Source organism: Schistocerca cancellata, chromosome 8 (assembly GCF_023864275.1).
Source record: "Schistocerca cancellata isolate TAMUIC-IGC-003103 chromosome 8, iqSchCanc2.1, whole genome shotgun sequence".
NCBI lineage: Eukaryota > Metazoa > Arthropoda > Insecta > Orthoptera > Acrididae > Schistocerca > Schistocerca cancellata.
Genome location: NC_064633.1, coordinates 259,839,646 through 259,911,734, shown reverse-complemented (window position 1 = coordinate 259,911,734; position 72,089 = coordinate 259,839,646).

Genomic DNA, 72,089 nt, shown 5'->3' with positions numbered 1-72,089 from the left:
TCAACAACTGACGCCATCGCAAGCGAGTAATGGCTCGCGCAAAAAGGTCCCCGGGTTTTGTGCGCGTATTCGCGCGTATAATAAGCCGCTTCTTCCTTATGTATGTGCCCGATTTAATGAAAGACCAGTTTGAGCTCTGAGTTATTCTGAATGCTTTGTTTCATTATTTGATTGTGGTTGATTCCTTGAGTTTCGACATTTGTGTAAGTTGGCCTCTCTTAGACGTTCCTCCCAGAGATGTCGTGTTGTCAATGGGCAGGAATTGTCTCTGGTAGGTAAGGTACAAGTGAGTCTCTTGATTCTTGATTTTTCTTGGCAAGTTAAATTGCTAGTTGCGAAGAAGTTATCTGTCACCTTATTGCTTGGATGTGATACTACCCGGGCTATTGGAATACCCCTTGATTTTTCCAGCAATGCCTTCTTCAGGTTTTGACCTTCGGAGAAAGTACCCTTCTGTTCCTGTTACGCTAGTACTGTTAATATTAATACCGTGCGGTCGGAGGTGGTGCTTCGTCACTTTAGTGAGCCAATTCATTTAAGTGATCTCTTGAGCGGGATTCCCAAGGTACTGACTGATAGGTTGCGGGTGACTGACTTCAGTACGAAATCAGTCCCCGTTTTCCAAGCACCGTATCGTCTGTCAACACCTAAAATGAAGATTTTAAGGCGAAAGTTTGAGATCAAGCTTCGTGACAGAGTAATTAGACCTTCAGCTTCTCCATATGCCTCACCTCTATTTTTGATGCTTAAGGGACAGAGCAAGGACTTTAGACCGGTTGTTGATTATAGGGTCCTCAATGAAAAGGTTATATAACAATCAATTCTCCTTCCAGATCTCAATTACTGGATAAGTTGGTTTGCTGATGCCTCCCATTTTTCTGTGCTTCATTTAAATCAGGCTTGTTATGAAATACCTTAGAGTGAGGAATCCAAGTATGTTATAGTGTTCTGTGTGGACTGGAATTAGTATGAATTCAGCCGCGTACGTTTTGCCTAGCCATTGAAGCTGCCGTACACTCACGACATTTAGATCATGTTTTAGGGGATTTAAAGTTCAACTTTTATGATCATCTTGATGTTATCGTGTATAGTAGATCTTTTGCTGAACACTTTTGTCATCTTCAACAGATCTTACTGAGGCTTCAGTCTGCTGGTTTGACGGTCAAACCACATAAGGTCACTCTCTCCAAGCAGAAAATTTCCTTTTCGGGAAATCTGCTTTCTAAAGATGGAATCAGAATCGATCAAGAACGTATCTCGGATCTCAGGAAGAAAATGTAAGAACAAAAGTGGAGTCTACCAATTTATCGAGACAGCAAACTACTTTCTGAAGTTTGTCATAATTTCACACCGTGAGCTACCCCTCGTACCGATCTTCGTAAGAAGGGTCGGAAATTTGTGGATTGAGCCAGCAGGCCGCATTTGAGGCTATCAAGACAGCTCTGAGTACCCCGACAGTATCAACGACTCCTGATTTCGAGAAGAGATTACTTCTCCAGACCGATGAGTCCAACGCCAGGGTGGCTGCTGTATTTTTACAAGAAGACGCCGGTCAACGACGACGTGTTGCCTTTGCCTGGGCTTAAGTATTTAGTGTACGAATGTGAGGCTTATCTGTTAGATCATTTACTTCGGCCCCACAGTTACAGGGCGCCAGTATTATGAAGTCTACAGAAATGTTATCGTCAGTCAGAAAAAGTTTTAATGATTACTACGTTGGTCTTTATTTACGTTTGATTATCATTTTGTCATAGTTAAAATTCAATACTAGAAATTGCGACTAATGTATTTCGTTGTGTTCAAGCGTATATATGTAATGTGCCGTTTGTTAACCTGTGACAGGATTATCCCACTGCGCCATGTAATGAATTATTGCAATTAATAATACTTTCTGCTTTATCTAGCATAAGAGCACAATTTTAAAGTAAGACATAATAACATCTGTGGATAGTCCTAACACACTACGCCGAAGACAGAAATTATTACACAAAATTCCACGTGAAATCTCTCATTGACATTAAACAGCAAAGAGTGGGGATTATCTTCATTTCTCATTCAGTTGCTCTCATAATATCTGACTGAGAAAGACAAAAAATTAATCAAAGTTCAAATGGCTCTGCGCACTATGGGACTCAACTGCTGTGGTCATAAGTCCCTTAGAACTAAGAACGACTTAAACCTAACTAACCTAAGGACATCACACACATCCATGCCCGAGGCAGGATTCGAACCTGCGAACGTAGCGGTCGTGCGGTTCCAGACTGTAGCGCCTTTAACCGCTCGGCCACTCCGGCCGGCAAATAAAAAATTAATCTCCATCTACTTGGAAAGAAACGTAAAATATTTGATGCGCCAAGTCCGCAAAGCGCTGTGAGTGAAAGTGTCAGTGTTTGTTGCACTCATACGAGCGCTACTAGAAAGAAAAAGGTCGATCAGGTGCTGTTACATTTTTTTGCCTTCGGCCTTCAATGAATGCTCAAATAATGGAGATATTTGACGCAGGGTATAGAAAACTACGGCATAAAGGTATGAAATAACCAGTTTTCAACCATTAACTGTTTTGACAGGAAATTCGCACATACACGGTTACAGACCTGATATGGTTACGTAAGCTGCTATCACATCTGCGAGAGCAAGAGAAATAGAAAACAGGAGAGACGACGAACAAGACAAGGGGAGCGCACATTGTCTCCTCTATACATAGTTAAATCGTAGATATAATTCTCATTAATACAATTACTATAATAAGTCTATACGACGCATGTCGTCTGTGGTTCAATGTATTAAAAAATTTTACACAAATAGTTATTTTTGATAACAGGTTTGTCCATATGTGCACAGAATGAGTTCTGCTAATTTCATACAGTCTCATACATATTTCATCGAAGTGCGTTTTATGACAACGTATAGGGACACCATAAGTAACAGTTTATGGCGATGTGTTTGATTAGAAATAGCCGAAACCAACAAATAGCCAAAAGCAATAACGAACCAACATTCACTGCCAATGACGCAGCTAATTCCTGAATTGCAGATAAATGAACTAAAGAGTATTAAAAAATATGTACTTTTAGGGAGAGTGAAATCCACAAAGTGGGGGTCAATGAATGTCTGCTTATTCATCACAAATAGAAAACTTTTACAGTGGAAGCAATTAATAAAAGGAAAGAAACCACCAGATACAAACGATATGTTTAGAATTCAGTCAGATATCGTGTAGTGACCTTGGTGCAGAAAAGATTTTGTTATGGGAAAATATGAAAAATTATCAAACATTTATCTGAACACAAACAGTTTACCTGTAAAAAGCGATGGAAGTAATTTGCATCTCCTTCTCGACACAGGAATGCAGATTAGTGCTGAGTCGAGTTTGTTATTTGACATAATAAAGAACTACTCTGGAATAGTGATATTACCAGCGACAGGCATTATGGCGATAGGGAATATTGTAAGATTGAGGAAAACATTCAACAAACTAATTTTGATAGATTCTGAAGTACAAGGGTAGTTCAATCATGAATTTTTAGAGGGACTGTAGTTAAATTCGGAAGTAACCTTAAGAATACACTAGTTGTGTAGCAACAACTTATAATTGGCCATAAAAAATATGATGTCAAGTGCAGTCAATGATCAGAACGGAATAGAAAAGAGTATGTATGTGAAAAGGAACTGAATCATAGTGATTCCTTAGATATTATTCAGATTTTGAAATGTGACAGTCTAGGTAATGGTTCTGAACAATACCAATTAAAGAGCCTGAATGTGAAGGGAACAATATCATTGAGATCATCAATGAAATTAATAAAATCCCTACAGCACTAAAGAAAGGATTGTAGAACACAATAAAGGATAGGGAGATTGTGTTCTCTGATAATGCAGGATAGGTAAACAGATTTGATCGCAGATTAAATGCACCTGAACACATTCCATTGTTCATGCCACCATATTCTATTTGAAATAAGGGTGAAGCACTAATAGAAATTCCCAAGATGGTCGAATGGGGTCCAACACAACGAAGAAATAGCTCATATGAGATAATTACTGTGATAACAGTAATTGAGGTAGAATTTCCGCTACAAAGAGAACTAACCTGGGATCGAAACAAAGAAATACTTGAAGATAGGATGAAAAACAAGCAGACTCTCATATTGGTAGGTGCTGAAAAATCTGAAGAGTACTAAATTTAAATTCAGCGACTTAGCGTTGGTAAAGTAAATTAATCATGAAATTAGTAAATTTAAATCTGTGTTTCAGGGACATCTAAGAACTGTATACAAGCACATATTAATTTTTCTTATTTAAAAGGTCCAAAGTCAGTTAAAAAACTGGGTGTCAAGCACATCCTATTAAAAAAAAACACCCAGCTGAGATTCACAATGATGATAACTAGTACTGTAGAAGACCAACAAACATCTTGAAGTTTATTACATCAGAGCTAATCACTATCAAAATTTAGCTTAATCGTTTTATTGTTAAAGGTGATTAAATATGCACGCAAATGAATATTGTGTCAAACTAATACTGTTTATGCAAATTTCAGAGAAAGTTTTCTTATTTTTAAAGAGAAAAAGAAAGAACAGGAGAGACATACAAGAGCCTAATGTTGATCCTAATGTTGATATTTTTTGCATCATAAAAAGATAATCCATTGAAACAGTCTTGTGTTAAGAGAGACATGGATTTAAAGTGATGGAGTATGAAAACTGGTATTATTGAGTGGAATATATTTTTATTACATTTTTGGCTGATTATGTACTTTTATTATGAATAATGTATAGGTAACGTTAGGTAAAGCTCCAAAGTTAATAGAAGTATTAATTTTTATGCAATACAGCACAGAAATCAGTGACACCAAGCAGCATGTTATCCTACCAAGAATCATGCCCTTTACAATGAAGTAAAATAAAATTCCTTTTTAATATACTTCCAAAGAAAACCATTTGCTTAAACAACAACAAGAAAAACAATTACCGTCCAAACGGGCTTCAAAGGACCAGTGGTACCAAGCCACTGTGTCACCCTCAGCCCATAGGTTCACTGGGTGCAGATACGGAGAGGCACATGGTCAGCACACCACTCTCCCAGCCGTCGTCAGTTTCCGTGAGCAGTGCCGCTATTTCTCAGCCAAGTAGGTCCTCAATTGACCTCAAAAGGGCTGACTGCACTCCTCAGTTCTCAGGAAAATCAGACGGTGACCCATCCAAGTGCTAGCCAAGCCAGACAGCGTTTAACTTTGGTCTATTTAGACGACGTTATTGTAGAATGACTCACAGAATATTCTGAGTTCTGCGACGCTACCAAGCTGAGTAGTTGCTCATCCAAAGTGAATCCGATATAAGCATACCAGTTACCTCTTAACCTATGCTTACTTGTACTTCAGGTACTTTGACTATGAACGACACTGCTTGAATAAAATAGCTCGATGTAGTCTAGGACAGAGCCAAACACCTCTGCTTTCATGCCCTGAACCTAACTCGCTGCAAATAATAACCTGTAGTTATGCTCCTGCAGTTAAATAGTCTACACATTGGCCAGAATTGACAGTTAGTAAAATACACAGAACTACAAAATGAAGCTGAATAATTTAGTTAAAAAGGTTCTATCATGACGTCTGTAACTGCAGTATACAATAGAAAATTATGTTGAGTACCGTCTATTCAAGAAAAAACATCTCAAACGGGAAGTGGTCGTCGATCTTCAGTTAAAATACTGACAGAATATACTCTTATCAGATGCAGTAAAGTTACCTTGAGAGCGTTACCAGAATGGCAGATAAATCGCCAAACTACGTAGTCATCAAAGATACACGAAAAATATGTCAATTTCGTGATCATAACACATTAAGTATTCATCAGCTCAAAACAATTCAGAGATCAACATGATGATTCATAACTTAATATACGCAATACAAAGAATAGTAACCTATGTTTCATTTTTTATTCTCAGTTACGTAATATAAACACAGTAAGTTAGAATCCTGTTCTGGAGCACATTCGGACCTCTAAAAATATTAAGTTCCTTGAAAAATTAAAGTACATTAGTAGTAATTCACCATCCATAATCTATCACCCACTCCCTCAAAAACCATACGAGACCCCAGGCAGATTTACCTTCCTCCAGAGAGGATATCCGAGTGTCCTCTTCAAGATCTAACCGAAAACGGTCCTCATGAGTTGAAGTCTCACTTTCCCCGCCCAGAATTTATCATTTATACATCCGAATCACCGATTTTACCACAGGCAGATCTGTCTTCCAGCAAAACGCAAAAGTGACAAGCACTGCTACCTTGAGCTCTTCATTCAAAAAGTCCCAGTCTCCTCTTGACTACTGTAGTGTTCCGCTATGTTTTCTTTTCGATTGACTGAAGACCGTACCGACATCGTTCTTAAGTTTTACAGGCATGGTCTGACGTATCTTGACCTGTTTCCCACACTAATCTAATACATTAGAACAATATATAAATAAAAGAAATGTTATAAGCATTCGTTCACAAATAAAGGCCTGTTCATTAATAAGGAAGCTCATATTGTTGTGCAAGTTTGCTCACATTAAATGAAACCGAACTGTAGTTATATTTTGTTTAAACTATTACTAACGCCTTCCTGATGAAAGCATCTTTTGGTTCTTGTGCAAATTGCGGTGTCCGCTAACATATGCGACTGACCACATTTAAATTATCACAGTTTTTTAATATTACTGGCAATGAACAGTTGAATAAAATTACTGGCAAAATAGTACACTGTTCATTAAGTAAATACACAAGTATGACAAAATACACTCCTGGAAATTGAAATAAGAACACCGTGAATTCATTGTCCCAGGAAGGGGAAACTTTATTGACACATTCCTGGGGTCAGATACATCACATGATCACACTGACAGAACCACAGGCACATGGACACAGGCAACAGAGCATGCACGACGTCGGCACTAGTACAGTGTATATCCACCTTTCACAGCAATGCAGGCTGCTGTTCTCCCATGGAGACGATCGTAGAGATGCTGGATGTAGTCCTGTGGAACGGCTTGCCATGCCATTTCCACCTGGCGCCTCAGTTGGACCAGCGTTCGTGCTGGACGTGCAGACCGCGTGAGACGACGCTTCATCCAGTCCCAAACATGCTCAATGGGGGACAGATCCGGAGATCTTGCTGGCCAGGGTAGTTGACTTACACCTTCTAGAGCACGTTGGGTGGCACGGGATACATGCGGACGTGCATTGTCCTGTTGGCACAGCAAGTTCCCTTGCCGGTCTAGGAATGGTAGAACGATGGGTTCTATGACGGTTTGGATGTACCGTACACTATTCAGTGTCCCCTCGACGATCACCAGTGGTGTACGGCCAGTGTAGGAGATCGCTCCCCACACCATGATGCTGGGTGTTGGCCCTGTGTGCCTCGGTCGTATGCAGTCCTGATTGTGGCGCTCACCTGCACGGCGCCAAACACGCATACGACCATCATTGGCACCAAGGCAGAAGCGACTCTCATCGCTGAAGACGACACGTCTCCATTCGTCCCTCCATTCACGCCTGTCGCGACACCACTGGAGGCGGGCTGCACGATGTTGGGGCGTGAGCGGAAGACGGCCTAACGGTGTGCGGGACCGTAGCCCAGCTTCATGGAGACGGTTGCGAATGGTCCTCGCCGATACCCCAGGAGCAACAGTGTCCCTAATTTGCTGGGAAGTGGCGGTGCGGTCCCCTACGGCACTGCGTAGGATCCTACGGTCTTGGCGTGCATCCGTGCGTCGCTGCGGTCCGGTCCCAGGTCGACGGGCACGTGCACCTTCCGCCGACCACTGGCGACAACATCGATGTACTGTGGAGACCTCACGCCCCACGTGTTGAGCAATTCGGCGGTACGTCCACCCGGCCTCCCGCATGCCCACTATACGCCCTCGCTCAAAGTCCGTCAACTGCACATACGGTTCACGTCCACGCTGTCGCGGCATGCTACCAGTGTTAAAGACTGCGATGGAGCTCCGTATGCCACGGCAAACTGGCTGACACTGACGGCGGCGGTGCACAAATGCTGCGCAGCTAGCGCCATTCGACGGTCAACACCGCGGTTCCTGGTGTGTCCGCTGTGCCGTGCATGTGATCATTGCTTGTACAGCCCTCTCGCAGTGTCCGGAGCAAGTATGGTGGGTCTGACACACCGGTGTCAATGTGTTCTTTTTTCCATTTCCAGGAGTGTATGATGTATTCAAGTAAGACATAATAATCAAGAAATAAAACAGATCCATAGCTTTCAGGGATGATAGCTGTAGTGCAATGCTAGCATATAAGATACCTTATGTTTAACTAGAAAGTAGCGTTTAAAGTTGTTAATTCAGAGGTTCATAGTAAAAATGTTTATGCACTGTGAAGTATTAACTGCTATAGTTTTAATGATACTGTAATTATTATGTCTGGGGATGCACCTCATTTTTCTAGAGCCAGTGATATACTCATAGAGCTGTGAAACACCATCTTTCAGCTTGTCTCAAAATGCGCTGTTGCTGGTCATTCCGCATTCTGCTACGCGAACGCCCGTTGTCCAGCTCCCCTCTATTGGGATTAACCCACATCCGCCTACACTGTCGCCTTCATCCCACGCTGGCCTGGGCTGGTCGCTGTGTCACATTCTGAGCTCCCAGCCTGGTAGCGTTCAGCCGTACATCAGATGCACCTTACCTCGCAGCAGTTCTGAATAGCTGGTTAGCTCGCCTGAATACGTTTAACATTACAATACACATCTCCGGTGTATCTGACACATTAGCTCGGTAAACTGGCACATTGTGACACAGAAAATTTGACGTACTTACATAACATAATTTCATAGATAAAATAGTAAATAGAATACCATAATTGCATGTCAGAACAGTAGTGCAATAATTTTTGTGTTGGTGTATAAACAACCTGTACTTCCTATGGTGTCACAACAGCTTACTGTATCAGTACACATGTACTAAACCTAACAAAATATGAAAATTACAGTGTATTAATGAATCAGTGGAAAAACTTAATTAGTGGAAAAACTAATTTAATATTTGTCACTTTGGCCATTTCCTTTCCCCTTCCTTTTTTTAAAAAGAAGGAAATGCCAGTGGCCTTGCCACAGTGGTAACAACGGTTCCCGTCAGATCACCGAAGTTAAGCGCGGTCGGGCTTGGCTATAACTGTGAGGAGTCACCGCCTGGCTGCTCTGCCGAGTGCTGTCGGCAAGAGCAGCGCACTCAGGCCCTGTGAGGCCAATTGAGGAGTTACTTGACTGAGAACTAGTGGCACACGTCACGAAAAATGACAGTGGGAAAGCGACGGTTGACCACATGCCCTCCCATACCCACATCCGATGGCGCCTAAGAGGTGAGGATGACACGGCGGCCGATCGGTACCTTTGCGCCGGAGTATGTTTTTTTTGTCCTACAGGGTTTGACTGGTAACACCAGACACAAAACACAAAACCCAAACCCAATAGCGAGATGGCGTGACAAAATAAAGAATGACTAAAAACAAAATTTTTACATCTAGGCATCGCGCCCTTCTAATACAGTCAACTGTGGCCAAACTAAGCGCGTGGTGCCCAAAGCCAGTGCCATTACAACCTCCGACATTAATAGAAAGGCGAGGGCAGGGAATAGGGGGAGAGTTGAAGCTACTGCGACATTCAATAAACTTCTAAACGAAAACAACGGGCAGTTTACAACACGAGTTGCTCCCCTAGTAAACAAAAAATTATTGGCCAAGTTCAAAAACATATTGCGCTGTTAAAACAAGGGGTACCAAACTGGCATAAAATAAGTGGACACTTAGGCCCTTACACTGAGAAAAAAGCAGTTACTTGAAGGAGATATTGGGTTCCAGTTACGTAAGTTGGCGAGCGATGACCTCCACTGACCCCTTACTACTTTAGAATGAGGAAAATAGTAGTTACATAAAACAGATAATACACACATAAAAGAAAGTTCTGCATCACCTCAGTTCCAAAAGTTTCGGACCCTGTACAGAAAATTAGAATAAAGATCAACATAAACATCATTTCCACCATTTTTATTCCTCATGAAAACCACACTTTGCCTGTTGTACCACCATACAGCGAGACCTTCAGAGGTGGGTGTCCAGATTTTTGTACACATCGGTACCTCTAACACCCAGTATCGCGTCCTCTTGCATGCCTGTATTCGTCGTGGCATACTATCTACAAGTTCATCAAGGCAATGTTGGTTCAGATTGTCCCACTCCTCAACGGCGATTCGGCGTAGATCCCTCAGAGTGATTGGTGGGTCACATCGTCCATAAACAGCCCCTTTCAATCCATCCCAGGCCTGTTCCATAGGGTTCTTGTCTCTAGAGCATGCTGGCCACTCTAGTAGAGCGATGTCGTTCTCCTGAAGAAAGTCATGCACAGGATGTGTATGCACGATGAGGGGTGGGGGGAGGGGAGGAGGGGAGGGTAGTTGTCTGTCTCGTCCATGAAGACGAATGTCTCACCAATATGGTGCCGATACGGTTGCACTATCGGGCGGAGGATTACATTCAATTATCGTACAGCCGTTACGGTGCCTTCCACGACCACCAGCGGCGTACGTTGGCGCCACATAATGCCACTCCAGAACAGCAGGGAACCTTCGTTTTGTTGCACTCGCTGGACAGTGTGTCCAAGGCGTTCAGCCTAACCGGGTTGCCTCCAAACACGTCACCGACCATTGTCTGGTTTAAGGCATAAGCGACATTGACCTTGAGTGGTCTATTCGGCATGTTGTTGGGCCCATCTGTACCGTGCTGCATTGTGTCGTGGTTGCAAAGACGAACCTCGCATTCGACGTCGGGAATGAAGTTGTGCATCATGCAGCCTATTGCGCACAGTTTAAATCGTAACTCTATGTCCTGTGGCTGCATGAAAAGCATTATTCAACATGGTGGCGTTACTGTCAGGGTTCCTCCGACCCATAATTCGTAGGAAGCGATCATCCACTGTAGCAGTAGCCCTTGGGTGGCCTGAGCGAGGCATGTCATCGACAGTTCCTGTCTCTCTGTATCTCCTCCATGTCCGAACAACATCGCTTTGGTTCACTCCGAGGAGCCTGGACACTTCCCTTGTTGAGAGCCCTTTCTGGCTCAAAGTAACAATGCGGACGCGACCCAACCGCGGTATTGACCGATTAGGCACGGTTGAACTACACCTCCTCCCTGCTGGAATGACTGGAGCTGATCGGCTGTCGGACTCCCACTGTCTAATAGTCACTGCTCATACTTTGTTGTTTACAGCTTTGGGCGGGTTTAGTGATATCTCTGAACAGTCAAGGGGACTGTGTCTGTGACACAGTATCTACAGTTAACGTCTATCTTCAGGAGTTCTGGGAACCGGGGTGGTGCAATTTTTTTTTTTATATGTGTACATGACAATTACCTAACTTAAAGAGCGGCGACTTCCTCGGCGAAGATGTCGCAGGCCAATGTGGCGTGTAGAAGTACAGTGGGAAAGACACTACATTCCAAGCGTCCCATAAGGCGCCATACGGCGAAGTCCTGACGCTGGAACATTTTAAATTCGCGTCTAAGTCCGGGACACAGCTACAAGCTCAACACTTCCGCAGTTACACCAGTCAGCGAGATGGCTAATGCTGAGAAAATTATGGCACATCCACACTGTGGGTGTCACAATACAAGAGGGTAGTATAGAAAAATAATTCCAAAAGTACTGTCGAGCACGGAACTAGAAACCTAAACTGCCACAAACTTGCAACTCAACCCGGCAGGTGGGGCAGTGAGAGTCTTATGCGGCCACACAACAGTCACGCTGACTTGCTAATGTTAGATCTAAGGTTTCACACAAGAGGTGGGTTTCTTGGAGCTAAAATTCACACTAGGCGAGCAGCAACACAGGGACTTAATTGAGCAGCCTTGATTCAGCTACCGCACGACAAATTAATCAATTCAGGAAGACTTGAGTGAGCTCTACATTAAGAAAGTTCATGACCCCAGAAAACCGTTGTACACACACACACACACACTGCCGTGCCAAACGTCAGTACGTCACGCCGCTAATTCGAGTCACGTGACCCTCTTAACATCGATAGAAGAGGACCTCACCACCCTAGCACCACAGGTCCCAGGCTCACTGCTCCAGATGACAACGCCCAGCTTCCCAGATCGCGACACCGCCACCACGCCTGTATGATCAAAGACCTCTGAGCGCGTCTGTGAACTCATGCGGACAAGGCCGGCAATTTGTAAAAGAAAAGGGGTCCAACATGGCTCAACCTCCCCCACCAAGTTCACGTGAGCCCACAACATTCTACCGGTGTTGAGATTCCGCAAAGGAAGATTAACAGAACTTAATTTCCGCATGATCTCATATCACATGGACCAAGGAACCGCAGAGCGAAATTACTTGCGTAATCCGCCTCCTTTTTAGGCGACGTTAGGGTTCTGTACAAAAGCTTGGTGCAGGGAGGGGGGACTGGACTGCCCCTAAAGGCAAAATAATCAGCAGAGATCATCATGACGATGCAGAATGCAATGGAAACCACTCCATTAAAAACATGTTACGTGTATCTTCAAGAGATGTGGCCTGCAACTGAAAAACTGTCATGAATCGTCCATTGGCCGAAGGTTTCGGAACAGCCCGCATTCGGTTCTCCAGGAGGGTGCTGCCAAGGGGAAGGTGATCATGAGAAAAAGATTGAATGACCGACGAAAGGATAACGTTCCACGAGACGGGGTGTGGAATGTCAGTAGCTTGAACGTGGTATGGAAGCTAGAAAATCTGAAAAGGGAAATGCAAAAGTAAACCTAAATATAGTAGGGATCAGTGAAGTGAAATGGAAAGAAGAAACAGCAGTCGATTTAGAAGAGACAGGGGATCCAGCATTAGAATCAGGTTTTAAGAAAGCTTTAAGAAAGCTTTCTGAAATCATTGGGAGAAGTGGCAATAAAATGACTATTAATGTTGGTTAGTAGGATGTATGAGTCTGGCGACATACCATCTGACCTACGGAAAAATGGCATCCACACCATACCAAAGACTGCAAGAACCGACAAACGTGAGAATTATCGCCCAATCACCTTAACAGTTCATGCATCAAAGGTATTGACAGAATAATACGTAGAAGACTGGAAAAGCAAATTGAGGATTTGTTAGATCATTTTGGCATTAGGAAAGGTAAAGACGACCGAGATGCAATACTACGTTGAGGTTGATAATAGAAGGAAGACTAAAGTAAAGACAAGTTCATAGGATTTGTCGACTTGAAAAAAGCGTCCAACAATGTAAAATGTGCAAGTCGTTCGATATTCTGAGAAAAATAGGGGTAAGCTGTGAGGAGAGACGCGTAATGTACAATACATACAAGAGCCAAGAGGCAATAATAAAAGTGGAAGACCAAGAACTTAGTGCTATGATTAAAAATGATGTAGGGCTGTAGTCTTTCGCCAAGATCGTTGAATCTATACATCGAAGAAGCTACGATGTAAATAAAACAAAAATTCACGAGTGGGAAACAGGACACTCACGTACCAAATGATGCACTTCAAGGCACCGAAAACATGCCCTAGGCCTCTCCATTTTTAAGGAATCACATTGGTATTCTTTAGACTCCACACTGAAATCCTGTCAAAGACGGTCTCTATCAGCACGCTGTTCTGAGAAACGTAACCCCTCAATCGCGTGATACCAAGGCATTTAATTCAAGGAAGGTGGTAGGTCTTTTAGTGACAGTAATATGGAGCGGTCGGCCGGCCTTATACCTCCAGTAACTTAACAGCTATATGGGTTTCCGTAACCTGCAGCTCCAAGGCGGAGACTGCGGTTCGAATATGCTCAGTATACCTAGCCCAAGTCTCAATGGTGCCTGAACCTGCCAAAAGAACTTGCGCTGATGTTCGTTTTTAATAGGGAGCAAAAGCGTAAACTCAATAATATGCTTTCGCAGATCCTTCAGCCGTCTTTCTCTTGCAAAATTTCGGTGTCAAACTACAGGCTGTCCCAATGTGTTCACAAATAAGACACTAACTCAGTGACACGTCCGTCAGAAGGGTGTTGTCGTATCCTGGCCTCATAGGCCGAATAATCTACCTTAAGAGGGGAAATGTCGGGACAACGGTGCAACGCCTAGCTTGACAATATTTCTGAAAAAAGGACATAATTAATTACAACATTGCAGTAATCAAATATAATAACCAGCTGCAATGACAAGAAATTACAATAAGTGGTGAATGATACAATAGAGAAAATTCTGTATAATAACCCAGGAATCCACCCTCTGAACGACCATTACAATCTCACCTATCAGAGTGCTGCTTAACCAGAGTCAAAAACGTGAAAGCACTTGGCCAGGTACGTCATTCATCATTTGACAAATTTTAGTACAATTCAAAAAACGCATTTTATACTAAGAAACTTTTCTAAGATCAGCAATAAAAATTAAATAGCACGTAAAAAACAAAAAACAAAATTTTATGACCAGTTTTAAATCACCCACAATTTAAAAAAAAAACATATCTTAACTAGCAGCGACTCCCTCGCACCGGCCAGCGTGGCGTGTTGTAGCACAGCTGCAAAGGCACTGCGGTCCCAGCGTCCTATAAGGCGCCATACCACAAATTCTGTGACGCTGGAACTGAAGGTGCGTCCAAGTCCGGAACACTATTCCACGCTCAACACTGCCGCAGTTACACAGCTCAGTGAGATGGATAAAGCTGAGTAAATGTATTATGGTTCACCCACACTGTGGATGTCACAAAACAAGACGGTAGAATAGTAAAATAATTCCAGAAGAAAAGCAGCGTCAAGCAGAGACTAAGAAACCTAAAAAGCGAGAAATTTGCAACTCAGCTCTGTTCCTCTCCGATTTACAAAGTTAACGAGAACGAGACAGGTGGGGCAGTGAGACTCTTATGCAACCGGAATAATAGCGCTCACATGCATAACCTACGCTTTCAGACAAGAAGTGGGTTCTCGGAGCTAAAATTTAACTAGGCAAGCAGAAACTAGGGGACTTAACTGGGCAGCCATGAATCAGCAACCACACGACAAAATAATCAATTCAGGGAGACGTGAGTGAACTGAACACAAAAGAAGTGCCTAACACCAGAAAGCCATTGTAAACACGCAAACTTCCCCACGCCCAAAGTTAGTATGCTTCGCCACTAATTCAAGCCACGTGAGCCTCCTGACATCGAGAGAGAAGGACTTCACCACCCTAGTGTCACAGGTCCCAGCTCACTGTTCCCGATGGCAATGACTCTCTTCCCTGATCGCGACACCATCACCACCACGTCCTCTACATGAACAACGCACTCTGTACGCGGCCGTGAACTCTCGCGGACGAAGCGGGCTATTTGTTAAAGGAAAGAAAATCGACACGGCTTTTATTCGAATCTTCCCCATTCATGTCGTGAAGCCACTTAGGAATGTAAGGTTGCTTGCTTTAAAATGCTGTGAACATTCGATTTGCTTACACCTCATACACGGTATGGACGTTTTTGTGGGTCTTGCGAAAGCTTGTGCGACTCCATCCACCCCTCTTTCGTCCGCTGTTGATTTCTTTCTGCCACAGCATTCGATCTTCACATAACTTAAACTTCCCTCCCTCTCTGATTAGGAGCCTAGTTTATTTTATTGTTACACGTGATGGTGGTGCAATATCAGAACTCTGCCTGCCATCATCTCTTCACTTCCTTCGTATTTTCGCACTTAAAAACCCATTTTCATTGCCTCGAGGACAAGTTTCCAGCCATCTTGTTACTTATGTCTTATTAGAGACAGCTGAAAAACAAAAGAAAATGGTTACACACGTTAGTTATGAGAGCACCAGGTAATTACACTTGGAGCAGGTTATCGTTAATATCTCCTGACTTATAAAACCGTGCAAATCTCTTTAGTCTTCAGATTTCTGACTGATAGGATGTTAGCCACCACGAATTGCTGTCTGGTGCCTACCATTTCATCTCAGAGTAGCACTTGCAACCTATGTCTTGAAGCACTCCAATCTCCTTCTTCCCCTACAGTTTCTACCTTCTACAGCTCCCTCTACCCTCTTGGAAGTTGTTCCCTGATTTCTTTGCGCGTGTCCTATCATGCTGCCCCTTCTTCTTCTCATTGTTTTCCACATATTCCTTTCCTACTCTGTGTAGAACCTCCTCATTCCTTACCTAGTCAGCCCACCTAATTTTCAACACTCATTAGTCTGTAGGATCACATCTCAAATGCTTCAGTTCTCTTCTTTTCCATTTTTCCCACACTCCATAATTCACTATCATAAAACGCTGTGTTTCAGATGTACACTCTGAGAAATTTCAAATTTCTTCTTCAGGTGGGGGCCGATGTTTGATACTAGCAGATTTCTCTTTCACAGGAATACCCGCTTCGCCTGTGTTGATATGCTTTTTTTTATTTCCTCCTTACTTCGTCCGTCATTTTTTCCATATACCCTAAAAATTAGATGAAAATTGTTAATGACAAATTACACTAGGACTGATGATAAAAACCAATTGTTATTGATAATCTGTAATTACTTTATACAAAGATGTACAGGAAAATCAAGATTTAATATCACTGAAGAGATCAAAAGGCTCTTAATTAAAATTGGACATTTTCGATTTGCGTTTTTCTTCTGCCATCTGTTTTGTGTTCTCGTTGAGATGCACGTAAAGTAGTGTTTGTCTGAATAATTCATCAAGCAATTTATACTTTTTATTGAAATGTACCTCAAAGATATTGAAACACAGTCTGACAGATTTTTGAAAGTAGTATGCAAATATTAAGAACCAAAAATCTGATACTTGTTTTGTAAATAAAACTGCCTTTTCCTGCTAGAAGCAAAACAAGCATTTATATGCTTGCTGCGGAGGATGGCCACACAAACAAACTTGTCAAAAATCCGATGCCTTCTATTAGGATTGCAGACAGTATAAAATCATTATTCGGAGAGTGCTAAAAACCATAACCTACAGGGAAAAGGAAAACTTAGAAAAGGTAGTCTTTGTTGGATGCTAGTTATAATACTGGCTAAACAACGTGTGAAAATACAGCAAGGAAAGTTAAATTCACTATAAAAGTACTTGTAAAATACACATATTTCATTTCCTTATAACATTAATTTTCCCTGTGAGGAAAGCCGTTTTGTTGTTTCTACACTTAATATAAAAAAATACTACACACTCCATCTTCCTAGATGCTTCCCAGTTTTGTGTACAGCTTACCAGGAACGTATCTATGTGTGTAGCCTCCAACAGAACGTCTGTTGCCAAACTGTATTAGTCATAGTAACACAGGCCGAACAACCCGTAACGCAACTGCATTACATTGTCTGATTACTTTGTATTGTGAATGACTGCTTTTATCGAGGGTCCTGTACTGCGACATCGGCGAAAATATCTGTGTACGCAGGGGGTCACAGCAGGAACGATAAATATACAGGGATATGACACAGGCGCAAATCTAAAGCGCAAAACTTCATTTGGGCATAATTATGCCCCATCCAGAACGGTTTCTAAGATAGAAAATGTTCACGCAGATTGTGACTGGACCAAAACTGAAGTCTGTGACACTTCCTTTGCTATTGATCTCCAGTAAAACTAACTCGTCACCAAAATCGACAGAACTTACACCATCAGATTTGTGTTTGTGCGGTCTTCCAAGAGCCCACGAATAAACTGTAGTTGACGGTGGAATGTTCGAATATTTATCGTGCTGTGTACAGCAGCTGTAATGTGACGTGTGCGTCAGTGCTTAGAAGTTAACGTGTTAAAATTATGTATTTTTTTAAGTTATACTTTGTAAAACGCCTGTTATAATATTTAAAAACTGTTTTACGTGTGTAAACCTCACAGTGCATTAAATAATACAGAAATAAATGACAGTGTATATTAAAGTCGTTCCGTCTCGCATGCCTCATGTCCATATCAAGTTTCCTGCTGCCGGTGATAGTTCCTGTCATGTCCCTAAATACTGCTACTCCTCCTGATACACTCTATGTATTATGTTATTAATAACTTAGTGTTGTATCATTTTGTTACGTGTGTAAGTACAATTTGCAAATGTCGTTGCACTTCCCAATGGAAGAATCTTATTGTAAAATTAGGAGTATGGTCGCCAACCGCCAAAATATGGGAAGCACATCGCCTTTTACCTTTTCGCCGTTTCTGTGGCCGTGGTGCGCAATGCGCAGGCAAGCATCAGTCCTGACTCTCTCAAACAGCGTTAGAGGGCAGCTGACTTATAGAACACTCAGGATAAACTTGATGTTTGTGCGGGAATACAGTGTAACATAACATCGAAGAAAGCAACGATTTACCACCTGTTAAAGTACTCGAAATAAGCCATCTCACTGAAATTGTTACCTTAGATGTAAAATAATTCCAGGAGATATCTGTGTTGCAATGGCTTGCGCCACATTTACAGTAAACGATATGGTTAACAGGAAAGAATATGATACGCTTTAGCTACAAACAGAAAACGAGTACCGAAGGTAAAGCCAAATCTTATCTGAACAACACACACATGATCGCACTGCATCTGAAAAGTAAGATCTTATAGAGCTCTTACGGGAGAGATGGGTTTCCAGAGTCAAAATGTTGCCGTCCTTTTCGAAATAAAATAGTGATTTTTTTATAGCAACATATGTTACCTTACTTTGAAATTATTTTATGCCCTTTATGCAATTCCATATGACAGCTTAGGAAACTAAAGCTATTTTTATTAGTTCATATCTTGTGTAGTAAATTAAAGAAGAAAGTAGTTATGCAATTTGTCAAACACGAAAGTTACGTTCCAATTTTGAAAGGCATTTAGAAATATTCATAGTTAGTTATCCGAATTTCAGATACTTTCAAGCATAGTGTAAATTATCTAGTTCTAGGCAGCCGCAAAAGGCACGGTAATTCTGCGCTGCCTCGCTGTTTCCACAGTCCTAACGAATGCATACACTCGTTGCAAAGGAAGGGCGGTTGAAAATGTAAGTACATCGTAAAAGTGGGCTGTATTTGGACACTACATTATGAGACACGGTTACAGATGCGTGCGCGCTGCTTGGTGGTCACGGCCCGTCTTTTTTGTGCCGGTCGGTTCTGGCGGTGCATAGTGTTGACGGCCGGGCCGAAGAAAATATTACCTGCAGCTAGTGTCCGGTGACTGCTGCGCCCATGTGGCACGTTGCATCAATACACAACGTTCCGCGCACCTAATTTATATAAATTACAGAAATACAAATAATCACATGCAGCACAAGTTACACCAAACGAACAAGGAAATAAATAGATGGAAGTAACCGTGTCCACTGTAAACAAAAGAAACACTTCAATTTGTAATTTAATAGTTATGTGCACTAGAGTCTATCATTCCTGTGGAACAACACAGATCTTCGACAGTGGTCGTTTTAAGTTCCCGTTGTTGCGTGCACTGAAACAATTCGTACCATACCATCAGGACTAGGGTGTGTACCAACAATGAGCCTAGACCACCATACGAGAGGTGGAAAATTGTATTCCTTTAGGAGAAACAATGTAACTGGCTGTAGATTGTCCTTTTTTGATGACAATTCAGTTCTCTGTTGTAGTTGTGGTAGGTAGTCATTTGACCACCATTTCCAGATGTGCTGCTTGCACTGCTGGATGGCCTGCTGAGCTGCTATCTTGACAACCTGGGTGATGGCTCTGAAAGCAAGCCTTGCTCTGGGATAGTTGCTAAGGGTTCACCAATAAGAAAATGGCCTGGAGTAAGGCATGAGAATTCATCTGGGTTGTCATGAACTTGTGTAATGGGTCGGGATTTCAATCATGCTTCAATCTGTGTGTAATGCATGTAATTGTAATGCTTTTAATTCATCAAGTGTCAGCATGTGGTTTTCCATGACTCCCTCCAAACGTGTCTTGATGGATTTTATTCCAGCTTCCCACAGACCACCAAAATGCGGGGCATGAGGCGTGATAAAATGCCATTCTCTGATGCATAGCTCTGGATTAGGATTGTGTGAAACTGGTAGCTGAACAGTTTATGCAGTTCACTCAGCTCATTCCTTGCACCCACAAACGTCTTCCCATTGTCATTGTACATGTTTGTGCAAACGTCTCGTCGTGAAATGAACCTTCGAAGAGCAGCAATTAAAGCTTGGGAGGACAAATCAGTGACAAGCTCCATGTGTTGCCATGCAAACAAACAATGCAGTGTAGACCTTTGCCCTAGTTTTGCTCCACTTTCATCCATTCCTTACGTGTAGTGACCCTCCATAGTCAACCCCACAACTAAGGAAGGGTGTCCTTTGCTATTCACACACTGAAGGAAGTTGTCCCATGAGTTGTGTTGCAGTGGTTGCCTTCGAGTGGTAGCAAGGAAGGCACTTGTGAATTATTTGTCTGATTACAGATTTTCCATTGGGTGTCCAATACCTTTGCCTGAGACTTGCCATTTTAACCAAGCCATACGAATGACTGCCTTCAATGCTTTGTGAAGTTCTCCTGATTTTAAGTTTCCACTATGCCTCTCAGTGGGTTGCCACCTAAGACTGTTTATATATCTCAGCACATATGCCATAACTTTTTGTAGGCTTTGCCATGAAAAATAATGTTGGGCTATCTAATCCACAATGCAAGTAGTTGTGAGTAAGCAAACATGCTGAATACGTTTCTCTGGTTCGTCAGCTGATGCGTCTGCACACTTCATAGTGTTAACAGGCCATGCTGGTAGTGGCTGATGGACAAAGCAATGACCTTTCCACCATAACTTCCTGCCACCTGCTGTTGTGGTGCAGTTCCTCGCGAAGTGATGTCAGCAGGATTATTATTAAAGGATACATGGTTTCAGTATTCTACTGAAGAGAGTTGCTGTATTTCAGAGACACGATTTCCAACAAACGTCTTCCTTGATGTTGGTTCTTTCGTAAACCAATCTGACAACAGTAGAATCTCTCCAAAAGCAAGTTTTGCCATTGAATAAGTGTAGCCCAGATTTGACCTTCGCCATTAATCTAGACAGTAGTAGGGCTGCACACAATTCAAGTCTAGGCTGTGATATTTGCTTGATCGGTGCTACTCTGGATTTCGAAGTTAAAAGCTTGATTGAAAAATTATTTTCTTCACAGGCACTTGTAAGATAAATACAGGCTTCATACGCTTGTTCGGAGACATCTGAGAACCCATATAGCTCCAGCCACTTTACTCCATTGCTGATCACTGTTCTATCGATATGAGTGCTATTCAGTGATGGTAGATGATTATTCACTCGTTCCCACTGTGTCTTCAGGTCATCTGGTAACGGCGTGTCCCATTCTATTTGCCTTTGCCAGGTGTAGCAGAAACATCTTGAAAGTCAATACCACTGGTCCCAAAAGTCCCAATGGCTCGAATATGGAGGCAACCCGAGAAAGTATACGTCGTTTAGTCCAGCTAATGTTACTACTTTCTGCATCAATGGAAGGTATTGCTATGAGTATGCCACAACAGACCCAAAATCTTCGCCGTTTCTTGCTGTTCGTTACCCAGTCTCCAAGGTACTTGCGTTTCACGATGTTCAGGTGGGAAGTTTTCCATCAATCTTGAATCGTTTGCACACGATTTACGAAGAGGAAATCCTCCACTGTGATGTAATCTACAAAAAAGTGGTTGAAATGGCTCTAAGGACTATGGGACTTAACATCTGAGGTCATCAGTCCCCTATACTTAGAACTACTTAAACCTAACTTACCTAAGGATATCACACACATCCATGCCAGAGGCAGGATTCGAGCCTGCGACCGTAGCAGCAGCGCAGTTCCAGACTGAAGCGCCTAGAATGGCTCGGCCACAATGGCCAGCAAGAATCTACACTCATGCTCATAAATTAAGGATAACTACAGAATGTGGTGCCTCACAACGTGGCAACACACAAAACTGGCACTAATAGCATAGGCACATAGGGAACACACACGACACAGACCTGTAAGTCTACGGTATTGGTGATAAGTTGAGTAAACCGTCCCGAAACTCATGTTCTACAAAACGCCATTGTTTCCTGCGCATGTACCCCAACATCAATGTGGGATATGATCACCATGCACTCGTACACAGGCAGCACAATGGGTTGGCATACTCTGGATCAGGTGGTCGAACAGCTGCTGGGGTACAGTCTCCCTTTACTGCACCAGTGCCTGTCAAAGCCCCTGAAGTGTCCTAGGGGTTTGAAGACGTGCAGTGATACGTCGACCGAAAGCATGCCAGACCTGCTCGATACGGTTTAGGTCTGGAGAACAGGCAGGCCACTCCATGGGTTGGCATACTCTGGATCAGGTGGTCGAACAGCTGCTGGGGTACAGTCTCCCATTACTGCACCAGTGCCTGTCGGAGCCCCTGAAGTGTCCTAGGGGTTTGAAGACGGGCAGCGATACGTCGACCGAGAGCATGTCAGACCTGCTCGATACGGTTTAGGTCTGGAGAAGAGGCACGCCACTCCATTTGCCTGATATCTTCTGTTTCAAGGAACTCCTCCGCGATGGCAGCTCGGTGGGGCCGTTCATTATCATCCGTCAGGAGGAAGGTGGGACCCACAGCACCACTGAAAAGGCGGACATACTGGTGCAAAATGACGTCCCGATATACCTGACATGTTACAGTTCCTTTGTCAAAGACATGCAGGTGTGTATGTGCACCAATCATAGTCCCACTCCACACCATCAAACCACGACCTCCATACAGGTCCCTTTCAAGGACATTTAGGGGTTGGTATCTGGTTCCTGGTTCACGCCAGATGAAACCTCTGCGAGAATCACTGTTCAGACTGTACCTGGACTCGTCCATGAACATAACCTGGGAGCACTGTTCCAATGACCATGTACTCTGTTCTTGACACCAGACTTTACGCGCTCTCCTGTGACCAGGAGTCAGTGGAATGCCCCTTGCAGGTCTCTGGGCGAATAAACCATGTCTGTTCAGTCGTCTGTAGACTGTGTGTCTGGAGACAACTGTTCCGGTGCCTGCAGTAAGGACCCGATCAGGGCTACCTGCAGTACTTCGTAGCCGTCTGCGAGCACTGATGGTGAATAACGGTCTTCTTGTGGTGTTGTATACTGTGGACGTCCCGTACTGTAGTGCCTGGACATGTTTCCTACCTGCTGGAATCGTTGCCATAATCTTGAGATCATACTTTGTGGCACGCGGACAGCCTGTGCTACGAGCTGCTGTGTTTGACCAGCCTCCAGCAGCCCTAGTATTCTACCAGTCATAACGTCATCAATATGTGTTCTCTGAGCAATTTTCAAGATACAGTCACCATTAGCACGTCTGAAAACGTCTGCACACTTACTCGCTGCACACTTACTCGCTCTGCATATGTGGACTGCTGCCAGCGCCACCGTGCGACGACCACAGGTCAAATGCACTTCATGGTCATATCCCGAGGTGATTTAAACCCGCAAACCACCCACCAGAGCATTGTTTCACCATGTATCTGTATTATCATTAATTTATGAGCATGAGCATAATAAGCTCTTCCTGCAGACTGAGTGCCTCCTCTACGGTCTCAGCTCCATTCAAAACATCGTCTACTTAAAAATTCCTTTTTACTCTGTTTTCAGCCCATGGATATGTTGTTCTCTCATCTTCTGCTAGTTGTAATAGACATATTGTTGCTAAAGAGGGCGCTGCTGCTGTACCATAAGTGACTGCTGTTAAACGATGAACCTTGATTGGTTCATTGGGAGACTCACGCCATAGAATTTTTTGTAGGTCTTGATCTACCTTTCTGACTTCAATCTGTCTATACATGTTTGTAATGTCAGCAGTGAAAGCATGTCTGTGTGTTCAGAACTGCAGGACAATTGAATATAAGTCATCTTGTACTATTGGTCCAATTGTCATGATGTCATTGAGGAAAGTGTTCGATGATGTCTTTGCCGAGGTATTAAACACTACTCAAAGTTTAGTAGTACTTCTTGGTTCTTGTACTGCGATCTTCTCTGTCAACATACTCCGACATTTTGCGAGCCGACCGTTGGACAGCTAGTTTCACCACGAATCTACCATTTGCATTGCTCTGAATGGTTTTCTCAAAATGCTCCTCACATAATCACGCTTCTTTTGCGTACACAGAAAAAAATATAATTTCTTCTTGCTGCCAGAACCTTTCGACCGGAATGTTAAGGTTGGTATTGCGTGCAAGGCATTACAGCACTCTTAGAATATTGGACTTAACTGAATGAGGAGGTATCTTTCCTGATACAATCCAACCAAATGATGTTTCCTGTAAGGTTGGGTGGTTATCTATTTTCAGCTGACCAAGATGCAATATATCAAACAAGATTGATGCTCCAAGCAGAAGATCAATCTCACCAGGTTTGTTAAATGATGTTTCCGCTAATCTTATATGCTTAGGATGCTGCCAGGTGGAGCTTTCAAGGGACGCTGTTGGGAGTGGCCCTGTTATACATGGTAGTAATGTGCAGACAGAATGTGTGCCGTAGTCACCATCTCTTGTGAAAATGTACACACTGCAAACGTGCGACGATTGTACCATTTGGACATCACAGATGCCACTTATTGGTATCGGATGATGACTGAGCTGTACTCCCAACCGATCTGCTAAGCTCCTAGACATAATGTTCATTTGTGAGGCACTGTCAGGAAGAGCCATGTAGTTGTACACCTTCCCATTTTTGTCGGCGATATTTACAAGTGTAGTAGATAACAATACTTCTGCACGTTTGTGGTCTCCTTTTTGTTCCTTGTGCAATAATGTGTTATGGCGCTTGTTACATATGCCGAGTTGCCAACACGGCATCCCTTTTGCCTGTGATTCGAGCCCATACAGCTGAAACAAAGTGTTTGTCCTTTCACGAAGTCTATTCTGCTAGCAGTGTAGCTCCCTTTGAACTTAGGACACCTGCTTAGCGTATGTGTTGAGTTGCAGAACGCACAGTCGGGAGCAGTCGCGAGAAATGTACGTCGAGAACTTTACCGTTCTGCCTTAGTACGCTTCGCGGCCGGCTGCTGGGACTTGGACAGTGTTTTGTGTGGATGAATGATCTCTAACGTCTGCCAGATGGTTTCTAGAAATGCCACCAGATCTTTCAGACGAGGAAATGTGGTGTCAGCTGTTTTACATTCCCACTGTTTCCTCAGAGTCAGACTAGTGTGATCTAACAAAATGTGCGAGAGCAATAGTTCATATAATGGAATGCCGACCTGCATTACCTCAATCTTTCAGGAGTTCTTTTACATGCAAATCAACAGTTAACTTGGGACTTCTATACCAGAGCACAATCAAATCCCATGCAATCTTAAAGTTACTTTCTGTAACCCGTAAGTTTTCAACCACCTTACGAGTTTCTCCAGACACACATGACAATAAACAATAATGTTGCTGGACATTAGCTAAGGCTTCACTGCTGATTACTAGTGCCTTAAAGGTATCGAAGAAATGCATGAATTCTGCAATGTTATCATTGAATTTTGTAATGAAATTGCTGGGATCTTTATTTCACGTGCACTGGATGAACTTGCAGACTTAGGTGGTAACACAACATTTGACTGGAGCAGTGTCTTCTAAAGTTTTCAGATGACTCCCTGTCTGCACCTTGAGATTCTTCTACATCGTTAATCTCTAACTGAGTCAGGATGCGGTTGTATTCGTCTTTGCTTGTATTTAGCAGTGACTGCCTTGCTCTGATGTCGTTGAGGTTGGACCCTTCATGGAAGCTATTAACAAATGTGGAGGGTCTAGTCACTCGTGACTTGATTACTGCTCTTTTCTTAGTTATATTTCGTTTCTCGACAAGATCCATGTTTCAGGAGATTTGCGCAAAGGCTAATAGATTAAGGAAATAGAGCCAGGCTGCACACAGAGCAGGACGACGGTACCCGTAGAGCGCTGATTAGGCTGCAGCTGCTGGCGGAGATGGCGAGGACGGCGCTCAATGACTCACTGGTATCGCGCTGTCGGAACCGATTGACTGTGTCTTCTGGTTTGAGGTGCACTTCGTAACACAATTATTACGGCATTTGTACCTTGGAGAGCTCTAGTGCGGACGCCTGTCACTGCTGATGCTTGAGAGAAATGTGGAGAATCCCACAGAAAGCCACGGTAACCGGATTCTCGTAAATAGCGGCACGTGCAAATCAACGTACATAACTTTTGTGCTGAAACACGTTCGAATAGTTGTCTCCAGCCCGAAGGACCAAAATGTAGGCAGCCGCAAAACGCGCGGTAATAATGCGCTGCTTCGCTCTTTCCACAGTCCCAACTAATGCATACACTCGTTGCAAAGGAAAGACGGTTGAAAATGAATGTACATTATTGGTAAAAGTGGACTGTATTTGAACACTACGTTGCGAGACACAGTTACAGATCCATGCGCGCTTCTTGGCGGTCACGGCCCGTCTCCTTTGTGCCAGGTCTGGCCGTACATTGTGTTGACGGCCGGGCAGAAAAAAGTTCTTACTCGCAGTGAGTGTCCGGTGGCTGCTGCGCCCTTGTGGCACGTTGCACCAATACAGAACACAAGTTTTAAGGAGTAATGTCATTTATATTTGAATAACGTCACAAATTTGGTTGTAAAAGTTTGTAGAGACATATGTCTTGCTGATATCTGTCCTGTTCGGAAGCAAACTGCAGCTATTTCAAGGAAAGTTTGAACAGTGATTTATAATTTCAGTTCCAAAACTATTACCATTATTTCATCCTTGAGGACCGATGACCTATTTCTTAGACCATACTATCGATTTTCAGAACGGAAATGTATACTGGCTCCTATGCCAGGTGTAAACATTGCACTGCTGTTTTGTGTAAAATATTGAGACATGGGAATGGTAACTGAGGGGTGAAGCACTTGATTTGCCATTAGGAATAGTATCTTGAAAAGTGATCTTGGTACCAAATGGGCATCAGTTAGTAGAATGGAAACAAATGCAAATGATGAAATTGAAGAGTGATTATGCTTTCAGGATGTGAGTAAATACAACTATTTTCTAAAGTTACTTTACTAATATCAAATGAAAAATGGTTGGCAGGGTAACGATACTATTAATAACATGATTCTACAGGCAGAGTGCATAAGCAGAACAAAAGACAACCGAGTTCAGTGTGTCTGTGAGTACTGCTAAGAAAGTATTGACTGAAGTTCAAAATCAGATCTCATACATCAACGCAATTCAATTCACAAAAAACAACTAATCGAAGAAAATGTTGAACATATTCTACAGATGAAAACGCAAAAATCAGTTTCAGCAATGAAAGCTGAAATTCGTGAAGAAATCGGTGAAGAAACATCAAAACTGTGAAATGCTCCTTGTTGAGTGCAGAATAGCGTAGACTGACACGTATGTTTGTGGGGGAAAGAGCAAGATAAAGTGAAACAGATCCTTCAATTTACAACTTCAGATTCTTTTAGCATAGTAGAATCCTTGTAAAAGTAGTTGAAGTAAAGGGTGCAAGGGTGAAAAATAAATGAAAAATGCAGTAGAAACAATAATAAATGGTCATAAAAATAGCCGGAACATGAGAGGACTGGCGATAGAGACATTTTTATGAGTGCAGTATGGGAAACTAGCTCACCCATGGTGTGCTCAGTGTCATGTCTAGTGGCAGTATTAGAAAGAAAACAGATGAATCCAGAAATATTTACGCTTATTCCAGGAAACTTGGTTCAACATGTGACGATTTGTAAGAATGGGGAAAAAGAGAGAAGCATAGAACTAACACAGGTGTTAGTGGTCTGTTCAGATCCAGTTAATATATAATGTTAGGTAAAAATATAAGAAGCACAATTGTGCATCCTGATTTTGATATAAATAGAAATAAGCATTCGCTTGATCTAAATAAGGATTCACATTTTCAAAGTACTAATTACGATTTCGAATGATTTCAGCTGACAGCCATGACGATTTCGATATTTACAAGGTTTAATCAGAAGTTTATGGCCATAGGGTCGATTTAGAAATAGCCAGAAGCAACAAATAGCCAAAAGCAATAACGAATCAACATCCATTGCCAATGAAACAACTGATTGCTGAAGTGCAGGCCAGTGGATTAAAGAATATAAAAAATATATACTTTTGGGAACATGAAATCAAGAAAGCGAGGATCAATTAATGTAGGTTTATTCATCACAAACGGAAAAGTATTAGAGAGATAGCAATTAAGAGAGAGAAAGAAACCACCAAACACAGACAACGTTTTCAGAATTCAGTCAGATATCATGCAGTGATCTTGTTGCAGAAAAGATTTTGTTGAAGGAAAGTAATGAAAATTATGAAACTCTTATCGGACCACAGATAATTCTACCTGTAAACATTGACAGAAGTAATTTGCATTTTCTTCTCGACATATGCATGCATATTAGTGCTGAGACATATATGTTTTTCGAAACAATAAAGAACTAGTCTTGAATAGTGATAATGCCAGTGACTAGCATTAACATGATGGGGACTACAAGAATAGTGAGCAAAGCAATCAAGAAACAAGTTTTGATAGATTTTGAAGCACAAGGACAGTTGTTCAGTCATAAACTTTTAGTGGGACCAGAGTTAAGTTCTGAAGTTACTTTAGGAATACACTGATTAATGTAGCAGCAAATCATAGCTGCCTGTAACAAAAAACGTAATGTCAAGTGCAATGAATGAACAGAAAAGAATAGAATTTTAATGTATATGTGATAAAGAATTGAATCAAAGTGATTCCTCAATGATTATTCAGATTTCGGAAAATGACAGCTAGGTAATGGTTCTGAACAATACCATATAAGACTAATTAAAGAGCCTGAATGATAAGGGAACAATATCAGTGAAATCATGAAGGAAATTAAGCACATCCCTATAGCAGAAAAGAAGGACCTGTAGCCCACACTAAAGGAAAGGAGATTGTGTTCACCTATAAGCTAGAGTTGGTAAAAGATATGAATGCAGATTAGATGTGGCTGAACACAAACCACTGTTCATTCCACCATATCCAACTTCAAATAAAGCTGAAGCATGAACAGAAATTCTCAAGATGGCCAATGAGGCATAATAAAACAAAGTAATAGCTCACATAATAACCCCAAGATAATAGAAAGTGAGGTAGATTTCTACTGAAGAGAGAACTAACATGAGGTGAAAAGAAAGAAATGTTTGAAGTCAGGATGCAAAGCAAACAGACTCTCAGGCACTACAAAAATATGAAGAGTGCTAAATTTAAATTCCCTGACTTAGCGCTGGTTAACATGCAAAAGAGTTCTGTAAAATTAATCATATAATTAGTACGTTTGAATAAGTATATAATGGACAACTAGAATTTGTAGACATGCCACGGAGTAATGCTTTCTATTTAAAAGTTCCATAGTGAGCTTCAATGGTATGTGCTGGGTACATACATATTTTGAAAAAATTCACATGCATGGTAACCAGTACGAGACTATTTCATGTCTTGAAGTCTATTATGTCAGCATTAATGACTATCAGATTTTAACTTAATCATATCATTATTAAAGCAGAGTAAATATGCCTGCAAATGAGTATTGTGACAAACTAATACGGGTTACGCAAGTTTCAGAGGAAGTTTTCTCCTAAAAGAGAAAGAAATGAGCACTGGAGACATGTAAAAGCCTAGTGTTGGTCATCTGTTTTGTGTCATAAGTTAGATCATTCATAGAAATATAATCTTATGTTAAGAGAACCGGTGGAATAAATTCATGGAGTATGGAAACAGGTATTATTGAATGGAATATGTTTTATTACGTTTTTGGCTGATTATTAGATAAGAATTAAGGGTATTTTTATTATGAATAGTATCTGGTTAAAGTGGGGTAAGACTCCAGAGTTAATTAAAGTCTTAAATTTGACACAATGAAGTATAGAAAACAGGGACAGCATGCAGAGTTTTGCCCTAGTGAGAAGCATGTACTTTATGTTGAAGTAAATCAAAATTCGTTTTTAATAATGAAATACTGAATAATAATTTTATGTAGATTAAGAAAAAAAGGATTTGTGTACACATGTATAACTAGTTGATGTACAAAAAGTACAGATTCCCAATGGGTGAAAATGATATACAGGGTGGTCCATTGATCGTGACTGGGCCAAATATCTCACGAAATATGCGTCAAACGAAAAAACTACAAAAACGAAACTTGTCTAGCTTGAAGGGGGAAGATAGATGGCGCACTGGTTGGCCCGCTAGATGGCGCTGCCATAGGTCAAACGGATATCAACTGCGTTTTTTAAAAATAGGAACCACAATTTTTTATTACATACTCGTGTAGTACGTAAAGAAATATGAATGTTTTAGTTGGACCACTTTTTCCGCTTTGTAATAGATGGCCCTGTAGTAGTCACAAACATATGGCTCACAATTTTAGACGAACAGTTGGTAACGGGTAGGTTTTTTAAATTAAAATACAGAACTTAGGTACGTTTGAACATCTTATTTCGGTTGTTACAATATGGTACATGTACCTTTGTGAACTTATTTCTGAGAACGCATGCTGTTACAGCGTGGTTACCTGTTAATACCATATTAACACAATAAATGCTCAAAATGATGTCCGTCAACCTCAATGCATTTGGCAATACGTGTAACCACATTCCTCTCAACAGCGAGTAGCTCGCCTTCCGTAATGTTCGCACATGAATTGACAATGCGCTGACGCATGTTGTTAGGCGTTGTCGGTGAATCACGATAGCATATATCCTTCAAATTTCCCCACAGAAAGAAATCCGGGGACGTCAGATTCGATAACGAATCCACCTGTCATGAAATATGCTGTTCAATACCGCTTCACCGCACGCGAGCTATGTGCCAGACATCCATCGTGTTGGAAGTACATCGCCATTCTGTCATGCAGTGAAACAATCTGTAGTAACATCGGTAGAAGATTACGTAGGAAATCAGTTTACATTGCACCATTTGGATTGTCATCGATAAATTGTGGGCCAATTATCCTTCCTCCCATAATGAAGCACCATGCATTAACCCGCCAAGGTCGCTGATGCTCCACTTGTCGCAGCCATCGTGGATTTTCTGTTGCCCAATAGTGCATATTATGCCGGTTTACTTTACCGCTCTTGGTGAATGACTCTTCGTCGCTAAATAGAACGCGTGCAAAAAATCTGTCATTGTCCCATAATTTCTCTTGTGCCCACTGGCAGAACTGTACACGACGTTCAAAGTCGTCTCCATACAATTTCTGGTGCACAGAAATATGGTACGGGTGCAATCGATGTTGATGTAGCATTCTCAACACCGACGTTTTTGAGATTCCCGATTCTCGCCCGATTTGTCTGCTACTGATGTGCGGATTAGCCGCGACAGCGGCTAAAACACCTACTTGGGCATCATCATTTGTTGCAGGTCGTGGTTGACGTTTCACATGTGGCTGAACACTTCCTGTTTCCTTAAATAACGTAACTATCCGGTGAACGGTCCGGACAGTTGGATGATGTCGTTTAGGATACCGAGCAGCATACATGGCACACGCCCGTTGGACATTTTGATCACAGTAACCATACATCAACACGATATCGACCTTTTCCGCAATACGTAAACGGTCCATTTTAACACCGGTAATGTATCACGAAGCAAAAACCGCCCGTGCTGGAGGAATGTTACGTGATACCACGTACGTATACGTTTGTGACTATTACAGTGGCAACTATCACAAAGCGAAAAAAGTGGTCCTACTAAAACATTCATATTTCTTTACGTACTGCACGAATATGTAATAATAAATAGGGTTTCCTATTTTAAAAAACGCAGTCAATATCCGTTTGACCTATGGCTGCGCCATCTAGCGGGCCAATCATAGCGCCATCTGGTTTCCCCCTTCAAGCTAGACGAGTTTCGTTCTTCGTAGTTTTTTCGTTTGATGCTTATTTCGTGAGATATTTGGCCCGGTCACTATCAATGGACCACACTGTGTATGTTGGTTTAATTACTTAAAAAAAATCCGTTTAAACAATGTTATGGTAAAGCACATCTGATTTCGTGACCTGCAGCTAACTACAAGTGTTAACCTGTAATTGTGATCCTTCGGTCAAATAATTAAACACACAGAAATACAAAATGAAGTTAAACAAATAATTCAGTTAGAACGGTTGTATCCTAACATCTGTAATTGATGGAGACAACACGGAATTATGTTGAATAATGTTTATCCAAGAAAGGACATCTCAAATAAATGGGAAGTGGTTCTGCAGTATTCAGTTAAAATACAGACACAAGATACCTTTGTCGGATGAAGTGAATTTATGCTGGCAGCAAAATCCCCAAACTAAGTACTTATCAAAGATTGCAAAAACTATGTCCTTTTCGTGATCATAATGCATGAAATATTCATCAGCTCAAAACAGTTCAGAGTTCAACATGATTTTCACAAGATAACACAGGCGATTGCAAATAATAGTAACTCACACTTTGTCTATTCTCAGTTCAATAACAAAAAATGTAAAAACTTAGAGTCCTGTTCTGGAGCACATTAGGACCTCTGAAAATATAAAGTCCATTCAGTAGCAACCGTTCACTCTTAGTAATCTACACACTATACCACAGGCAGGTCTCCCTTCTTCCAGAGCAAACATCCAAGTGTCCCCTCAGGATCGAAAATAGTCTTCTGAAGTTCAAGACTCGTAACGGATGTTCACCGCCCAGAATCTATCATCAATACGTCCGAACCACCGACGTTACCACAGGCAGGTCTGTCTTCTTCCAGCACAAACGTAAAAGTATTCAGAATTGCTCTCATGAGCTCTTCAATCGTAAAGTCACAGTCACCACTGTACTAATCTCCTGCTGTTGCTTTTCCATTGGCGCCGGCATTTGTGACCGAGCGGTTCTAGGCGCTTCAGTTCGGAAACGCGCTGATGCTACGGTCATAGGTTCGAATCCTGCCTCGGGCATGGATTTGTGTGATGTCCTTAGGTTAGTTAGTTTTAAGTAATTCTAAGTCTAGGGGACTGATGACCATAAATGTTAAGTCCTATAGTGCTTAGAGCCATTTGAAACATTTTCCATTGGCTGAAGGTCATCCAGACCAAAAATACCTCTGCCAGTACCTCGTCTCCTACCTACCAAACAATTCGCTGCAGAGTGAAAATCTCATTCTGGAAACATCCCGTAGGCTGTGGCTAAGCCATGTCTCCGCAATATTCTTTCTTTCAATAGTGCTAGTTCTGCATGGTTCGCAGGAGAGCTTCTGTAAGGTTTGGAAGGTAGGAGACGAGGTACTGGCAGAAGGAAAACTGTGAGAACGGAGCGTGAGTCATGCTTGGGTAGCTCAGTTGGGAGAGCACTTGCCCACGAAAGGCAAAGATACCAAGTTTGAGTCTCGGTCCGGCACGCAGTTTTAATCTGCCAGGAAGTTTCAAAAGAAATGTTATAAGTATTCGGTTATGCTCAGACATTTGCAATGATTATGAATAGTGGTTTCTTCATAAATAAAGAAGCTAATATTCTTGTGCAAGTGTGCTCAAGTTAAATGACAACGAGCTGTGGTTGAATTTTGTTTAAATAATTATTTATGCCTTCCTAACAGAAGAGCCATTTGGTTCTTTTTCCAAATGTGGTATCTGCTAACACATGCGTTTGACCATTTTTAAATTAGCACAGTTTTCCTAATATCACTCAAAATCAGAATAAAGTTACTAGTAAAATAGTAAATTATTCATTAAGCAAATACACAAGCACGACAAAGTATGTCGTATCACTTGCTGTGTAATTGTGGCAGATATGATGTTCTGACAAAAATACATTCACAAACAGCATAGCAACTAAAAATTGATTTATAGCTTTGGTGGCCAACAGTCAATTTAGCAAAAATTTGCAAGCTCTGTGTCCAAGTCCCCACTAAAAAACACGCCTTTCATGCTATGAAATTTCTTATACACCATATATCAACTAACATTTTATAATGTTTCTAGAATTTTACCAAATCTAATTGAAAACTTTAGTACTAATACTACCTTCTGTAGGAATTACTCATTTAAATTTCCTTTCAACTCAACACATAACTGTGTTCTATATCTATCAACGTCCTATTTTCATATTAAAACCCTTATCCATATAATTATTCTCTTAAACATATTATGAAGTTGTCCCGATGATTTTGCATACAAATATATATAAAACCCATCCAAAATAATGTACTTCATAGAATTAATCCACGTAATCTGACCCCAGAAACTTAAGTTATACTTTTCACACAATTGTGAAATTTTAAAGAGGTCTGATGACTTCCAGGCACCAAATTTTGTACAGACAATGCTAACAAGGAAATTACACATGTTTACGAGAATCCTACCCAAAATACTATATAGGTAATTTTTTTTAGTCATCATGGTATAAGGCAGTCCGCCACTAAGTCCTCTCCTGTGCCAACCTCTTCATCTCAGACTAGTCCTTGTGTCCTACATCCGTAATTATTTTCTGGTTGTATTCCAATTTTGGTTTTCCTCTACAACTCCCTCTAGTACCATGGAATTAATTGCGTAATGTCTTAATGGATGTTCTACTATATCGTTCCTTCTTCTTTTTAGTGTTTTCTACCCATTCCCTTCATCAGCGATTCTTCAGAGAATCACCTGATTGCTTACCATATCAGTCCACCCAATTTTCAACGTTCTACGGTAAAACCACATCTCAAATTCTTCGATTCTCTTCTTTTCTGGTTTTCCCACTGTCCATCTTTCACTACCATACACTGCTGTGTTCCCAACTTACAGTACAGTCTCAGAAATTTCTTCTTCAAAATAGGCCTATGTTTGATACTAATAGACTTCTCTTTGCTAGGAATGCCCTTTTTGCCAGCGCTAGTCTGCTTTTGATTTCTTCTTTGCTCCTTCCATCATTAGTAATTTTACTACCTAGGTAGTAGAATTCCTTAACTTCATCTACTTTGTATCACCAATCCTGATATTAAGTTCCTTACTGTTCTTATTTCTGCCACTTCTGATTACTTTCTTCTTTCTTCGATTTATTCTCAGTCGGTAATCTGTATTCATTGGACTGTTGATAGCATACAGAAGATCATGTAATTCTTCTTCACTTTGACTCGGAACAGCAGTATCATCAGCTAATCGTATCATTGATATCCTTTCACCTTGAATTTTTCTCCCACTCTTGAATCTTCCTTTTATTTCCATCATTGCTTGTTCGATGGACAGATTGAAAAGTAGGGGGAAAAGACTACATCCCTACCTTACAGCCTTTTTATTCCACTTCGTTCTTGGTCGTCCTATGTTACTATTCCCTCTTCGTTCTTGTAAATCTTGTATATCACCCGTCTCTCCCTGTAGCTTTCCCCTATTTTTCTCAGAATTTCGAAACTCTTGCAGCATTTCACATTGTCGAACGCTTTTTCCACGTCGTCCAATGCTATGACAATGTCTTGACTTTATTTAATCTTCTTTTGTTATCAACCGCAACACCAGAATTGCCTCTCTGGTGCCTCTACCTTTCCTAAAGTCAAACTGATCGTCATCTAACACATCCTCAATTTTCTTTCCCATTTTTATATATATTATTCCTGTCAGCAACTTCGATGCATGAACTGTTAAGCTGATTTGCGCTAATTCTCACCCTTATCAGCTCTTGCAGTCTTGGGAATTGTGTGGATGATATTTTTACGAAAGTCAGATGGCATGTCGCCAGGCTCATACGTTTTACATACCAACGTAAATAGCCGTTCTGTTGCCACTTCCCCCAATGATTCTAGAAATTCTGATTGAATGTTATCTACCCCTTCTGTCTTATTTGACCTTAAGTCCTCCAAGGCTCTCTTAAATACTGATTCTAATACTGGATCCCCCATCTCTTTGAAATCAACTCCTGTTTCTTCTTCTATCAGATCAGGTAAATCGTCCCCCTCAAAGAGGCCTTCAGTGTACTCTTTCCACCTATCCGCTCTCTCCTCTGCATTTAACAGTGGAATTCAAGTAGCACTCTTAATGTTACCACTCTTGCTTTTAATTTCACCGAAAGTTGTTTTGGCTTTCCTATATGCTGAGTCAGTCCTTACTACAATCGTTTCTTTTTTGCTTTCTTCACATTTTTCAAAAAGCCATTTCGTCTTAGGTTTCCTGTACTTCCTAGTTATTTCATTACTCAGCAACTACTATTTCTATAATCCTGAATTTCCCTAAACATTTTTGAACTTCCTTCTTCCATCGATCATCTGAAATATTTCTTCTGTTATCCACGGTTTTTTGCCAGTTACCTTCTCTGTACCTCTATTTTTTTCCAACTTCTGTGAATGTACTTAGAGAACTTCAAGCGTATCTCGTCATTCCTTAGTACTTCCGTTCCACTTCTTTGCATATTGATTATTCCTGATTAATGTCTTAAACTTCAGCCTACTCTTCATCATATTGTGATCTGAGTCTATATCTGCTAGCAGGTAGGCCTTAAAATTAGTATCTGATTTCGGAATCTCTGCCTAACCATGAGGTAAAATAACTGAAATCTTCCCGTATCTCCTGGCCTTTTCAAAGTATACGTCCGCCTCTTGTGATTCCTGAACGGAGTATTCGCTATTACTAGCTGAAGCTTATTACAGCATTCAATCTTAATCCTCTCTCATTCCTTGTCCCGAGCCCACATGCTCCTGTAACCTTTTCTTCTACTCCTTTCCCTACAACTGAATTTCATTCTCCCATGACTATTAGATTTTCATCCCACTTTACATATTGTATAACCCTTTCAATATCCTCATACTCTTTATCTCTTCATCTTCGTCTTCATCTTGCGGCGTCAGCATGTATACCTGAACTATCGTTATCAGTATCGGTTTGCTGTCGATTCTGATAAGAACAACCCTATCACTGAACTGTTCACAGTAACTCTCTTCCCTACCTTCCAGTTCATAACGGATCCTACTGCTACTGTTGATATTACCCTATACTCATCTGACCACAAATCCTTGCCCTTTTTTTTTTCATTTCACGTCACTGACCCCCACTGTATCTAGATTGAGCTTTAGCGTTTCCCTTTCTAGATTTTTTAGTGAACCTACCATGTTCCGTCTTCTGACATTCCACGCTCCGATTCGTAGCACGTTATCCTTTCGTTGGTCATTCAGTATTTCTCTCGTGGTCACCTCCACCATGACAGACACCTCCCGACGACCGAAATCGGGGACTATTCCTAATCTTTTACCAATGGAGAGATCATCATGAGACTTTTTTAATTACCGGCCAAATGTCCTGTCGATACACACACAGCATGTGTGTTCAACGCAGTGGTTTCCACTGCCTTCTGCATCTTCATGCCGTTGATCATTGCTGAATCTCCCGTTTTAGGGACGGCAAGAGAATGCCCTGAACCTCTGCCCGCCCCTCTGCTCTCTTGGATAAGGCCGTTGGCAGAATGAGGGTGACTACCTATCGTGTAAGTCTCAGGCCGCCATTGCTGATGATCTTTATTCAAAATTGAAGTGGTGGTGGGGTTCGAATTACGAACCGAGGACATTTTGATTAGTAATCAGACACGCTATCTCTATATCACGAGTACAAAAATATAAATAACTCTGAAATTTCACCCCCAAATTTTATGTACAACAGAACTGATTCTTCTCTTTCTGAAATAACGAAACTGATCATATTCAGCCGACCTCCGCTCACCAAGATTCGTGCGGTTAGTATCGACACTCTCCATGAACTAAGTGGTGCCTCCATCTTTCTTAGATGCATCTTGAATTCTCCAGATTCACCCTTGAAACCAAACAGAAATAGCCCCCCGAAATTCTTACAAACTCCACATGAAAATTACACATTTATCCAGATTCATGTTTATACACACCGCGTTCTTCATTCACGACATGCAACTCGGCCACCGTGTCCTCTTATAGCATGTTTCTGGTCAGTAAGAGTATCTCCTGAATCTCACATTTTTACGCTTTTTTGAATTGCTCAAATTCGAGGCCGCTTTCCTCGTTCGTCAACTGACTGTTATGTTTAGAGGCAAAACGTGTGACAACCACTGGAACACCATTTTTAGTTTCGAAATATACTCACTTTATTTCATCATTAACACTGATTACTTCACCTATAGGCTGCACTTGTTTAATTTCAGCCCTCTCTAAACACTGTTGCCTCGGGAGATAATTTTCAGCTCCCCTTTCTTCTGCTTCCATAATTATTGTGCACACCGTATCGTGATACCAATCCTCAATCTCGTCTTCAGAGTCAAATAATTCATTAAACTGTTCCATCATCCTGGGTTCGTCTTTCCTCCCATCAAGATTTCTTGCTACTTTAAGTTTCTCCCATGCCCAAAAGGCAGTAATGACTTTCATATTTTTACATACCATTTCAATCATTAACAGAACACTTACTTTCTTCCTTGCCATACCCTTAAGTATTAATATCGTCTTCTAACAAATACTCTTCTCATTATCCATTTGTATATCCTCCCAGTCTACTTCTAAGTCATCTGCAGGCTTTAAATCGCCTTCAAAATTCTTCGTTTCATCATCCTCGTAAGCATCAAATATACTGTTCCCTTCCATTGAAATAACGTTAGGTGCAACATTCTCACAACGACCACACGATGTAAAACTTTGTCCCTCTTACAGAAATCCTCAGTTTCCGTACCAACCGAGATGGCGTAGTGGTTAGCACACTGTACTCGCATTCGGGACAACGACGGTTCAAACCGCGTCCGGCCATCCTGATTTGGGTTTTCGTGCTTTTCTTAAATGACTTCAAGCAAATGCCGGAATGGTTCCTTTGAAAGGGAACAGCCAACTTCCTTCCACATCCTTCCCTAATCGGATAGGACCGACGACCTCATTGTTTAGTCCCCCTCCCCCCCCCTCAAATTGAGAAACCAACCATCACTTATTTCCGCCAAACCACTACAAAATTGATCACAATTAACCCTATTAACATCCACCTATAACTCATAAGATCCATTACTCACAATATCCATAGCATCCTTTGATATATTATAGAACTCGCCACAATGACTTCGTCAACGTCCGCCGATACAACATACAAATTTCCGCTGTTGTATCGCTTCATGTTAGAACCGACAGCACACTTGAATTCCGGCAAACTCGGCTCTAACTGTTTCTTCTATACATTTTCCCTCCTGTCAGACGCCTCCGATATACCGTCAGATTTTGACATTCATCTTTCAACATCGAATCAAAATTCATGCTTTCATCGAGCCATTGGTTCATTTCCATCATGAGAAATAAACGCACGAACTCTTTCCTCTGAGATACCTAAATCAGTAGCTTCAACCTTCGCAACTCTAGCTCCTAAAACATAACATTTATGTCCCTTTAACAACAAATCACCCACTTCCAGCGATACATAAAAATTTCTTTACCAGCTGACGAGACTATTGGCACGCACCCTTCACATATACCTTCACATACTTGCGTCAATGAGCCACAAAATTCATCTCCAGCTGAAGATACTAGATGTGCGCCAGCTTCACTAATATCCTGACATATCTTCGTCGGTATAAAATTATCTGTATTACTTTCACCTATATTCCTTTATTGTTGCTACTTGCAAGAACCCTCCACTCGTACAAAACCTCCAGAAATGTCTCCGTTTAGCCGGCGAGTCCGCAGATACTGGTATAAGGGACATACAGTAGGACGGGGCTACGCATTCCCACTCAAGTTTTGCAATAATTAAGACAGTCCGTCCTTGTACTAACTTGTAAGCCGCCACTGCTCTCGCAGTTTTATGTCCCCTTGCAGAGCCGTAACAGCGAAAGTGTAATACTGTTGTCAACGTCTTACGTAATGAAGTACGAAGATGTTTTTGTACAAATAATTTTTACGCAGGACGCCATTCCGGTGCTTTTATATAAGAAACACCTTAAAATGAACATGTTCCACTGATTAAAGTCTAAATGTTAACAGTACGAGAGCATGGTCTACCGCATGACTAGATCGAAAGACCCTATCGACGGCTGCCGACTATGGCACACAGTCCATAACTTGAGCGTACAACCGGTGGAGCTGGTATAAGGTCGTTCATATTCGCTTATGCGGAAGTGATTCATTTATTTATTAAAATCAACGTTTCCTGGCGTTGTGAAATTACTGAAAGATAGTATTTATGACTCATAGACTCCTCCTAATGCCTGAGTGGTAAAAGGCAGCTTTTGTTAGCAAAAAATCTATTAATAACAGGTACTTGATTTGCGCCAGAATAAATGGATCTCTTTTCTGACGTCATGAACGATTTCTACATCGACATCTCATTCCACTCGTTCTGAAAGCACCAGATGGCCAACCACCTCTGCTCGCCATCGTGGGAACCTGGGAACCTACTCCTCGGTCCTTACTCTATGCGCACTGAAGCACTAATACGTTTTCCTCACGTATGTGAATTAGCAAAACTGGAAATAAAGGAAAGTGTCCTCTTATCTGCAAATAAGGGGTGCCTCAAATGCTGACAAGTGCCTCGTTATAACACGTCATACATTTGACCTCCACCAAATTCTGATCCATATCTGTCTCTTTTCTAATCACAGAATTTTGCAGCAAACATACATTCATTCTACCATTCACTTCCCTTTCACAAAATAAATTCTCTACCATCATATCATCATTAAAGAATTTCTCAATACTATTTACTATACTTATGGCTCTCTTTTTACAGTTGTGCTGCTTACAGTTATTCCTCATTTTATTTTGAATACTTATAACGTCCATCTTCAGCATATGTCTCCTCATTGCCGAATTTTTTAGACTTTTTTTTTTCTTTGATGCAGCCAGCCACAAATTTCTCTCCTACCCAACGTCATATAAATTTTTAAATATTATGTCCATATAAATGCCATTTAATTTCTCCATCACTGGACCTGAATGCGGCGATCTCTAATTTCAAGACTCATATTCTGACACAGCTTTTTGTAACTCTCCTACCCCTCAAACCTTCTCTGAAAGCTATTGTTACTATTGTCGGGATACTTATTTTGGTGATTATTATGATTGTTGTGGATGTTACTATTTTTCCTTTTCTGGTACCCATTTACCTATCCACTGTTCCAATTCTGTGGCTTGGATTTCAACTCCTGTGCAAGTTTCTCAATAAAATCTAAAATTCATCAATGGAATTTGTCGGGCGATGGATACGTTCCAATTGTAAAAATTCCGGCAGTCGTCTCATGCCGGCGGATGATTTATGTGTGTCAACTTAGCCATTTCTCATATTCAAAAATCCCGCATTGTCCCACTTGCGGTTGGGAACTTGGCCCGTTCATGAACTCATTCTGATGTTGCGGTTGTTTCTCTTCACTCCAAAATGTGTTCAGGTAAAAACTCTCAAACACTTGATACGCAGTGAATGAAGCACTCACCAAAACTGCCCAGGGTTATGCACTGCCCTCGAGATGTCTTTTAGCGAACTTAATTTTGCCTCTTGCAATGTATCTCTCGCAAAGATACCTTTACATGCAACAAGAGAATCAAATGGATGGTATTTTTCCATCATTTGCAAAACACTTTCTCGTTGCTGAATTAACTCATGGAACACCTGTAACAGTAGTAGGTTGATGTGCTGCTAAATAGTTCAATTCTGTCCTTATGTCTTTAATGTGCTGTTCATACTCTGAAGCTTCTTTCATTAATACAGATTCAAAATGTTCTCTATTCTTAAGTACCCTTTTATCACACTTTACCGCTCTACCTGACAAAACATTAACAGACTTAGTGTTCATTCCTTATGCGCATTTTACCTGAGAACACAATCCTTATTATCGCCACCCAGCTCGTCCTGTGTGTTTTCCAGCCTGTCCCCGAAATCCTGTTCTTCTGCATCGACTCTGGAATTAACCAGGCCTACCTCCTCAGATATCTTAGCCACATCTGACCTTATACCTTCTAATTTTGAACCAGTCATCCCTTCTACACTAGGTCTTTTCCACTTCACCTTTTACATTATGTGCTACATTTGTCTCTAAATTTTCAGTTTTCGAGCCTACCACCTTTTTCACAGCTTAGCTCTGTACCCAAAGCACCAATAATATACGGCATTGCTCTTACATTAGATTGCATTTATAGCAAAATTTCCATTAGTTGTGATGATGTATCATCTGAATGCTCGCTTGCCCACCTTATTTTGACTGTCTACCGCAGCAGTAAGTTTCATTTCGGCATTCCCACGCTAAGACTAGTATTAACTGACCCACCATCCAGACTAGCTGGTCGCTCATTCATTAAAGTCTCCATCACTGACCATGACTCTGAGATTTCACACATGTTAACGTTATCCGAGCAAGTGCTTATGCACATACACACAAAATACAATTAAAATGAATAATTCAAAACAAGGATTCTGTCATAAATGATAGAAAATTATTTAAATGATAGAAAATTATTTAAATGATAGAAAATTATGTTGAATAACGTTAATCCAAGAAAGGACACCTCTAATAAAAGGGGAGTGTTCCAGTTGTATTCAGTTAAAATACAGACACAACATACTCTTATAAAATGCAGTAGTTACGTTGAAATCGTTTCGAGGATGACAGCAAAATCTACAAATCAGATTGTCATCAAAGATGATCGGGAATTAGCAGGAACGGGAAAATGAAATGGAAAGACTAGGCCCCTTATCCTTTTGCCAAGAAACGTTTATTTTTCAAAATAATAACACGTCCCCTTAAAGAAAAAAGACAGGAAAACGTCAAGTTAATTTGCCATGTTAAATTTACACACCAGAAAAGGGTTCGAAATGGTGAATAACGCAGTTACTGAAGTACAATAATACCCTTTAAATGGCCTTAAACATGACGCGAGAAGACAATACTTTAACAATAATGCCCTTCAAACAATTTAAATTTAGAAAAAATTCAATAAACGAACAAAATAATTAAAACTGAACCCTAAATAAATTTCTGCAAGTCACCTCAAAACCGAGACATTAGACAGACATTCAAGTCATTAAGATTAACTAGTTAACAAGAATAACAGATCGACTACACGACTTATCCCAAGTGTCTATACCAAATAATTTTAAATAAAATTTATAACCCATTTACACCATGTAGTAAACAGAACAGTAACGTCAAAGGGAAAATTCACTGTCTGAAGCCAATTAATCAGGTAAAGGCCTCTTGACCGACAGTAATAGTTCATTTACAGTGCAAATCACTTAACATAATATACACTACTGGCCATTAAAATTGCTACACCAAGAAGAAATGCAGATGATAAACGAGTATTCATTGGACAAATATATTATACTAGAACTGACATGTGATTACATTTTCACGCGATAATTAATTGTCGCTAGCATTCAAGTTTTGTCTCTGTTTGCCTTCCACTCTTTTGTCGTAATAGTGCCTTGGCAGCCATTATGTGAAATGTAATTAATCAATGACTTTCGCGCTTCACCCACAAGATATCAGAAAAAGCTACTACAAATATTTTTGCTATCACGAATAGAAAATATTTGTTGCAGGGAACTTTTGGTTAGATATACACCACGAATGCAAAGATAATAAATACAACTACGTGGCACAAGCTTGCCTAGGAATAAATCTCTGACAAGTAAAAATCTTGTTTTCACGATCGTAAATGTTATTCGAACCAAAATTAACAGTATAAACGGACAGTGTTTAATAAATAATTTACGTAACATAAGAATAATAGTGCAGCTACGTAGCGTCTTCCTCTGCAACGCAATAATTATTTATTACATATTAACTTGGATCAGATGGCTCTTGAGCACTATGGGACATAACACCTGAGGTCATCAGTCCCCTAGAACTTAGAACTACTTAAACCTGACTAACCTAAGGACATCACACACATCCATGCCTGAGGCAGGATTCGAACCTGAGACCGTAGCAGTCGCGTGGTTCCGGAGAACCGCTCGGGCAGCGCAGCCGGCAGGTATTAACTACTACTGTTTTAAACAAACCACGCGCATCTTTTAGCTAGCCGTGTGTGTTGACAACACAGGTACACTACTGGCCATTAAAATTGCTACACCGCGAAGACGACGTGCTACAGACGCGAAATTTAACCGATAGGAAGATGATGCTGTGATATGCAAATGATGCTTTTCAGAGCATTCACACAAGATTGGCGCCGGTGGTGACACCTGCAACGCAGCGCTACGGTCGCAGGTTTGAATCCTGCCTCGGGCATGGATGTGTGTGATGTCCTTACGTTAGTTAAGTTTAAGTAGTTCTAAGTTCTAGGGGACTGATGACCTCAGCAGTTAAGTCCCATAGTGCTCAGAGCCATTTGAACCATTTTGAACTGTATAACGCATGTCGCAGGTACACTATGTGACCTAAAGTATCCGGACACCTGGATGAAAATGACTTACAAGTTCTTGGCGCTCTCCATTGGCAATGTTGGAATTCTATATGGTGTTGGCCCACCCGTAGCCTTGATGACAGCTCCCACTCTCGCAGGTATACGTTCAGTTAGGTGCGCATTAACAGCCCATTCTTCACGGAGTGCTGCACTGAGGAGAGGTATCGATGTCGGTCGATGAGGCCTGGCAAGAAGTCGGCGTTCCAGACCATCTCAAAGGTGTACTATAGGATTCAGGTAAGGACTCTGTGCAGGCCAATCCATTACAGGGATGTTATTGTGGTGTAACTACTTCGCCACATGCCGTGCATTATGAACAGGTACTCGATCGTGCAGAAACATGCAAACGCCATCCTCGAATTGCTCTTCGACAGTGGGAAGCAAGAATGTGCTTAAAGCGTCAATGTAGGCCTATGCTGTGATAGTGCCTCCGAATTTTACTGTTGGCACTACGCACGCTGGGATATGACGTTCACCGGGCATCCGCCATACCCACACCCTACCATCGGATCGACACATTGTCTACCGTGATTCGTCACTACATCACAACGTTTTCCCACTGTTCAATCGTCCAGTGCTTACGCTCCTTACACCAAGCGTGGCGTCATTTGGCATTTACCGGCGTGATGTGTGGCTTATGAGCAGCCGTTCGACCACGAAATCCAAGTTTTCTCACCTCCTGCCTAACTGTCATTGTAATTGCAGTGGACCCTGATGCAGTTTGGAATTCCTGTGTGATGATCTGGATAGATGTCTGCCTATTACACATTACGACCTTCTTCAATTTTCGGCGGTCTCTGACAGTCAACGGACAAGGTCGGCCTGTACGCTTTTGAGCTACACGTATCCCTCCACGTTTACACTTGATTATCACATCGGAAACAATGGACATTGGGATGTTTAGGAGTGTGGAAATCTCGCGTTCAGACGTATGACACAAGTGACACTCAATCACCTGACCATGTCAGTTCCGCGGAGGTCCCTATTCTGCTCTCTCACGATGTCTAATGGCTACTGAGATCGCTGATATGGAGTACCCGGCAACAGGTGGTATCGCACCGCACCTTATATGAAAAACGTATGTTTTTGGGGGAATCCGGACACTTTTGATCACATAGTGTACGTCCTTGCAGCCAGCAGCTGAACGGAATGGTGACTTGAGCCCCATCCGTTTTTATCGAGGCGCTGGAATGTGATAAGGTGCTCAGTAAAGCGCCGCTGTGCGTCTTAACGCAGACTTATCAGTCCTACTCTCGTGTGATAAGACAAGTGTCTTTATTTTCATGAAAATCTGTGTAACTATTGTGAGTCCTGTAGAGCTGTAAAAGAGAAGTTTCGCGCTTTAGAAAGAGCAAATTTAAGTACCCTCAGTCCATGTTGAATACGCATTGTGTGACAGTATATGAGGTCTGTTCAAAAAATTTCTCAACTTTGTTCACAAAATTTTGCTACGCTTACCTTTTACTTATTGTTGATAATCTCCGCTGAGATACACTCCTCCACTATTGACACACCGCTCCCTACACCTTTCCACTTCCGGAAGCAGTCTCGGTACACATCTCGCTGCATCGCGCGAAGCGCCGTCTGCGAATTTCCTTTTATTTCGTCTGTCGCTGCTAATGCTTGTCCTTTCAAGGGGATTTTCAACTCTGGAAATAAAAAAGTTTGCAATAGTGAGGTCTGGAGAGAACAAAGGATGAGGCAGTACAGTGACTTCGTTTTTTTGTGCAGTAGTCACGCACCAGCAGTCATCAATGTACGAGTGCATTAGGTTGATGCAAGAGCGATGAGTTGTCTCGCCAAATTTCAGGCTGTTTCCTTCTCACAGGCACAACACAGTCCCGATAGTACCACAGATTAACAATTTGTCCCTGTGGCACGAAATCGTGATGAATTAATCCTTCAAAGCCAAAACTATCAGCGTGTGTTTGACATTTGACTTCCCTTACGAGCTTTTTTTTTGGTCTTTGAGAACTTTCCTGGACCCATTGTGAGAACTGAATCTTGTTCTCAACATCATAAAAATAGACCCACTTCTCATCACCTGGTATGATTCTCTTAAGGAACATCTCGTTCTCATTTGCACGGTTCAAAAGCTCTTCACAGATTGATAGGCGAAGCTCTTTGTGGTCTTGACTCATATACCGTGGGAGGAACTTGGAGTCCAGACGATGCATTTCAACATCCTGTTTCAGGATTTCACGACATTATCCAACTGAAATGTTACTTTTTTATGCAGTCTCTCGGACAGCCAGTCTTCGATTGGCACCCACATTTCGTTCACGTTCCTGACATGAGCGTCGTCGGTAGACGTCGAAGGGCGTCCTCAACGAGGGTTATCTTTAAATCACGTCCGACTAGTTTCAAACCGTGTGAACCATTCGTAACAACGAGTACGGCTTAAGCAATTATCATCGTAGGTTTCCTGCATCATTTGGTGTTCTCTGTAAAGGTTTTCTTGAGTTTCAATCAAAATTTAGTGGAGATGCCTTCCTCCTCTAACTTCCCCATCTCGAAGCTTGCCAATTGTGACACAACGATCTACTTAGTACAGCACTGAACAATAAGTAAAAGACAGAAAACAACGATACTTTAGGCAGTTACGCAATAAACACAGGCGTGTGCAGAGATGCCAATCCCATTTCGTTCCAACATATACCATTGGCTCGAAATTAGATTGTTCCGGAATGTATACTGTAAAAATATGTAAGCTGTTTGTTACATGGCTGCCTCAGGCAAGTGTGATGTAAAAGCTCACGAAAAAGAAAGTTCAATATGCATGTTCGAAGGAACAGACACTGCTAACTATCGATACCCGTATTAAATCAAGGAATGTACAAAAACTACACAAATTATTGGAAACAAATGAAAATTTATGCCGGACCGAGTCTCGACACAGGATTTCCCATTTTGCATGAAACGCATCAGAGCCTGTCTGTATTTGACATTGAATGTATAATTCGATGCAGTATTCCTTTGGACTTCCGAGCATGCATGCAAAACCAGGGCGACAGGACGAGAAAAATAAAAGAAGTCTCTCTCTGTGTATGAATCACGTCATTGTGCGACCACTAGGGGAAACAGATACTGGGATTCATAGAGTTTTGGGTCGGTCCAGAAGGCGGGTTTGAATAGCCGAATTTACGGTAGATGTCAGCTGTACAACAGCGCTGAGCTATACAAACTTCTACAAACGCTCTCCAAGGGCGTCCGGGGCCACATACTTTGAGCTTTAGATATCCGACAGAGGGTTGCCTTCATTTGCGCCCACATGGCGTACAAGATATCCCATATGAGGCTGATCCTACAGATGACTCCAGTGCTGGAACAGCGGATCCAGGCGACATTTGGATACTTCGCTTGTAATGGACTTCTCTTGAAGATACGATATGATGCCATAAGCCTCAACGCTCTCCGCGAAGTACTAGGACTTACCAATGTTCGAACGCGTGCGGTACCCCTCTACTTCGACACCACGCTCAAGATGTCGACACAGCTTCACCGGTCTTCTGATTGATGACCTGGCACCTCCGTCCTGCCTGCCCATGTTGCAAGCGCTCACATCGCTCCTGAATTTTCCCACGCTAAAATATTCTTCCTCGATTACAGCTATGTGCACAAGAATTTTCCCCATACCAGTGCACCTACGGCGCATGATGTCCAAACCTTTTGAAAACGAATCAACCTCAGAATGCGGTTGAGAGCCCCCTTCCCCTCCCACGTAGTGGCCTGCGGTGGGACGAGCGATACGCCAAAAATATGAAGCGACCGAGATCCGCACCACCTCGGACGTAGTGGTCAATAGAAGTTTCCAGTAAGACGTGGACTGCACTATGTTAATCTAGTCGACTTCCCAACGTGCGACGGACGCGGATGAACATCGCCTGAAATGTGGACCTTCCGCGGATATGTGATATCTAATTAAGGAGATGCTTGCCTTCTATAGCCGAATGCTACCACAGACGATCAAGTCCGGGATGCTCCTTTGTCCAGTTGAGACTATCCCCAGTCAAACACAGGCGATGAACTGGACCAAAGGACTTTCCTTGTAAGAGTACTATCCTTTTTTGGGACGATCTCCAAGATGTGCTTGGCTGTTTGACACTCTTGCAGGAACTACACGATGAACTGCAGTACTTTCCTAGTACTTCAAGCAGTGTGTTCATGGATCCCCCTGCACCTGGTCTGTACCGAATAAGAGAAGTTGATTCTAGTAGACACTGGTTTGCATCTAGCACTGGACCATTGAACAGTTAAGTACTCGGAGAATTTGCATAGGGGTCACCGCTGTGAAGGATTGGAAGCAGACAGAATTTTCTTCAGGTATTTCGAGTGGTAGTCGTCCTTATGCTGTATTGCCGGAAGCGTATTCTCAGCTTGTTTGTATTGTGTTTTACATTCCTTTGTAATAAGATACAACACTACCACATAGGTTTCTTTTTTATTGTAATTAAATTATGTTCAGTATCGTTGAATCCATGTGAGCCCACTGGCTTTAAAAACAAAACAGAAAAGGACAGTGCAAGAGAAGAAAAAAATTACTGAGAAAGCTTTTTGTTAAAATTGTGCAGTGCCCTGCATTTCCGCCTTTTCATTACTATGAACTGCTCATAAATAAAAGTAGTGTCTGTAGACCACTTGGTTATGGAAATAAGTCGTTAAGGCGACCGCTCGCGTTAAGAAGGAAATACAGGCTAGAATCGCGATACGGCACAAATTTTCATTTGTTTTCAGTAAATTGTGTGGCTGTTGTGGTACCATATTCGAATTTGCGAATACAATTCCTGTTTAAAAAGTTATTGGTGAAGTAGAATACATGTGTATGTGTATGTGTGTGAGTGCTGTGCAATGGGTTAAGAGTGTAAATTTAGTACATTACATTTAGAAATGTTATTTGTGCAGACACAGAGTGTATTGAAAACGGGGAGGAAGGCAGCACATGGCTTTCATCCTGTGCTGGCTTCCTCAGCTAGGCTTTCGACAAAAATGCGTATCAGCATGTAAACAGGCCACGCATGGGAGAATCCGATCGCATGGCAAGCACACTTGATACGTGTTCCCCTCCACTGCCATCGTGGTGCACAGACGTCGAGGGCTGCCGACGAGAAGCACACCTTGCGACCCTCCAGTTATCTCATGGACAATACGCTCTGCCATGGAGTAAACACAAACTGTCTGGAAGAAAATGAGGATGCGGCTAGTTGGGAGAAATAGGTAGCGATGATTTCTTTCTAAGTTTTTTTAGAGTTAATGGCAGATATTGCACCCAGTATATGGGTCAGTTGGAAGAACGGCAAAAACAGGCATACAAAGAGACATTGGTGCCTCAGGTAATCCGCAATTTCCGTTAATAACTTAAAATGTCGCTATCGCAAGCCCATTAAAACGATTTGGCCCATGTGAAACCTGCTGATGTAAACTAAAGTATCAAGTGCTGAGTTGATATGGCACGTAAAAATATTCCCTTTTTTAACCACAGTGCGGGCCGTGGTGTATAAAAAAGTACTCGTGCTTCTTTTATGACATTAGAAACAGACGAGTTCACACTTACATACCCTTCATGAAACTAGGTAGAATGGCTGAAACTCTCATCGCTCCTCCGTATGGGGTGAAATCAACAATGAATGAGGGAGCATTATAAAGATAATCAACATTGTGTGGGCCAGTTAACTGGCGTCCTAAAACTCAATGACAAATTCGATTACAAGGAGAGAGGAAACAGCTGTCACTGAGGGACTGCATTATCCCGTCATCTAATTGATGTCAAAACAAGGTTTCTTCTGACAAGACACTGATATGTACAGCATACATCAGCTTAATGCTGGCAAGGACTAGATCTCCACAAACGAGAACCACGTAATAAGTTGTATGAAGAAATAAGTTTGATGAGTTGTACAGGATGGGTCGCCAGTTTATGAATATTTTAAGATTCCGATACAAAATTTTATTACGAACTCTTTTGCTGGGTTTTTTCAAAGACTCTCCCAGGGTAACTAGTATTTCTATTCTATAAAGTCGGTTCCCAGACACTGTGGCGGATTCCACAAGGAATTCAAGTGAGGCACGCACTTCACTTCAGGGAGCAGAAACACAGGGACGTTCTCATCATCTTAAAACTACGTCTAGCAACAGAGACCAAAAACGTCATACTGATAGATGCAGTACAAATATGGTGAATAATTTGACCAATCAGTCAAGTGATCTCTTCAGAGCTCTGCTTGCATAAAATAATGTAATAAGATCTCGGTCCCTTTTTCCAGCAGAGTATGCAGAGTGACAAACAGATGACAAACAGACTATGACACATCTTATACGGAAGCAGAATCAGTGAGACAGAAACGAGCTCATGGGGGCCTCTCTTCGCACCGCCTCCACATCATCAACAAGAGTTTGGTTTTTCATAGTGTGTTGAAAGTTTTTTCTGTTTTACCCTTTTTCCTCGTCGAGTTAAGCAATAAAGTCCAGTTGCTCGGGTGGTAAGGTGGTAACAACGATTCTTTATTACTTCTCTGTGCCAGTTTGGCTGTGGGTTTGAGGCTACTCTGCTGCACCTTTTGCCTGATCAGTTTAGTCCTCAAGCCAAACGATTTATCTCAGTTGAGGCGACACCTGATGGCAATGTAGCTCACTCAAATGGGGAAGTCATTCCTTTCCACATTTCACCTCATAGGCGGTTTGTGCCATTGATACATTAATGAGGATATTGTACACGGACAAGATGTACGGCAAATATTTTTTTCCGATTGTTGTGACTCTTGATAATGAAATTTTTGTCTCTGCAACGGAGTGCATGAGACGTACTGACGGAATTGAGGCTGAGAGGGTGCGTCGTCAGTAGTTCTCGGGTAGCTCAGTTGGTAGAGCAGTTGTCTGTGAAAGGCAAATGTCCGAAATTCAAGTTTCAACCCAGCCCACACTAATGAGTCCCTCAGGAAGTTTCTTTTGGAGTATTGTTCATATAGTAAGATAACATTTTTGCTATGTCTTAGAAACTCGTTCTACTCTGACAGTGGTTTTTGAAGGAAACGGCGTAATTTTACATTTCTTGATACTTAAAAGTTTGGTTACATGGATAGATAAAGCAGACAAGAAAATTCTTCCGTAGTCTGTAAGAATGGCATCAGGGCAATCAAAAGGAATACCAAATGTGTGACCAATACTTCTGTCACTGTCTCATCCGTCTTGTCAGCAGCTGGTACCAGAACGAGATAACACAGAAAACGAGGAATAATTGCCTAAATATATTTATTCAGCCATTGTATTATCAGTCAGTTCCCTTTGAGGTGGTTGAGGCACAAAATATTATTTTTGGACACAAAACCCAAAATAGTAACATACTACTGGTACTCTGCATCCAGTTCTTGTTCCCCCACAACTCAGCGATAAGCACATCTGCATGCAATAGGATTAACTTTCTGTTCAGTGCATCCATGTCTTCATGCATTTTTCCTGGTTTATGATGAACGTTACTTTTTCAAAGCCCATCGTATGAGGCAGCAACTCATATCTTTTAAATTCTGTAGCCATAGCAAAGCTGCGTTATAGGTAACTACTGCGAACCACCTATAGTGCAGGCCGGAAGGCAGTATTTCAACTAGTTCATTCCAGATACCAATGCCAACAATTCTTTATTTGTCACGCTGCAGTTAATTTCTGCCTTATCGAACTGGTGGGAGGAAGAAACAGTCGGTTTCTCTTGTCATCTGTGCGTGGCTCACAACAAAACCTACAGCAAAATCTGCTAGCATCACAAGATGAAATAAATGACTTTTCAAAATCTGAGTAGCTAAACAAGTGAGATTTCATCAAAATACCTGTTACATTACTGCTTTGCATTCTGCAGTCCAGTCAGTAGTTATGCCTTTTTCCACTGCTTGGTGAAGAGTTTGGTTATATTAGTGTAATCTTCGATAAATGTATCATAGTAACTGCCGAACCCGAGGAATTACTACAATTGCTACACACTGGTGGGTGCAGGGAAATAGGCAGCAGCTTCTGTAAGATGTGGGTTTGTTTCACTGAAGCAGAACTGATAATAGGATCCAGGTACTGATACGGAGACTCTGCAAAAGAACATTTTTCGAACATAAAACTTACGTGTGCTCCTTCCAGTTGTAATATCACACTTTTCAGCCATTCGACCTGTTCCTCTACTGCCTCGAAAAAATAAAGTTATTGTCGATAGACGCACGTTTGGTTTCAGTCCCATTAATAAAAGACCCGCAAACCGCTGGAATGTGGAGGGTGTGTTTCTCAAACCACAAAGTTTCTTAAGAAATTCATAAAGCCCTCTAAGCAAAACAAATGCTATTTTCGATCTGTCTTGCGGCGCCATAGGAATCGATTAATATCGAAAGTAGTAAAATACTTGCTTTTTCCTAACACGCCAAGAGTTTCTTTATTCAAATAGACACACAAATCCCTCTACTACTAGATATAAAAAGCTTCTAAAAGCTTCTTTTTGACTCCGACAAATGAGACAGTTTCTGCCGCAATCGATTTCTAGGGCTGAAATGGTTGTGTAAACATCCCTCATTGACTCCTGCTTCCTGTTCTTCTGATATTACACACCTCTCAACAAAGGTTGCTTTGCATCAGTTGTCTTCCGTGTACTTGCCAGCTTAACCCGAAATCCTGTAAGCAAAATGGCACACATGCTTTCCCATTCATGTTCTCAGCTTTGCAAAGGCATATTTTGCACGTGCTTGGAGATGATATAGAACTTGATTCCTGCTGAGCATGTTAACTAGAACGATAGTTAACCAGAAATATTGTTCCTCCAGGATGTCGTATATTGGTTTCCACCAGCGATTCTTTCTGTACTGCCACGTATGGTTTCACGGCACTAGATTTTAACACTAAGATGTGGAGTTCATTGGAAATTCGAGATAAGTGCCTTTTCTCCCTCGTTTCTCATATCTGTGCAATGTTGCCACAACCATAACGAGGCATTGCAATCACTTAATTGGACAATCTGCGGCCTATAGTCAACAACACTGAAAAATGCTGCGCAGAATGACTTCGAAGTCCTGTCTTCTTCTTAATGCCTTAATTTCATCTGACATTTCGTACCACCAAATACCACCTCAACAAGACAAGTTCCCATTGGTTATAAACTCTACTTGCCCAAACCATTGATCCACTACTGCGACAGTGAGACAGCTTCAATGACTGCTTATAAAGAAGGTACCACGTTATCCTCTGCATCGCAGCGTCATGCTGATGCGGAAAGAAAGGCCATGTGGTCAGCACACTGCTCTCCCGGCCGTTCTAAGACCCTGGAGCCACTACTATTCGTTCAAGAAGCTTCACTTTTTGCCTCTGAATTGCTGCCTCCTTCGGCCCATAATATTTAACTAAATAATCGTCTTGGGAGCTGGAGGCGTTTCACTGATCAGACCTTCAATTGCCTGTAAAACCTTAGGAGCCACTTCACCAGAGGGTCAGTTAAAACACAAGAGATTAATTTACTTACCATTGTTGGCAAGGAGCCCGAAATCTGTCTCCGGAATGACCCAGCCGCTTGCATCAGATACAGTTAGTTTCATTTGTAAACAAGCAGCAGAGGCCATTGCTGAGTGAAGGCATGCATACAAATCAGCCAGCCTCCTCGTAAAGTAATAAAAGACAAAAACTGTCTCATGCAAAGACAAAGACGACATCACTTCGACTTCGCGTCTGATTTATCGATTGATATCCCTGATACATACATCGACAGATTTCGCAGTAGCTTCTTCCAGCAGGAAATCACTGCGTGTCTCGTTTACCCCAGAGTATATGTACGGCACGAAATTGTGGAGATCCAATCAGCAAATGGTTCAAAAGTTCCTCCATGTCTCTGTCTAACTGTAGACAGTTGTTCGGTACTAGCTAACACATATCTTGTCTGAATATTTCTGTCAACCCTTCAACCAGCACACTGAAAATTTCTGCTTTTCTTAACGTGTCTACTGACTCCACACGGGTGTGCATATCATTCACACACGCTACATGCAACTGAAACTCACTGGCCATGAACAAATATGACCCACATCCTGTACGTTCAACTAAAAGTTTGATACATTCTTCGAGGGTTTTACCGAAAATGAGGAGATGAAATGACTGCTTAGGAACCATTCACTGTATTGGAAGGGGGGGAGGGGGGGGCAGCAACGCAAGCCTCAAGTTCCCTGGGCACATCAAGATCACCCTGAACTTTCAAATCTTGTTTTAACACGAACTGTTGTGAATGCACACGCTCTAATGTCTCCTCCAACACATAATTCTAGAGAGAAAACGCATTTATGTCTTCCCGCCAAGCCTTAACGGGGTCCTTCCTACCACCCTCTGCTCCACCCATTAAATGAGAACATATGCTAGGCAGGTTTACAATGGATAACACTCAAACTTATAACTAACAAAATATGGCTAACCACACCAGAGAACTGTACCTGTGGGAACGTAACACTGCTAAAACTTATCAGTTCTCTTATTCCCCTCAGCTCCAGTGTTCATGACAATCTTCGCTGAGAGGTAGGCGGCTAGATGAATTTGAGGCATGACAGACTTACAGCAAGTGTGGTGCATTGAGATGGCAGTGATAAGTGTAACGCATGACTTCAAGGACGCTCTGGCGCGACGATTGTGCTGGCAAAACGAACCTTCCGTTTGGAACTGAAACTATAGTCCGCAGCAAGGGCGGGACGGATTTCTCAGAAGAAGCAGATATGTCTCGGAGTGAATGGCATACCGATTAGCACCCATAAGGACGCTACTCTGCTTGCTATCAGTAGGTGGCATCTGCGTAATTTTTCGGAAGAAGCAACCTGGCTAGCACCTTATAATGACGAGAGACAAAAAATTGACACAGCTAATCCATACCTTGGCCTGTCGCATAACTGACAGCAACATGCAATATGCGGCATCCAAATGGTTCAGATGGCTCTGAGCACTATGGGACTTAACTTCTGAGGTCATCAGTCCCCTAGAACTTAGAACTACTTAAACCTAACTAACCTAAGGACATCACACACATCCATGCCCGAGGCAGGATGCGAACCTACGACCGTAGCGGTCGCGCGGTTCCAGACTGTAGCGCCTACAACCGGTCGGCCACAATGGCCGGCATGCGGCATTCAGATTTTAACGAGCCGGAGGTGGAAGGTCCCGCTGCGTGGGATTAGCCGAGCGGTCTAAGGCGCTGCAGTCATGGAGTGTGCGGCTAGTCCCGGCGGAGGTTCGAGTCCTCCCTCGGGCATGGGTGTGTGTGTTTGTCCTTAGGATAATTTAGGTTAAGTAGTGTGTAAGCTTAGGGACTGATGACCTTAGCAGTTAAGTTCCATAAGATTTCGCACACATTTGAACATTTTTGGTGGAAGGTCCCATTTCACTGTCACCAGAATTGTGCTGCAAATCTGAGAGGTGTGTATTGAAGGATATTAGGAAAGCTCTTCATCCATACGATTATCGAGTAAAGATCAATGTGTAGTAAGCAAAATTGATATTATTCCAGTATTATACGGGGCACATGGAGCATGTGTGTGGCGGCCTACATGCCAAAGAACCCTCTGGAAGATCCACCATGGTAGGACTGAAGTAGACCGAAGTCCAAAAACTACGATAAGAGCATGGAAGAAAGGTGTGTGCTCTCGGTTCAGCGGCTGAGAGTGGAGAGCGAGTAACCTCTTCAACTCACTCTGCTCACGTCGCCCAGCGCCACACTTGACACCTTCCTCACATCTCCGACTGGACACTGCATCTGCTGCTATCAAGGCATGCCCTGCCAGCAGTTCTTTCCTGGTGTGATCCTTTTCAGCTCTAAGACAAAGGTTGGCACGTAAGCCATGAGATGATAATAGGAAAGAGTTGATCTTAACTGCTACGAATATTTTCAGTGTTGAGTAAATTAGAAATAAATCGCTGTTAGTAAAACCTTAGCAGGGATAGCGGTCCGTACACCAAAACCACATGTTGCCTTTACATTTCTGACCTTCCTTGCTGCACAGAAGATTCTGTTGTTGACTTGACCAGTTCTCCAGATTCTTTACGTATAGAAGCCATATGGGGGCTGTCACACCTCCTCGTGAAGAGCTATGACTGATATTTTCTGGCGCACAATTGAAGCAGTAGGAAATGATGTACTCATATCATTGACCAAATCTTAGATCAAATCAGTGTGTCCTTCCCACTATAATGCAAGTGCACTTTAATAGAATGTTCTTTATTTGTTCTTCTTCCTAGTAGTGCTGTTCTAATGGTTTTCCGTGGTTTTTATTATATTGAATAAAAACTATTTGCTCTGTTCACCTTCTTACTTCGACAACAATGCAACATACGGGAGACTCATCGGTTCTGAGCCGTGTGGTGAGATTTAGTGCTTGAAGCGTAGCAGAGCACACGACTAACATGCTGACAATGACGTGATTTTACTGGGTCACATGTTACTCAAGTGGAATTTTCTCGTTGCGTTGGCAGCCTACGTCTTTAGGCCTGGTCTTCAGTGTATCAGCTACTTCGCAGTGTGCCTGTGAGATTATGGAAACTTAGCAGGTTTTCAAATCTACATCTACATCTATACTCCGCGAGCCACCTTACGGTGTGTGGCGGAGGGTACTTATTGTACCACTATCTGATCCCCCCTTCCCTGTTCCATTCACGAATTGTGCGTGGGAAGAACGACTGCTTGTAAGTCTCCGTATTTGCTCTAATTTCTCGGATCTTTTCGTTGTGATCATTACGCGAGATATATGTGGGCGGTAGTAATATGTTGCCCATCTCTTCCCGGAATGTGCTCTCTCGTAATTTCGATAATAAACCTCTCCGTATTGCGTAACGCCTTTCTTGAAGTGTCCGCCACTGGAGTTTGTTCAGCATCTCCGTAACGCTCTCGCGCTGACTAAATGTCCCCATGACGAATCGCGCTGCTTTTCGCTGGATCATGTCTATCTCTTTTATTAATCCAACCTGGTAAGGGTCCCATACTGATGAGCAATACTCAAGAATCGGACGAACAAGCGTTTTGTAAGCTACTTCTTTCGTCGATGAGTCACATTTTCTTAGAATTCTTCCTATGAATCTCAACCTGGCGCCTGCTTTTCCCACTATTTGTTTTATGTGATCATTCCACTTCAGATCGCTCCGGATAGTAACTCCTAAGTATTTTACCGTCGTTACCGCTTCCAATGATTTACCACCTATGGCATAATCGTACTGGAATGGATTTCTGCCCCTATGTTACGTGATGGGGGTATGTTTCTTATTTTTGGAGAAATCTAAGATTCATAGGCACCATTTCTTCTTCTGTCTGTAGAATTGTGCTCACAGAGCTATTCTCGAAACTGTAGTTATGATTGTCTCCAAATAACCTTCAGAAAAGTAAAAGAAGAATGCAGAATTGGCACTGAAAAGCTTGGCCTAGGAAGAGCACTGATCAGCCACATTATGACCACTGCCCATCGCGAAGTTTGTTACCACCTGGTGGCGCTGCAGGCATGTGACGTATTATCAAAAGTATGTAAGCTGAGCAGGCAGTGACGCGGAATCACCATAACGAAGATACGGGCTGCAAATGGGGAAATAAGTTGAGACAATCAGAGTCCGTGAATCAGTATCTCGAAAACGGCGAAGCTGATAGGACAACGGAACTACCACTATACGCTAAGTGCCTGGGCGTCCACAAATCTTCACAGAACGTGGGGTTCGGAGGCTTGTATGCTTTTTAATGCAGGATAGATGGTGATCTGCGGCATCTCTGCCGAGAGAGCACAATGTTGGTGCACGAACAGCGTTTCAGAGAACATCGTTCATCGTAAATGATTATATGTGGAGTTCCACAGCAGACCACCCCCCCTATGCGTTCACATGTTGATCCAACAACATCGTCAGTTTGGGCTACAAGGGGCACTTAGCCATCGGTATTCGACTGTCGACAAATGGAAACGTGACGGCACTTCGACGGCAGCACATTTTTGTTACACTAGGTCGATGGCCGACTCCGCAAACTCCGTCATCGAGGTCAACGGCGGCTCGAAACGTGCAGCGCGCCACAAACGCAGGCTTGTGAAATGTGTGTTATGCTATGGAAAACATTCTCCGGCGCTTCATGGGACCTGTGGTAGTAATCTAAGACAAGCTGACAGTTGCGAACCTCTTGCATACCCTCATGCTTGATCTCTTCCCCATAACAAGATCATCTTTCAGCAGTATATTTGTCCATGTTTGAGAGCCAGAATCCTGCTACAGTGGTCTGAGGAGCACTATAGTGAACTAACGTTGATGTCTCGGCGACCAAATTCGCCTGATTTAAATCCTGTGGAACACATGTGGATCGCTATCGCGTGCCATCATCGAGTATGTGAAGCAACGGCTCGTTATTCATGCGAATTACATGACCTGTGCGTATATATCTAATGCCACAGACCTCCACAAACCTACCAAGAAATTGTCGGTTGCCTGATAGCCAGTATCAGTGATGTATGTCGTTACAAACACGGACAAACTATATATTAAGCAGGTTTCGGCTCATCAGCGTATATGATGAAATTAATTTGCATTGTACAGTCTCATGTTATGTTCCTCTTTTGTTTCCTAGACATTCTATGTAGACTAAGAAATATTTTAATTCTTTGGTTGGACAACATAGTGATTTACGTTGATGTAACTGAAACATAAGGTATTCCCACCAATAGATATTCTCATTTTAGATCCTCTCGCAATAAAGTTTTGTTTCTTAATTTCTCATGTGTTATAAATGTTGTTACAGTTGTCAGTTGTGAATACGATCTATCAACTATATCTTTCCCATTGCAATTGTTTTATCAAATCGCACATGAAAACACCTGGATTTGTTACAGCAGTCAGATAGTGATAAGCTTATGGACTCCAGCACTTCTGTCATCCACGATCCTTCTTCGTCAGAAGGCAGCCGTTTGGAGACAGTGCCAGGAGACCAGGACTTAAGCAGCGTTAACAAGCCAGTCTTACTTAACACAGAAAGGGTTCAACACATACTGTGCTGAAGTCTTCAGAGGAATACTATGAGTTTTAGTGGTATGGAAAAGGAATATGTACGCACACCTTGTAATAAAATATGAAAAATTTTCTGATTTCGTCGTTTAGTTATCGAAGTTAGCGAAACTTGCTTCAAAAACTGTGAATCAATGGTATTTTCAGCAAAAAATCTACAAATGTACTCCCAGTTTATTAAAATAAGTTATTTATAGTGCAAAAAACGAAACGAAACTAGAAAATTACCTGCTAGACAAACGAGAGTACAAATTTCTTAAAAATTATCCATGAAGATTTCTTAAGATCAGAGGAATTTCTGTAAAAGTCTCTGCATCTGTACCAAGAAACTGCAAGAGTTAGAAGTGTCGCACTTACTGTTAGCACTGAGTTGCCTATAGACAAGAATGCATTGCTTGGCTTTGGTGTGTAATCAGGAGAATCAGACGCCTCGCCTGTAGGCCTGTTGGTCGTTCCAGGTGATTGTCCATCGTTGTTTGTTCCAGATGCTGCTGTGTTGGTTGATACAGGTGCAGGGGCACCGCTTGTTCCAGGTACTGGCACCTCACTTGTTCCAGGTACTGGAGCTTTACTTGTTCCAGGTGCTGGCGCTTCACTTGTTCCAGGTGCTGGCGCTTCGCTTGTTCCAGGTGCAGATGCATCACTAGTTCCAGGCGGTGGTGCTTCACTTGTTACAGGTGCTGATGTGTCACTTGTTCCTGGTCCTGTCGATTCCTTTGTTCCTGGTGCTGGCGCTTCAGTTGTTCCAGGTGCTGGCACATCACTTGTGGAAGACACTGGTTCTTTGCTTCTTCCAGGTGCAGATGTGTCTCTTGTTCCAGGTGCAGATGTGTCACTTGTTTCACGTGCTGATACCTCGCTCGTTCCAGGTGCTGGTGTCTCACTTGCTCCAGGTGATGGTGCTGCACTTGTTCCAGGTGCTGGCGCTTCGCTTGTTCCAGGTGCAGATGCATCACTAGTTCCAGGCGGTGGTGCTTCACTTGTTACAGGTGCTGATGTATCACTTGTTCCTGGTCCTGTCGATTCCTTTGTTCCTGGTGCTGGCGCTTCAGTTGTTCCAGGTGCTGGCACATCACTTGTGGAAGACACTGGTTCTTTGCTTCTTCCAGGTGCAGATGTGTCGCTTGTTCCAGGTGCAGATGTGACACTTGTTCCAGGTGCTGATATCTCACTTGTTCCAGGTGCTGATGTATCATTTGCTCCAGGTAATGGTGCTGCACTTGTTCCAGGTGCTGGCGCTTCACTTGTTACAGGTGCTGATGTGCCACTTGTTCCAGGTCCTGGCGATTCATTTGTTCCTGCTGCTGACTCTTCAGTTGTTCCAGGTGCTGGTGCATTGGTTGTTCCAGGACCTTATGCATCACTTGTTCCAGGAACTGGCGCATCACTTGTCGCTGGCACTGGTGCTTTGCTTGTTCCAAGTACTGGTGTATTGGTTGTTCCAGGTGCTGTGGCACTGCTTGTTCTACTTGGTGGTACTCCAGTTGTTTCAGGCAGTGGCACCTCATTTGTCCCAGCTGGTGGTGCATCGCTTGTTCCAGGGTCTGGTGCCACAGTTGTTCCAGGCACTGGCAATTCGCTTGTTCCAGGTGCTGATGCATCACTAGTTCCAGGCGCTACTGCTTCGCTTGTTCCAGGTGCTGATGTTTCACTTGCTCCAGGTGATGGTGCTTCACTTGTTACAGGAGCTGATGTGTCACTTGTTCCAGGTCCTGGCGATTCATTTGTTCCTGGTGCTGGCGCTTCAGTTGTTCCAGGTGCTGTTGTATTGGTTGTTCCAGGACCTGGTGCATCACTTGTTCCAGGCACTGCCACTTCACTTGTACCTGGCACTGGCACATTACTTGTGGAAGACACTGGTTCTTTGCTTGTTCCAGGTGCTGATGTGTCACTTGTTCCAGGTGCTGGTGCTTTGCTTGTTTCAGGGACTGACACTTCACTTGTTTCAGGTGGTGGCGCTACAGTTGTTCAATGCGGTGGTGCATTGCTTGTTCCAGGGGCTGGTGTTACGCTTGTTGCAGGTGCTGGTGCTTCACTTGATCCAAGTACTGGCGGTTGGCTTGTTCCTGGTGCTGGTGCATCGCTTTGCCAGGTGGTGGCACAACACTTGTTCCAGGGGCCAGTGCTTCACTTGTTGCAGGCACTGGCACTTCACTTGCTCCAGGCACTGGTGCATCACTTGTTCCAGGCACTGGTGCATCGCTTGTTCCAGGAACTGGTGCATCACTTGTTCCAGGCACTGGTGCATCACTTGTTCAAGGCACTGGTGCATCACTTGTTCCAGGCACTGGTGCATCACTCGTTCGAGGCACTAGCGCTTCACTTGTTCCAGGTGCTGACACGTCACTTGTTCCGGGTGTGGGTGCTTCACTTTTTCCAGCGCCTGGTGCCACGGTTTTTCCAGGCGCTGGTGCTTCACTTGCTGCTGATGTCTCACTTGCTCCTGGTGATGGCGCTTCAGTTGTTCCAGGTTCTGGTGCATGGCTTGTTCCAGTGGCTGGTGCTTCACTTGTTGCAGGCACTGGCACTTCACTTGTTCAGAGGCCCTGGTGTGTCACTTGTTCCAGGTGCTGGCATTTCACTTGTTCCAGGTACTGGTGTGTTACTTGTTTGAGGTGGTGCCGCTTCACTTGTTCCAGGCTATGTAGTGTCATTTGTTCCAGGTGCTGGCACTTCACTTGTTCGAAGCACATCACTTGTTCCAGGCGTTGGTGCTTCACTTGTTCCAAGTGCTGGCATGTCACTTATTCCAGGTACTGGTGTGTTACTTGTTTGAGGTGGTGGCGCTTCACTTGTTTCAGGCTGTGGAGTGTCGTTTGTTCAAGGTGCTGGCATTTCGCTTGTTCCAGGCACATCACTTGTTCCAGGCGTTGGTGCTTCACTTTTTCCAGGTGGTGGTGTTTTGCTTGTTATATGTGGTGGCGCTTCACTTGTTCCAGGCGCCAGTGCTTCACTTGGTCCAAGTGTTGATGCATCACTTGTACCAGGTGCTTGTGCATCGTTTGTGTCAGGTGCTGATGGGCCACTTGTTCCAGGCGCTTGTGCATCATTTGTGTCGGGTGCTATCTGGTCACTTTTTCCAGGTGCTGTCATGTTGGCAGCTGTCAGTGCATTGGCTCTTCCAGTTGCTGAAATCACCTCCAACAGCAATTCATGCCACCATGCCTCATCCTTCTGTTCATATCTCAGTGGTGTACCTGCAATGCCTAAAAGTTCATAAAAAGTAATTATTAAGTAAACAGTCCCATAAAGACAATTTTGTTTTACATATAACATTAAATTACTTATTTTATGAATATTGCTTTGTGTAATTTCTTCACTGTTTGCTTGTCATGGTATTGACTGACTCTAAGCACTATGGGACTTAACTACTGAGGTCTTCAGTCCCCTAGAACTTAGAACTACTGAAACCTAACTAACCTAAGGACATCACACACATCCATGCCCGAGGCAGGATTCGAACCTGCGACCGTAGCGGTCACGCGGTTCCAAACTGAGGCGCTTAGAACCGCACGGCCACACCGGCCGGCTCATGGAAATGTATCTTATGTTTAGAGTGTAGTAACAGGTTGAAATTTTATGTTTACAATGGAGGAACAGGTTGAAATTTGTTAACTGGAAACCGGAATATGTGATGCTATGTACAGACATCAGTTTACTTTCTTAAATCATCATCTCTCCCTCTCTCTCTCTCTCTCTTTCTATATCTCTCCCTCTCTCTTTCTTTCTATCTATCTCTCTCAATTTTTCTATCACTCTCTTCTTTAATCCTCTTTACGAGGGACCACAAATGACAATCGTCCTTCTTATACTTGACAGTTACTTTGCTGTGAAATATTTCCCAGTCTCAGTAATGTTATTTACACTAAAGTCCACAAGACATTGTCCATTGAGTGAACCTTTCCTGTGCATTTATTTATTAGTTTTTGTGTTTAGTTTTTCCGGCATAGTGGACTCATTTCTGCTGGTGAATACAGGAGATCGTTTTACTTCAGGTTTAGAAAGGCAAAGACTAGTCCTTTTTTCAATTTCTATAACTGGCTTCGAGGGGATGTATATTCAACTTCCAATTATTAGAAAAAATTTTAATTAGCAACCTAAGCCAGAAAATGTGTCTTGAAAACAAAATGATTTTCAGTCAGATCATTTTAAGTCACTGACTTCAGGGTACACACACAATCTGAGAAGAGGGCGCCAATGACTGTTATTTGTATTGTTATCACAAACCATTTTCGTTCAACTAAAGCATTTTAAAATATTTTAATCGCAATAATATATTACTACATTATTTTACAAATTTGTTGATTAGTAGTTTGGGTTAATAGACAACTATCTTCAGATCTGTAAAAGAATAAAGAGGAAATTGCCATTAAAGTAAAATGCATTTAAAAGTATTTACGAAAAATCATCATTTCAAAATAATAAAACGTGAACAAGTGAAATCGAAACAACCTTACTGTATACACTTTATTTACGTGTAAGCTGCACTGCCATTGTCTGTAAGAGTATCTCGGACTATGTACATAAATGGAAATAGCCTATCAGTTAAATTAAACAGATAAGTCTTCATGACAGACTTTGTTTAAAAGATGTGGAAACGTACAAATAGTAAAATCGTACTGTATCTCACTATGGTTCCAGACTTTAATCGATCTGTTGGCGACATCAGTGAGATCACTAAGTGCCATTCCGACTCTATGGAAACATACGGAAAGTTACCTTTCAGGAAAAGTGAAAATTTAACCATTTTTGAAATATATTTTTGAAAATATTAATACATGAGAAAAATGAAATACATTACAAAACGTATCATGCTTACTAAGCGCTGTAGATTTGAGTTCATGTTGGCCACATTCTCGCAACTTAGTGTAACTCATGAATTCTAAAATATACAGGGTGTTACAAAAAGGTACGGCCAAACTTTCAGGAAACATTCCTCACACACAAAGAAAGAAAATATGTTATGTGGACATGTGTCCGCAAACGCTTACTTTCCATGTTAGAGCTCAATTTATTACTTCTCTTCAAATCACATTAATCATGGAATGGAAACACATAGCAACAGAACGTACCAGCGTGATTTCAAACACTTTGTTACAGGAAATGTTCAAAATGTCCTCCGTTAGCGAGGATACATGCATCCACCGTCTGTCGTATGGAATCCCTGATGCGCTGATGCAGCCCGGGAGAATGGCATATTGTATCACAGCCGTCCACAATACGAGCACGAAGAGTCTCTACGTTTGGTGCCGGGGCTGCGTAGACAAGAGCTTTCAAATGCCCCCATAAATGAAAGTCAAGAGGGTTGAGGTCAAGAGAGCGTGGAGGCCATGGAATTGGTCCGCCTCTACCAATCCATCGGTCACCGAATCTGTTGTTGAGAAGCGTACGAACACTTCGACTGAAATGTGCAGGAGCTCCATCGTGCATGAACCACATGTAGTGTCGTACTTGTAATGGCACATGTTCTAGCAGCACAGGTAGAGTATCCCGTATGAAATCATGATAACGTGCTCCATTGAGCGTAGGTAGAAGAACATGGGGCCCAATGAAGACATCACCAACAATGCCTGCCCAACCGTTCACAGAAAATCTGTGTTGATGACGTGAGTGCACAATTACGTGCGGATTCTCGTCGGCCCACACATGTTGATTGTGAAAATTTACAATTTAATCACGTCGGAATGAAGCCTCATCCGTAAAGAGAACATTTGCACTGAAATGAGAATTGACACATTGTTGGATGAACCATTCGCAGAAGTGTACCCGTGGAGGCCAATCACCTGCTGATAGTGTCTGCACACGCTGTACATGGTACGGAAACAACTGGTTCTCCCGTAGCACTCTCCATACAGTGACGTGGTCAACGTTACCTTGTACAGCAGCAACTTCTCTAACGCTGACATTAGGGTTATCGTCAACAGCACGAAGAATTGCCTCGTCCATTGCAGGTGTCCTCGTCGTTCTAGGTCTTCCCAAGTCGTGAGTCATAGGCTGGAATATTCCGTGCTCCCTAAGACGCCGATCAGTTGCTTCGAACGTCTTCCTGTCGGGACACCTTCGTTCTGGAAATCTGTCTCGATACAAACGCACCGCGCCACGGCTATTGCCCCGTGCTAAACCATACATCAAATGGGCGTCTGCCAACTCCGCATTTGTAAACATTGAACTGAGTGCAAAACCACGTTCGTGATGAACACTAGCCTGTTGATGCTAAGTACTGATGTGCTTGATGCTAGTATTGTAGAGCAATGAGTCGCATGTCAACGCAAGCACCGAAGTCAACATTACCTTCCTTCAATTGGGCCTACTGGCGGCGAATCGAGGAAGTACAGTACATACTGACGAAACTAAAATGAGCTCTAACATGGAAATTAAGCGTTTCCGGACACATGTACACATAACATCTTTTCTTTATTTGTGTGTGAGGAATATTTCCTGAAAGTTTGGCCGTACCTTTTTGTAACACCCTGTATAAAAATAAAAGATTGGTCAAAGCATGCTTGCCACCATGTAAAAACTCTGCGTGTGCTTGATTCACATCACCTCAGTTATGCCAGTAATAACTGACTGATGACGTACAAGTGTCAACAGTTACAATTTTAAGAACGAAATAGTATTTATTATTGAGCTAAGTACGAAAACGAAAGAAAAATTGAGCTGTAGTGAACATCAGAAAATAACTATTAGCTTTCAGTTCAATGTTCCCATGCTGAACAAGAAATTAAAAAACGAGAATATTAAAACAAGTATTAAAAATAAGAACTGTATCACCCTGTACTATTTTAATCAAATGAGTACTGATGAGACAGCCCTGAAGTCTAGTCACAAAATTGCTATTAAAAGCCTACAGTCTACCTCTGTGATTGAGTTTCCATCTCCTAGCACGTAAATGTAGCAGAGCTGATGTCATTGCTTGCACACAGTGGGCTATGTGGAAGGCAGCGCTTCCATTTTGGCACTCGTCCGTGGAGAACACCATCACAAATCCGTCCATCGGCACCAGGAATTTCGCAGCAAGCGCTGAAGTCACTTAGTTCTCAGTAACCGAACTGCTAGAAACTACTCTTACACATCGTAAATCTCATTGGATCGAACTGTCATCGCCGTCCTACATTCTTTACCAATCGTCTTCAGAACATCGATGCCATGAGATCAGCTTTTCTTGCCACGGACGAACGCTGCCTCAATCGCCGGATCGGACTACGACGATCAAGGCATAAGAGTGAGGACAGGACCTGGATTCGCTGTTGAAACAACATCAAAAGCTGTAATCTATGCACACTGCCTGCTTTTTGGTCAACAACATGGGTGAAAATGTAAGATGTTCGCAGAACCGACCCGTAATAATCCAGCACCAATAGTGACGCCAGCCTTCCGGGCAACAGCAACATCACCGTCACAAATCGTAGCACCAGGCTCTCCATCACCAGCAGCATTATCAGTCGCAGCAGCTTATGTCATTATTAACAGCCACAATGCTGCAAACTACAACGCCAGCTACGAATCTTACACCATTACCTGCCTGTAAACAATTCTTACCACTCTCGTCCCACAAACTCAGTTCCAAACTCGATCTAAACCTGTCACAAAAAACTAACAATTGGCCCAGTACCACTGAGCATCGGGGTGAAACCAAACGAACTCAGTTAAATCTATCGTACACTGATGACCTACGGATCGAAATAATTCCAGAACCACAAAACTCTGCACCTTCCCCTTCCTTTAGGTAAGCTGACTTATCCCTAGATTTATAAATCTAAAGACATTCCTCAATCGCATTCAGAGATATACACTGATGAATGAAAACACTGGCCGGCCGGAGTGGCCGAGCGGTTAAAGGCGCTACAGTCTGGAACGAGGGGTCCGACAGTTTGTTGGCAGGTTTCTGGACGTATGTGGCATTATTTGTCTATACACAGGTCGTGTAATTCGCGTAAATAACGGGCCGCTGATTTGCGTGCGTGGTGACCTAGATGCGTTCCATAGGACATACATCAGGTGAATAATTTGATTGCCGAGACATCAACATGAGTTTGCTATAATGCTCCTCAAACGATGGTAGCAACGTTCTGTCTCTGAGACGCTAACCGTCATATAGCTGAAAGATCACATCACCATCGGAGAAGAGATCAAGCATAAACGGAAGCAGGTGGCTTGTAGCTGTCAGTGTGTCGTCGATTAATACCAAAGTGCAGAATAATGTCTCCCATAGCATAATACTGCTCCCACAAACCTACCCCTGTGGCGCGCTGCACGTTCAGAGCTGCTGTTAATTTCGATGACCGCATTTGTGGAGACGACTATCGACCGAGTGTAGCAAAAATGTGGTGCAGTAGACGAGCCGAGACGTTTCATTGATTGGCGGTGGAGCTCCGATGGCCCCGTGCCCACTGCAATCGTACTTGACGATGTCGTTGGATTAACATGTGAATACGTTGGGGCAGTCTGCTACAGAGCTCCACGTTAAACAGTGTATGATGAACGGTGTGCTGTTTCGGCAGAGATGCTACGGTGCTCCGTCTCTCCTACTTGACAGAGCGGACAAGCCTCCAAACTTTACGTTCTGTGTAGAGACGTGGACGTCCAACCATTTAGCGGATAGTGGTAATTTCACTGTTTTTCTGCCTCTATCTATAGATGCTCACGACAGTAGCTTTGGAACATTGGACCATCTCCGCCATTTTATACTCGATCACGGGCTCCGCTTAGTAATAATGGCCTGTGTCAAAGCCGGTTATCTCAATGGAGTCTCCATTTGCAGCCCTTATCTTCGCGAAGGTGATTCACCGTGCGTGTCTATTGCGCCTAAATACTTTTGTTATCGCCTCACGTGGCAGCAATGCCACCAGGCGGCATCCAGCGCTGCAGTGGGCAGTGGTCATAATTCTGGGCTTATCAGTGTATACTGCCATTACAAATTCAGCAGCTCTTGCCCAGAAGACAATTCTTAATTATTAAAGCCAATGATTCACATTCTCCTTCATCTCCAAATCTACTTTATCAAGATCCTGAATCTCAACAATTTACACATCCCTGCTCACAGCCAGTCCCACACAGATATCTTACCAGTGACATATTGCCTCCCCTAACTTCTTGAGGTGTACCACAGTGAGTCCTAGATCCAACTGGGAATGATCACCCAGCCATCCTTCTCCAGATCTCATACCATGTACCAAACTCACCCTGAGCCCCTCTTAATCGTGCACCCCACCAAATCCTTGATAATTCCTATGGGACTGGAATGCATGCCATGCTCGAATCCATACCCCAATCTTAAGCCACGACTTCAGTGTCAGAAGCATGTGGCTGATTTTCTACAATATACCATCTAAGATGCAATTTCCATATGTATTCCACTGCGAACTATTTACTATGACTGTCCCACTGTCCATCCTTTTGATTTTGCCGTTCTGCAATAGTCCTCTCGTGTCTGCAGAAAATCCATACATCTTCAAGACTCTCTCACATGTCGCCCATGGCTCTAGCGAAATGTTCGCAGTTGTTTAGACGCTAAACATAGTCGAAACTAGCATATGAAGTACACTAAATTATAAGAAAAATCTATAAACTCTAAAAAGTACTATAAAGCATTCCATAGGCTCTCTGGCAACAGTCCCACTCTCATAGACTGCATCATACATGACAAGAGTCCACTTCCAGACAACCTCACCAAAGCCATCCACTTTACATACTGCCTTCACCATCCCAGATGATCCCAACGTGATCACTAGACAAATCCTTAAGTGTATGAATGTACCGAGATAGTTACCCCACCTCTTACAAGACACTTGTGTAGTTAATCAGCACACCACGAATAGGATTAAATACGTCAATAACAGCTGAGAACATCACAGAAATATTCGCAAAAAAGCGCAACTCGGCACCTGCTCACGATACAGTTTCCAGGATTGTGATGCAAGCAGACTTGAGGCTGATATGTCAGTAACCTGTGCAGAAGATGTAACAACATCTTCTGCACAGGTTACTGACATATCAGCCTCAAGTCTGCTTGCATCACAATCCTGGAAACTATCATTACCCAATGTAACCATCAACCACTTGCAAATCACCTACCCATCCCTAAAACACAGCGTGCTTTTCGTTTCAATTATCCTATCGATGACTAACTTTTTTGCCGTACCCATCCAATAAATAAACCAAAATCCGTAATCACCGTCCGTAGTGGCCGAGCGGTTCTAGGCGCTACAGTCTGGAACCGCGCGATCGCTGCGGTCGCAGGTTCGAATCCTGCCTCAGGCATGGATGTGTGTGATGTCCTTAGGTTAGTTAGGTTTAAGTAGTTCTAAGTTCTAGGGGACTCATGACCACAGCAGTTAAGTACCATAGTGCTCAGAGCCATTTGAACCATTTTTTTGAAAATCCGTAATCCACTAACTAAACCAAAATCGGTCACATCTGCCGCCCTTGTAATCCAAAAACCTTTTGAGTGGGAATGGCTTTCCAAAATCCTTCAAGCCAGACCTTAGTCTCTCCTTAGTTGTATAAGCCCCTTGAAATCCTAGAAAGACATGCACTCCACTATACCTTCTATATCTGCCTGCCACTTGCACTCCATCGGGCCTTCGGCATTTGGGTAACTTATCAAGACGTATATAGTATCAACTAAGCACTTTCTATTCGAAAGTTTAATCCTCAAACAGAATTCTTGCATCTCACCGGCTAATTTCCGATGCAGATACCCTGCTGGGTCACTACATCCATACCCCACATTCCCCAGCCTTTCGTGCTTCACCCTATGTCTCCTGCCAGAATTTCAACCGATTCCCACGCCCCAAAAATGAAATTGATCCAGAGATATACCATTTTCCAACTCTAGTCACAAGGTGGTGTAGAGGTAGCGTCTTTGATTAATAATCAAAATATCAGTGGTCCTGAGTTCGAAAACCACCACAGATTAAATTCTGATTAATAATCAGCATTGGCAGCCGAAGACTTCCGACGTAAGAAGTCACCCTTATTTTGCCAACGGCCTTGCCAAAGAAGGTGGAGGAGCGGACAGAGGTTTAGGGCACTGTCTTGTACTTGGGGTGGGAAACTGCCCCTAAAGGCGGAAGAATCAGCAATGACCAACGGCATAAGGATGCAGAAGGCGATGGAAACCACTGTATTAAAGACACATAACGTTTATCCACAGGACATGTGGCCTGTAATTGAAAAAGCGTCATGATCATCTTTGCATTGACAAAACATCCCAGATGATTCCCTCATTCGGATATCCGTGAGGGGACTACAGAAGGAGAGATGTCCGTGAGGAAAAGATTGAATAATCAACGAAAGGATACTGTCCTAAAAGACGCGGCGTGGAATGTCAGAAGCATGAAGCTGGCAGGGATGCTAGAACACCTGAAAAGGAAAATGCAAAGGCTCAATCTAAATGTAGTAGTGGTCAGTGAAGTGAAATGGAAAGAAGACAAAGATTCCTGGTCAGATGGGTATAGGACAAATCAACAGCAGCAGAAAATGCTATAACGTGAGTAGAATTCGTTATGAATAGGAAGGTAGGGTGGAGAGCGCGTTGCTGTGAACAGTTCAGTGATACGGTTGTTGTTATCAGAACTGACAACAAACCAACGCCGACAACGATAGTTCGGCAATACATGCCGACGTCGGAAGGTGAAGATGAAGAGACAGAGATAGTAAACGACGATTTTGAATGGATAGTATAATATTTAAAGGGAGATGAAAATCTAATAGCCATGGAAGACTGGAACGCAGTTTTAGTGGAAGGAGTAGAAGAAAAAGTCACAGTAGAATATGGGCTGTGGACGAGATATGAGAAAGGAGAAATCCTGATTGAGTTCTGTAATAAATTTCAACTTACAGTAGCGAGTACTCTCTCCAAAAATCACAAGAGGAGGAGGTATAATTGGAAAAGGCCAGGTGATACGGGAAGATTTCAGTTAAATTACATCACGGTCAGACAGTGATTCCGAAATCAGATACTGATTTGTAAGACGTAGCCAGGGGCAGATGTAGACTAAGATCACAGTGTAGTATGACGAAGAGTATGCAGAAGCCTAAGAAATTAGTCAGGAAGAATCAATACGCAAAGAACTGGGATACAGAAGTACTAAGGATTGACGAGGTACGCTTGAAGTTTTCTAGGACTATAGATACAGAAATAAGAAATAGCTCAAGAGCCAGTAAAGTTGAAGAGGATGGACATGTCTACAAATTGCAGTCACAGAAGTTGGAAAGAAAAATATAGGTACAAGAGTATAACTGCGAAGAAATCATGGGTAACAGGAGACATACTTCAGTTGATCGATGTAAGAAGAAATTACAAAAACTTTCAGGGAAATTCAAGAATACAGAAATACAAGTCGCTTAGGAATGAAATAAATAGGAAGTGCAGGGAAGCTAAGACGAAATGGCTGCAGGAAAAATGTGAAGAGATCGAAAAAGAAACGATTGCCGGCAGAACTATTCAGCATAGAGGAAATTCTAAACAACGATCAATGAAATTAAAAGAAAGGGTGGCAACATTAAGAGTGCAACGGGTATCTCACTGTTAAATGCAGAGAAGAGAGCGGATAGGTGGAAAGAGTGCGTTAAAGGCCTCTATAATAGGGAATATTTGTCTGATGTGATAGAAAAAGAAACATGAGAAGATTTAGAAGAAATATGGGATCCAGTATTAGAATTTAAGAGAGCTTTGGAGGAAGGGAGAAGGGATAATGGATGGACAACATTCCATCAGTATTTCCTAAGTTATTGAGGGAAATGGCAATGGAACTAGTATTGACGTTGAGGTTTAGAATGAACGAGTCTGGCGACATACCGTCTGACTTTCGCAAAAATATAACCAACACAATTCCGAAGACTCGAAGAGCAGGCAGGTGTAAGAATCA